Consider the following 72,089-nt stretch of genomic DNA (forward strand, 5'->3'; position numbering starts at 1 on the left):
GATTGAGCATTCTTCTTTTTTTCCTCCATATCACTGCCTTATGTCCTACAATTTGATTCAGCCGTTTCAACCAGTTGTTTCTCAACCTGCAAGTGCCATGGCTGGGTGGATGGCCAATGCTAACCCACCATTAACTCAGGATGCTCCTGTAGTACACCTTCCACATTTTGGACAACCTTCCAGTTTCAGTATGTCACCTTCAAAATTTTCATCTCCTATGTGATTATACAAGTTGTAACATTTTGCCAAAGACAAGTGATGATTATCGACTTGCAGCATCGTTTCTAAGTAACCCGAGGCTTCATATACCAGATGCTGTACACTTGATGAAGAGAATTCACATAGGCCAACCAGATGAGGCACAAGAATATTGCTCTTCTTGTTTTTGTTTTTGTATTAAGATGCCATTTGTCGTATCAAACTGAATATTATCTTTGTCATCTAGGTATCACTCTCAGATGCAACTCATCAGCACACCATTTTTCCCAAGGATGGCATTCCCCAAATTGTCATATGGACTTTTAATCAGGGCTCTGACGCGATGAGCTTGGACTTTCATCCTATACATACTCGAATTCTTCTAGGTAGCTTCGCGAATCGCGTATATGTAGAACCATATCATTTCGTATTCACCAATAGCATCTCAACTTTGCCTTTCAGTTGGAACAAACGTCGGTGACATTACCATATGGGAAGTTGGATCGAGAGAAAGGATCGCACACAAGACTTTTCGAGTTAGGGATATTGATTCTTGTTCTTTGGCCTTCAAGGTATACCAACTGGAAACATTACATGCTGCTTTACCATACTGTAATAACATGATTTCTTACTCAAATGATTTACAATATTTTGCAGACAGTGCTTGCAAAAGATGCTTCAGTTACTGTCAAACGATGCATGTGGTGTCCTGATGGCTCCATTCTTGGTACATAAGCATACCTATTATAATGAATGTGTTTCATTTTCTTCTTATCTGATTGTTCTAAGATTCTTGTATCTTATTGGGATGCTCGTAGGTGTTGCATTCTCAAAGCATCTAGTCCAGACATATACTTTTGATTTAAATAGGGAATTGCATCAAATGCTGGAGGTAAGCTATGAATACTAAATTTTTAAAAGCCAATGGTTTCTGACAACTTCTTGTTGCACAGATTGATGCTCATGTTGGCAGTGTCAATGACATTGCATTTTCCCGTCCCAATAACAGTTTGTCAATTGTCACTTGTGGTGATGACAAGACAATTAAAGTGAGTAACGAATGGTGTGGTTTAAATACATTGCAAAGATAGAAAAGTATGTTCTTAGAATCTTTATCATGGGCAGGTTTGGGACACTAAAACAGGGCAAAAGCAGTACATATTTGAGGGGCATCAAGCCCCAGTTTACTCTGTCTGTCCTCATTATAAAGAGTCTATCCAGGTTTGAATGTACCAGAAAACTTTGTAAAGTTAAACTGAGCTATTTATTTACACTCACTTTGGAAATTCCCTCTTGTTCTTCTAGTTCATCTTCTCTACTGCAATTGATGGGAAAATCAAAGTATGGATTTATGATTGTTTGGAATCGAAAATTGACTTTGATCCTCCTGGACATTGGTGCACCAGAATGCAATATAGCACTGATGGAACAAGGTAGAGATATATTAAACTAATACATCTCCAGCATTGGCAATCTCTTCGATTACCCTAAATCTGTATATCATCTCCTCGTGCAGGCTTTTTTCGTGTGGAACGAGTAAAGATGGAGAAACACTCCTAATGGAGTGGAATGAGGGTGAGGGATCTATTAAAAGGATCTACTCTGGCTTGAGAAAAAATCCATCAGAAGTTGTCCAGTTCGACACAACTAAGAATCACTTCTTGGTTGCTGGAGATGATTTCGCGATTAAGTTTTGGGACGTGGATAATGCTAATATCTTGCATTCTATTGTTGCAGACGGAGGACTTCCTGTTAGTTGCTTTTATCACTCTGATTGCCATTGAATTCGTTACGGTTGGATGTATTTGCTTACCCCTTCCCTTCTTAATTCAGTTGCAGGCAAGTCCAAAGGTGAAATTCAATAGGGAGGGCACACTTCTTGCGGTTACAACAAACAATTGTAGAATCAAAATCTTGGCGAACGCCGATGGACAAAGAATCGTAATGATGAACGAGGGATCGCGAGGCCCTTCTCAACACATTAGTACAAATGTTAAGGTAGATTTCAAGCCACCTAAATTTTGATACAGAAGTAAAAGTTTAAAACTTGTTGAGCTATTGAACTCTACTTGAAGAATAATTAACAGTGGTCCATTTTACCACTCGTATACACATATGTAATGCCAACATATGCAATGCAGTCATTGTTTTAAGCTTCGATCGACTCATCCAAACCAAAGTGATTCATTTGCATAAAACATATCTTTCGGAATATACTGGAATAGAGAAGAATGATAAATGATGTATATTTAGATTAAATATAGAGAATCAACAAAATGGGAAAGGAAAAGCTCTTTGCATTATATATATATATAAAAAAGATATTGATGGCATATCCTTCCTCACCTGCTTGGGCTCTTCCTCTCCTGACGCTTTATGAGTTGAAGCAATGACAATCTCCTAGCTGGCCGAGATCCGATGGCCTACAAAGCAAAGCACATCAGCGGGGGCAGACAGTATTGGCGTGACCCCTCTTATAATCAAGTCTAAGAATATCCATATCAGTTATCCTAAATTAAATTTTTACCTTAAATTTTACATTTTATATTAAAAAAACATCCGCATCATGTAACCTACTCATTCCCTAAATATACATTTTATGAATAGTAATTCTTTAAATTTAGGAAATGGATTACATTCCCTAAACATTAAAATATTATTTCTCTCTCCTTCATCTCTTTCCTCCATCTAATAATAAAAAAAATATGAAGGAAAGAAAAAAATAATAAGAAAATAAATATATGACAAATTATAGGAAAGCTGATGTATTATATAGTGAAAAATGGATATCTAAATTTAATAAAATAATTTTTTTATCCTAAATTTTAAATTTTGAATGAGGATACTGATGTGGATGGTCTAACACCGAGCTAAGAAATGGGACTCACAAAGATGTGTGAGAGAAAGAGAGTGAATGCGTAGTGGAGAATTGTTGTCACTACGTGTGAAAAGAAAACCATCATATTGGCGCCATTTTTGTAAACACGGATGAAAGATGTTGAGGTCGAAGATGTGAAGGACAAAGCAGCGATCGCTCGGATGGTCTTCCCCAACCAACCAGCCGAAGCATTATCTGTTGATTTTTTTTTCCCATCATCACAGGTTCTAAAATTCCTAATCTATTGTAGCGGTCTATTGACTCCTACAGCTGATTTTTTCCAAGAGATCCACGGCATGATCCAGATCTTGGCCCCTCCCTCTGCAGTGGTCCATTTGCCTGCGATTGTGAGTGTTGTCGTGATGGTAGCTGCCGCTGCTGCTCGAGGGCAGGCAAAACGATGTTGGCTCCTTGACCACTCGTGGAGAGGGCAAATGTTGGATCCGGAAGTGGCTCCTATTTAGACATCAACATCGCAACTGTATGAGCGATCGGCCTGGAGGACGTCCTCGCCACTTCCACCGCGACCCATGATCTGGGAGGAGTTTACCAGTTTCTTGATGACTTCCACTTTTGGTTTGTGGCTGGAGCAAGAAAAATCAAATAATTCCAACTTCGTGGATGATTCGATTCAGGTATGTCCATTCTCCTTTCAGTTTGACCAAGTATGTGCTTGTGCTCTCCAACAAAGGGACGACAACTCCCGTCTGTTTGCTTCGGTGAGAATCCATCGCCCGAGTTTAAGAACTCCGTTTCGGATCAAGCTTTCCTCGACAGATCAATAAACCTCTGCCCAAAAAAGTCATAGTGACATTATTCCTAGAGATTCCAAGGCTAGTTGTTGAGCGCAAGGACGATTTTCATATATGATGATTTTCTTCTCACACACTTCTAACTCTCTCCATCGCACATTCACTCTCTCACATCTCTGTGAGTCTCATTTTTCATCCCATTACTAATTTGATCATCGGAGTATCCACACCAACCTCAGCCTGACATGCTTTGCTTTGCAAGTCATTGGATCTCTACCAGCTAAGAGACTTGTCTTGATTCTGGAATTAACGAAATTTTAAATCAAAAATATCCTCCGATATTTACACTTTAAGAAAAATACCCTTAAATGTTTTATAATAAAAAAATATTTTAAATTATAAAAACTAAATAAAAATATGTGATATTTTATTTTAAAAATACTAAAAAATGTAAAGTTAAAACAAACAATATGGATCATTAGTTTTGTAACCCAGGATAATACAATAAAATATTAAACTAGGTTATACATTAAAATTTCATAATAAGTAAATTTTTATTACATTGCATAGGTTGAACCAAACAATTAGATTATATTTTATTCCCCATAACTTTAGTTATATGATTATTTGATAATCACCTAATTAAAAATATATATAATAACATGAATCAAGCGCACCATTAGTATCAAGGAGTATTACTTGCTTGATCTTCATGCACTGTAGGCAAATCATTATATGAAGCAGCATAAAACTGCACTCGACATAACAAAATAGATAAGTCATTGAACTAAGGGGGCAAATCATGGTATGGAGTACCCTAGTCGACATGGGTGAACTTTGTTGTTTCATCCGCCATCCAATACAGTATTGCTCGACACAATACAATAGAGGAGAGATTAGATATAAACTTGGGAGGGTTCATTTCATAGATGATCTTATATTACTCTTATCCATAGGCACTTTCTTTTAATTCCTTTAAAGTGGAATCTTGGTTGCTATCTCTATAGATGCTCATTTGCATACGGAACTTAGGTGACGTTTAGTTCTTTCTTAAGAATCGAAATAGGAATGAGTATCATAGTATTGTAGAATAAAAATGGATATGAGCTTGGGTATCATTCTTAAAAATAATATTTGGTTAGTTCAATATTTTCAATCGGAATGAATTTAAATTTTCTTTTTTATCATTAGAGGAAAATAAGAGAAAAAATTAGATGGAAAAGAAAGTTGAATGTGAGAGAAACATATGATGAGAGAGAATGATAAAAGAAAAAGTATGATGAAAGAAAAAGTGTGATGGGATAAAATGAAAAGAGGGAAAATGTGATAAGAGAAAATGAGGAGAGAGAGCGTGATAGGAGAGATTGAGAAGAGCAAAATTTTAATGAGAGAGAAAGTGTGTTGAGAGAGAAAGAGTGATGGAAAAATTGAAGAGAGAGAAAGTATTATGAGAGAAAATGAGAGATTGAGGAGAGGAAGTATGATAAGAGAAAAAGTGTGATGAGAAAAAATGAAGAGAGAGAAAATATGATGAAAGAAAATGAGGAGAGAGAGTGTAATGGAAGAAAATGAAGAGAGAGAAAGTGTGATGAAAGAAAATATGGAGAGAGAGTATGGTAAAAGAGATTGAGGAGAGAGAAAGTAAGATGAGAGAGAAAGTATGATGAAAAAATGAGGAGAGAATGAAGAGAGAGAAAATAATGAGAGAGTGTGTGTGATGAGAGAGAATACAGAAAGAAAATGGTAGAAAATGTGTGATGAGAGAGAATGAGGAGAGAGAATGTGATGGAAGAGAATAAAGAGAGAGAAAGTGTGATGAAAGAAAATATAGAGAGAGAGTATGGTGAAAGAGATTGAGGAAAGAGAGAGTATGATGAGAGAAAAAGTATGATGAAAAAATGAAATAATGAAGAGAGAAAATAATGAGAGAGTGTGTGTGATAAAAGAGAATACATAAAGAAAATGGTAGAAAATGTGTGATGAGAGAGAATGAGGAGAGAGAATGTGATGGAAGAGAATGAAGAGAGAGAAAGTGTGATGAAAGAAAATATAGAGAGAGAGTATGGTAAATAGGGCTGTAAATGAACCAAGCGTTCGTGAACAAGCTTGGTGTTTGGCTTGGTAAGAGCTTGTTTATGTTCGTTCAATATACATAAGATTAATTAAACAAACAAGCTTGAACAGCTCGTTAAGCTAAACAAACAAGCTTGAACACATATGTGTTCAGCTCGTTAACGTTCGTGAACAACGTTCGTGAACAATGTTCGTGAACAACGTTCGTGAACAATGTTCACGAACCATATTTATTAATAAAACTCTTTCAATATGCTAAATAAATAATAAAATAAAATAAATAAATTTAAATTATCAATCTTAATAACTAATCAAACAATTAAAAGTTTCAAACAATCAAACAAGCTTGAATCGAGAGCTTGATAATATCTAAACGAACCAAGCTCAAACCAAGCTCAAGCCAAGCTCGAACCAAGCTCAAGCCAAGCTCAAGCCAAGCTTGAATTGAGAGCTTGATAACATCTAAACGAACCAAGCTCAAGCCAAGCTTCAAACAAGCTCAAGCTCATAAAAAATAAACCAAGCCAAGCTTGAACACTTATTTCAAAAGCTTGGTTCATTTTAAGCTCGGCTCGGCTCGGCTCGATTATCTTATCAAACAAGCTTGAACACCCCAAAGCTCGGCTCGGCTCGCTTACAGCCCTAATGGTAAAAGAGATTGAGGAGAGAGAAAGTATGATAAAAAAAATGAAAGAATGAAGAGAGAAAATAATGAGAGAGTGTGTGTGATGAGAGAGAATACAGAAAGAAAATGGTAGAAAATGTGTGATGAGAGAGAATGAGGAGAGAGAATGTGATGGAAGAGAATAAAGAGAGAGAAAGTGTGATGAAAGAAAATATAGAGAGAGAGTATGGTGAAAGAGATTGAGGAGAGAGAAAGTATGATGAGAGAGAAAGTATGATGAAAAAATGAAAGAATGAAGAGAGAAAATAATGAGAGAGTGTGTGTGATGAAAGAGAATACATAAAGAAAATGGTAGAAAATGTGTGATGAGAGAGAATGAGGAGAGAGAATGTGATGGAAGAGAATGAAGAGAGAGAAAGTGTGATGAAAGAAAATATAGAGAGAGAGTATGGTAAAAGAGATTGAGGAGAGAGAAAGTATGATGAAAAAATAAAAGAATGAAGAGAGAAAATAATGAGAGAGTGTGTGTGATGAGAGAGAATACAGAAAGAAAATGGTAGAAAATGTGTGATGAGAGAGAATGAGAAGAGAGAATGTGATGGAAGAGAATGAAGAGAGAGAAAGTGTGATAAAAGAAAATAGAGAGAGAGAGAGTATGGTAAAAGAGATTGAGGAGAGAGAGAGTATGATGAGAGAGAAAGTATGATGAAAAATGATAGAATAAAGAGAGAAAATAATGAGAGAGTGTGTGATGAGAGAGAATACAGAAAAAAATGATAGCAAAATGTGTGATGAGAGAGAATGAGGAGAGAGAATGTGATGGAAGAGAATGAAGAGAGAGAAAGTGTGATGAAAGAAAATATGAAGATAAAGTATGGTAAAAGAGATTGAGGAGAGAGAAAGAATGATGAGAAAATGCGGAGAGAATGAAAAGAGAGAAAATAATGAGCGAGAGTATATAATGAGAGAGAATACAGAGAAAAAATTGTAGAGAATATGTGATGAAAGAAAAAGTATATTGAGAGAAAATGTGATGATAGAATGAGGAGAGAGAAAGTATGATGAGAGAGAACAATGAGAGAATGAAATGAAAGAAAAATTGAACAAATATACTAAGAGTATTTTCGTCCAAAACTCAATTCTTATTCTCATTCCATTAAAACCCAAGGGAAGGGGTAGGTTTCATCCATACCCAAGTTTTTGAATTTCATTCCAAAATCTTAATTCCATTCTCATCAACCAAACACAAGGTTTGGAAATGAATTCATTCTCTCATTCCCAAATCTTTAAACCAAACGTCACCTTCGACTTCTAATAAAATGTTTCATAATGCATTGATTGATATTAATGAAATTAAAATGATGGATAGCTTTGGTTCTTAAACAAATTAATTTAGCATGATTCTAAACTTTTTTTTTATCTATCTTAAATATCTGATTCCAAATATTAACTTTTTACAAAACATTGAAACACTGATTTGTATTGAGATTTTCAACTCAAAGTTATGCACAATTGCTTTCAACCAGTATAGGAAAAGGCGTTTAAAATAACTTTAACAAAGCTTTCCCTCAAGCATATTTCCTTCCACCCACTATCTAAGACTATAAAAGACTTATTTATATTCATCCAATATTAAAAAAATATATAATATAAATAAACTTAAACGCTAATATATTTCATTCGTTAATATTATATAAAATTTAATTATAAATTTATTTTTAAATTTTTATTTAAATATGAATTTTTATAATCTTAAATTATTCATAATATCTTTAAAAAATAATATAAATTTAATATATTATTAAATAAACATTTATCCTTATTTACAAAGACAATACACTTAGTTGAGCTCAACGAAAAAAACTTGAACTTGACACAAACTTGATAGATTTTTTAATAAATAAGTTTAAATAAACTCGATAAGTAAATAAACAAACTCAAACACAGCTAACCTCGACTCGGTTTAGCTCTGTTTACACCCTTAGGAATCAAGCCCTAAAACTTTTCATTTTCAATCTTCAGACTTAAATTTACTACAAGACGACATAATGTTGTACAAAAGAATAAACAGTTTGAATCATACACAACCATAGAAATAGGGCAATTTTCAAATTGCCCCTAAACTTTTCATTTTGTCATCAAAATACCCCTCTCTATTAACAAATGAATACCCTAGGTAGTAATTTAAAATACTGAAATAGATATTTTTTTGTCTTAGATATAAGGCATTTTAAGAATAAAACGGAAGGCTTGAGTTGATTAGATCAATTTAATCATGTATGAATGAAAACAACAAGATTGAGTATCTAACATACCAGCACCTTAGAACCTCAAGGAATAATACTCTTGTTGCATTAAGAGATGATTAGGAACTGGTGCAGAGCCAATTGCTGAAACCAAACCTGCGCACAGAGGAATTATTGTGAAGCGATAAACATGGATCAAAAAGTTGGAAATGAGCATATTGGAAACAAACAATTACCTTCGAGATGACACTCTCATGGCTAGGCATTTACGAGTACATATCAATCACCCAAAGAAAAATGCAGTTCTCGTTGGTATAACACTAACTAAAAATTTTTCATATGAAAAAAATAAACTGTTAAGATAAAATACAGACTTCTTTACAAAAGTTGATTAACGAACCGTCGGAAAGAACTTTGCGTCATAGTTGAATCTTTTTTTTACACCCAAAAGTTCATCATTGCAATTAATTGCCAGATTTCTATACCTCCCAGTTCCAGCACTCAAAAACAAATACCTATCTGGTGTCACTCTCAGGAAGGAGCAATAATGCAGATTGTAGCTGGGTATGCAATTTGGTCCTTAAATTCAAATATGTGTTGAGTAATGATTGAGATGAGTCCTCCACGATACCAAATTCATGGTCAGCTAAACTCTTTAATTGTAGGATTTGCTGTTCCAAATATCGTCTTAGACTAGTTTCCACAACATCAATGATGCTTAGGCATGTATGAGTATGCATCCATTTCGACACAATAAACCCAGCTATCAAAGGTTGACCTCCAGGCACAAGTTCTGATATGAGAAATGGCAAGAGAACTCTGACAAATAATAATGATTCATTTCGTTTAGGTCTGCTTTCATTATTCCCATAAGAATTAAGCAGGTCTTCTTGGGAATCCTGAGCAAGAAGACCAACCGTATAGCAGATATATGAGAATACTTTGTAGAAAGATGGATTAGTGGCGATGTCTCGTACTACCCCAGATGATAGTACAATCGCAAGAAGCTCATGGTTATTGGCGGAAGATCCATTTGGAATACTTCCAGATTTTAATTTACTCTCAAGCATGTATAGGCACTGAGAACGGGGGTTTTCATATGGGAGAAGCAAGACTAATTTCAAAGCCATGATGCAGTCCATCACAATCACAAGTTGCAACAGGGAATGGGCTTCATCTTCATCCAGAAGCACAGTATCAGATTTTACAGATGATATGTCAAGCAAATTCATGACAAGATGTAGTTCAGAAAACCCAATAAGTCCTTTAATAATTTCCATCCAACAAGCGTGAAGGGGCCTAACGGTTGCAGAACCCTTGATTTTTGTATCCGTAGTATCTAGTTCCTCCCATCCTCCATCCCATTTGTCATTGCTCCAGTTGTTTGATTCTTTTGGTGATTCAATTTTGTTTTCCCTATCAGTTTGCATAGAGAAGAAATCTTCCCATTCTTCCAAAATAACCTGAAGAACACTAAGATGTTCGACACAAGTAGCATTTTCAGATAAATGTAAGAAGCAAGAGACTGCGGAATCAAGGCTCGTTAAGCTTTCTGAAGTGATCTTAATATCTGGGGAAATTACTGAGATAAGCTGAGTAGATTTAAGTGCAACCAAAGTAGTCGTAACACTAGTAGATATATCTACTCCTCCAAAAGTATTGGAGGCCTTTGTACTGATAGACTCATCCCAGCCTTCCCAAGGTTCTACCTCTGAAACAAGTTCAGCTGGAAGACTTTTCAGGTTTATTCCTGTAATACATTGCATCAACTGCAGTGCATATACTCTAGTGTGGCTTGCTAAATGCATGTTATCTGAAAATTCTCTCAGCCTCTCCCAAACCTCCAACCTGACCATCTTAAGATCTTCAGTATGGTTAACCGCCAATCTGCTCAGAGAGGACAGCAGATAATGCAACTTTTTGGGTTTACCTAATTCCAAGTCTAAATGAGCTAGAACTTCCTCAGCCAAATTCATATAAAGATTGAGAATATACTCAACAGCAGTATCCTGATTGGGTATTTCTAAAAATAATCCTACTTTGTAGCATGCTTCAGCAATTGATTTAAAAGCACTACCTGAGACTACCATAGCTTTCACAAATGCTGAAACATCTGGTACCAAAAGGTCCAGAAGACCATCTTGGACATAGTTGGAGATGGTACTCCAGCCTTGATTTACTGAAATCTCATCATCCACCAACATGTTTTTGAACACTATCAGACACCTTACGAAAATCTTGGTGTCAGTGTGGAATAATTTTTCTTCAAAGACATTGTTTGAGTTCTCAGGAATGTCATCCACCAAGTTGATCCAAAAGGTCAAAAGAATGAGAAGGCAATCCTTCCATGAAGGATCCTCTGGTAGGCTTCTTAAACTATGAGGAAAACATAGTGTGCAAAATCTCCTGGAAACATATGACATATCTGCCTCAGGAAGAGCTCTAACATACTTCTTGCACTTACCATAACTCAGCTCAATTTGCATCAAAAACTTGTACAGCTCAGAAGCCTCAATGCTATCAGTCATAGCTTCATTCTGAGCTTCTAAAGATGACAAAATAGCTAAGACATAATGCTTATAAACACCCTCTCTTGATATGAGTTCCTTGGCATGTGAGACATCATAGATTGCAACAAGAGCCTGCACCAAATCCGCCAATGCTTCCACAGTAGCTTCACAAATGTTAGTACAGATTTCATCATTGAAATGCTCAAAGTTCAAATCATCCAATCCAGCAATATTTTTGAAGTTCAAATCCTTGATGAATGAGACTCTTTGGCATTCTTGTTCAAGAACCTTGTAAAATTCAAATGGCTCCATTGTATGAATATGCCCCTGATCCCCATATGTTGGTATCAATGAGTCTCTGTCCCTTTTCAAGCGCGAGTAGCAAGCTGAGAGCACGCTATACACGTAGCAAAGTCTTTCCTTGTTATGTCCATAGATTTCTGGATAGACAACTTTGTGAATAATGTCAATGACTTCCTTGGCACATTTGACAATGTCATTTCTATATTCTGAAATTTCTGCCAAGATATCATTATTTTCCCAGTGTTCAGACACAAGGGTGCAAGCAAAGAAATGTAGTATTACCTAGAAACAAGGGAAAGGCAGCAGTAAGGGCTAGCATATGCAAAGGCACTGATGGAGAGAGTAGGTAAGGAGATACCTCAATGCGGTGCAAACCATATGCATCTGCCAACATCACTGCATCCTTAAGAATGTGTTTCTTCTCCTGTTTTACAGTATCAACGAATGAGAACATAACACTCTTTATGTACACCATATCCCTGGATAGAAAGCGACCAGTTTCTATTCCAGGAATTATTTGCTCCAACTCTCTTGCTTGATCTGCACATCTTTTCTGATCTTCTAGTTTGCTCTTCCACTCTCTCCAAAATGTTGATTGCATTTTGTCAATCTGTTCCCTTTCATCTAAAGATGAAGTGCAAAGAAGAATAGTCGACAATAAATATTTCCAGTTAATCTCATCCATAGAACTCTTAACTCCAACAGTACAAAATGATTTTATTTTATTCAACAAAAAAATATTCAATAGAAGCAGACCGAAAATTGTGAAGCATAGCCTCCTAAATGAGGTAGCATGTTTCAAGACTAGAATAAACAAACTAAATAGGGAACATTTAATGAGTATAGCTACATACCTGAACTAAATGATACTTGCTTCTCGTGAAACATTTGAAGTAACAACTTCCTTCTTTGCTCAGGATTTGAGCACTTTTTCTGAGCATTGTTAAGCGAAGAATACGCCATCCCAACATTCATGATGCTATATACTTTTTCATATTCCGTCCTTCTCTTTAGTTGTTCCTCAATAATTTCTACTCCATGAAAAGCATCTACAAGATTTAATAAAACACAGCATCCTAGTATGTCATCCTCTTCGGTAATAGGAGGTTCCAATAGAGATTTGGCAAGAGACTTGATCATGTCATCAGCTGGAGCAATATTATCATTACCCATCCAACAGAGTATACTTAGCAATGCCTGCATACGTGTGTTAACATGACTTCTAAAAGAAAATTTGGACCATGGAGCGGAGAGTTTACCATATTCTTCTTTTTCAGACAACTCAAGAAGCCAAGGAAGTTTGGAAGCGGCAAAAGAGAGTACTTTTTTATTGTCTCTTAAAACAGTATCCCAACACACTCCATTTTCACTCTCTAATTCCGTACCAACTTTAGAAAGTAAATCTTTGATCTGGTCATATTGTATTTCATCACCATTAAGATATAAGCCATGTTTTCCAGGGTTTGAGCCATCCCATCGGTCAAATATTTCTTTGGTGCCATCTGACAAAAGTGATGAGCTAAATAATTTTTGTGAACTAGCTCCAGACGAAGTTATTAAATGCTCAGATTGAACATTTGTATCTACCTCTTTCCATGCATTCAGAAGCTCTCCAATGGATTCCTCGTCACAGTGGCTTAGAGCAAAACCCAAGAGCTGCTTCCTGGAAGATGAATCCATATTATCAAGATGGGGACCCCGTGCAATTGCAGCGCACAAGTCACAAATTGATCCATGGCCTTTCTTTGCTAGGACTAGACAGAGATCAGAAGCCAATGGAAGATCCCCAGCAATAGCAGCTTCTCTGGCTATGGCTTCTTCTACAGTAGCAATGTCAACTGGGGAGTTCAACCCAAGGAGTTTAGCAATTTCAATTAGCTCTTCTACATTTAGATAAGCACCAGCTTGGCTTGTAATTGCCATGTTAATAATTTCCATCGGGTTTTTAATTTGTTTAAACTGCATGGGTAGAAGAGAAACCCCGAGGTTTGGAAGTCTAATAGTGAGAGCATCAATCATGTCAGCTTCTGCTTTAACAGCTTTACTACTTGATAAAAGGCTCAAACATTCTTTAGCCTTCCAGATCTGTAATATGAAAACTCCTTAGTGTGGTGCCATCCATAGTACAGAGATTATGATAAGCAAGTATAACACAAAGCAATACAATCAATTCTCAACCTTGAGCAAAACCTAGCTATATGTGAATGCAAAGTGAACAAAAAAGCACTATTTTAGTTAATGTAATTATCTTCTCATTAAATAAAGCACAGATGATATTAGGACAATGATGACAAAAATTAGAGTGGAGCTTCCTAATATCTGATACCAAAGAGCCTAAGATAAAATGCTCTACTCACCCATCAATGCACAAAATCTAGCACCATGGAATATGGTAACTAATTTGCAATCACAGTTTAAGAAAGCTATCACGCTGATGCATTTCAAATAGTATAATTCCAAATAATTATTACCAGAAGACAAAGGTTTGCTATAACTTGATATAGCAAATGTTGGCCCCCAAGGCTTGGCACAGATGGTAAGCGCATGAGATTCTATCCAGATTGAACAGGGGTCGAATCCCAAGGATTTCATCACCTGCAAACACCCCACCATGTGCTTGCCACCTATACTCTTGTTGAACCTCCCTCCATATGACGAGAGGCCATTGTAGGGGGGTCGTTATTATGGCAGTTCCACATTTTTTAACATAGCAAATGTTTTTACCCAATTACGATTAAAATTTCAAAACAACAAATTATCTATGTTTAACAATGTGCAAAAAATGTCACAATCTCCCGAACCAGATGGCTAACCTTTTCATTTTGTATGTTTGAACATCCATTGGATTTTGATAAAGAAAGAAATCAAGAAATTTCCAATGTCACTATGGAGTAAATTTAAGATAAGTAAATGAGTTTATGTTTTGATTCAACCAAAATGCTTAACATAGAAAAGTAGAAACACATAAAAAATTCATATAATGATAAAAGGCCAAATTACAAGACTATTAGCATCTGCACAAAATGGGATACTGGTGCAAGTACTCACTTCACTGCAGGAAAGACTTGAAGCTGAAAAAAAATACTCTCTTGCAGCTTGAATGACAAGATTTTCAGACCTTCCACTAGTTAAAGAAACTGAAGCAGTGCCTTTAAGGTAGTTTCTTGCAAGGGAGAATTTTCCAGCTTTCAGAAGCCCTCTGATGAATTCTGTTAGAATGTACTCTAGGTCAAGAAAAGGAAATGCTTTTTCCTGAAAAGATAACAAATCACGCCACATGGTAGCCCAATCATTATCTGATCTAACTGGCTGGCGACGACTGAATTTTGATAGAATCAGACGAAGAAGTTGTTTAACATTTTTTTCATCAGATTGAGCACTTAGGAAGAAGGATATTGGTTTTGGAACCTGCACAAATGAAAGAAAAGCAAACATGATAATAATTTTTTCACTGTGTTAAATAGAAATAATTAGTATGTGCAGCACTTTGTATGCACTGCATGCAATTAAGACAGTGACTTTAAATAAAAATTCAGTTAAGAAAAACAAATTTGGAGTTTTTAATATATGACTAAAAAGTCTCAAACCTGATAATATGCCATCAATCTTCCAACTTCTACGTGACCCTCTGCAAGTTTTATCCTCTTTTCCCAGCTATCAAAAGTTGACAACTTGCTGACATATTTAAAACTGTCAGAAATTGATCCTTCAAGATCATAGTTTACAAAAGAAATTTTTGAGTTTTCAACATCATATTTAGGATAACTTGGATTGACATTTTTATCAGAAGCAAATAGGCTATCTCTTTGAATGTTTCGTGGAAGCTTTGACAAAATGGACGCCATCAAGCTCCATTGGTTGGTAAGGGTGCATGAATAAATGCAATGCAATGCTGTTTCTATTAGTACGATGTCATCCTTAAATAGTTCACCAACAGATGAATCCCCATGACCATTTTCAATGACTAACAGACATAGGTCTAAGTGATTCTCTGCAGCAACCTCCTTCAACCATCTAACTAGGAAGGAATCTTTGTTGTCTTCCTTTTTCTCATCTGCAGAATCAGATGCCTTGGAGTTGAATCGGTTTTGCATGAAGGGAATGGCATTTTCCTGCAGTCTTTTAACTATTGCCTCCTTTTTGACTCCCTTGAGCATCATTTTAAACTTCTCATAATCTGGAAGTTGTTCCCAAGTTACAAGATTCATGGTAAATTCTTCATCATAATCATCAGAGTAGATGTTTTGAAGTAAATATGAAATATCCTCCAGAAGTTGCTGTAACCCTGAAATACCATTTTGACATCCAAACTGGATGAGTGAAAGGCAATTATTCAGCTGGCCGCTCAAGTTATCAATATCCTCAGCTCTTTTCCTGTACCAAGAAGAAATATCAGATAGTGATGGCCAAATATAGCCTGTAGAAAGTCTCAATAAATTTTCTGTAAAAATTTCGTTGCTCTTTTCTGATCTGCTTGGCAGGCTTTTTAAGAAGGATAGCATCTCTTCACATTCAACCCAATCTGCATTTCTTAAAGCATTTGTTCTAGGAGATGGCACAGGCAGCAGCTGACTATATGATTCAACTGGAACAGTTTCAGGAATAGAGGATAGTATAATCAAAATATTTGGGGTGATTGAATATGGATGACGCTTAAAGAGTAGGTTAAGAGCTCCAATTTTGCTGCTTTCAGCAAGTGCTACAGCAGCTTCATCAAGTGGCTTAGAGCGAAACTTGCTATAATCATGTGCCATAAACCTAAAAACAATAGCATTAATAGGTAAGTACAACAAAGAAAAAGAACACCAATATACTCAAAAAAATCCAAAGACGATATGTAGCATTATCCACTAAGCTTCAATAGGCTTGATGCTTTTAAGGTCCTACACTCCACAAAGAACTAGCCTCCTCACCATACTAATTGCACTGAAGTTAAAACTAATTTATTATTCTTTTGTACTTTATAAAAAAAAAAAAAGGCACACCAATAGCCTAGTAATTCCAGCATGAAATGATGGGTTGTCGGGTTAATGAACGTCATTTTGGAACAAAACCACAGCCTCAACCACCATGCTGGTAGTAAGCTTTATACTTTTCCTTTTATAAGGGCATAATTTTTGCAGGACAAAGAAGACTTAGGAAGCACTCACGCTGCTGATGCAAGGCTGTATATAACTCATTACTATATTGTTTTTTAAACAAGGCAAGCTATACATAACTTATTAGTTTAATACATAGAGAGCCCATTAAAGTACTCTTCAGACAATCAAATGTATTTAATATAATGCTTCGCTTGGTCATCATTTTGGACTCTAATTAATCGAGTATGAGATAAACTCTATTATCTGAAATATTTAAAACTTGGAGCTGATTAGTTATAACTTATGTCATCTTATATATGATCATAACATCTTATAAATGATAATAAAATAAGATAATAAAGATTATGCTTCATCAATAGCATTGTGTGTATCCTAACAATCATCATTGCCAAGTCATGTATATCCCAACTATTTATGATCGACTTTCCTCATATTCTATCCAATTATATATTGGCATGCATTCAGTGTTAATTTCTAGAAAAAAAAACATGGCATGCAATTTCATTTACGATATGCTGGCCAAAAATTCAGCAAATACTTAATATATACACCACCTAGCATGCACAACGTAAAACTGGCTAACTTTCCAATGATCTGATCCACAAGGGAAAAGATCAATTTTCATTGTTACTAATGGACTCTGTCTTATTTAGAACTCATGTTGGAACTACAGAATACATGAAAATACTTTAATATGTATCACAGATTATTTTCTAAACTCACTAGGTACCAACATATGTTAGTCGCTTCTGAAGTTGACTAGGTAAATCATTGATGTTATGTCTTCTTAGCTTGAGTAGTTAACAATTAATGTCAATTGCACTTTGTCTAAACTTGTGTGTGTGTAGAGAGAGAGAGAGAGAATATGCTCCCAACTCTAAATCCACGACGGTGCCCATTTTCACTGTAGCAGTGCTCCATCACTATTTTCTATTGTAGCAGGACCCCATCAAAATTAGCAAATATAGCATTATAGCAGCTACAGAACCATAATTGTTACAATGTTCTTGTTTATAGTCCTACCATGTTGTAGCAGCTATGATTTCATAGCTGCTATGAACGTTCTGGTCTAGACACGTTGTAGCAGATACGAAATCGTAGCTGCTACAACATTCTGGTTTAACCATATTGTAGTAGCTACGAAATCGTAGCTGCTATAACGTTATGGTCTAGAAACGTTGTAGTAACTATGATTTCATAACTGTTACAACGTTTTAGTTTGTGGTCTAACCATGTTGTAGCAACTACGATTTCATAACTGCTACAACGTGATGGTTGTGCCACGTTGTAGCAGCTACGATTTCGTAGCTACTACAACGTGGCTGCTACGATTTCGTAGCCGCTACAACGTGGCTGCTACGTTCGTAGCTGCTATAACGTGGCTAGTTTAGGCATAGCTGCTATGAACGTTCTAGTCTAGACACGTTGTAGCAGATACAAAATCGTAGCTACCACAACATTCTGGTTTGACCATGTTGTAGCAGCTCCGAAATCGTAGCTACTACAACATTATGGTCTAGAAACATTGTAGCATCTATGATTTCATAACTACTATAACGTTTTGGTTTGTGGTCTAACCATGTTATAACAACTACGATTTCATAACTGCTAACGTGCTGGTTGTACCACGTTGTAGCAGCTATGATTTCGTAACTGTTACAACGTGGCTGCTACGATTTCGTAGCCGCTATAACGTGGTTACTACGATTTCGCTCGCTATAACGTGGCTACTACGATCTCGCAACAGCTATAACGTGGCTGCTACGATTTCGTAGCTGCTATAACGTGGCTAGTTTAGGGTTTTAAAATTTTGACGAGCACTGCTATAGTAGGAAAATAAAAAAAATTGATGGAGCACTGCTATAGTGAAAATCGTGCATAGTCACACAGCGAGAGTCAGGAAGCATCTCTCTCTCTCTCTCTCTCTCTCTCTCTCTCTCTCTCTCTCTCTCTCTATATATATATATATATATATAAGGTGCAGGAGTTTGAGTTGGAGCAAATAATGATGCAAGCAAAAATTATCAGGCAACTAATAACAAAAAAGAAATATGATTCTTATGAGCAGAACAATCACATCAATTACCTTCCCATACTTATACCCATGAACGTCTCCAACCGATCTCTGAACTGCAACAATTGCAGTCTAAACATCCGGATGTTCCAGATTGAGCTGCAGTCATTAATGCTGAAATCAGAAAATTTATATTGGTCACTTACCCAAAGGCCATGAGAAAGTAGAGCCCGTGCAATCTCTTCAGTATTCCCAACTCTATTTATGCATTCTGACAGTACAAAGTCCAAATCCTTGATCTCTGATAGGTATAGATTTATTTCAGGGATGCCATTAGAAGAACTCAACCACTGGGCTTTGAAAACTTCATCTGTATCAAGACAATGATTTGAAGCAAACTCTAAAGCAGCCTGGTATTGTTGACTTTTTATCAGGAGAGTATACATTTCTGAAGCAGATCTCCTAGAGAATGAATACAAACTCCAGGATGGTTTAAGATTTTCCTGTTTATGTTTCACTTCCTCAGTAATTAGTGTATTATCTACAGACAATGAATTTTCCAACAGGAAAATAAATCCTTGGCAATCTTTGGGTCTTTCAATGAGTGGCATGCAAAACATCGGTTCATTTTCTGAAAGTTTTGTACAGTTAAGTATATCATACATGAAAATATCGCCAGTAGTGCCTACAACAACAAGAATATCATCTGTCCACCAAGTGATATCACCAATGTCATAGAAGAATTTCTTCTTTTTATGTGCTGCTATATCTAATTTCTCCTCTTGTTGCTTTGCCGCAAAAGAATGAAGAGAAAGAGACCGTTGTTCAACATCAAGTTTGAAGACATCTACACATCCCATAAAATCCAGAGTGGCAACATAGTTTCCCTGTGGTGAGATTGCCACCTTTGGATGACTGTAGCCATTTGGGCATCCTTTAGTAGAGTCAAACTTTCCTTCACAATTTTCACTAGAAACTACTAACTCTGTTTCTGAATTTGCAGTAATTCTTATTATGTGCAGAGAGTAACTACCTACATAAAAATAAGTTCATGAGATTAAAAGTAGGTGCTTGTATTTACACAAGAGTAAATGAAGCATTTCCAATAAAAATAGGATTATATCAAGAATCATCTGTAAATCCCTATCTTTTTAGGCAAATCATGGACGAACTCATTGGACACATTTAAGATACAGTACCAAGATGCATGTTATTTGAAAATGATATTATTTTGATAAATGAGACACATGAAGGAGTAAATGTTAAAGTAGAATCTTGATAGGAAACACTAGAAGTGAAAAGTTTTAGACTTAATAAATGGAATTTAAGTTTAGCAATATTAGACATAATAAGACAATTATTAAGATAGGAGATGACGAGTTGTGTGGAACTGAGAGCTTTAAGTATTTAGGATCATGTTTGCAAAACAATAGAGAGATTGAGAGAGATGTCTTACGTAGAATACAATCATGATGGTTGAAATGAAGAAGAGCGTTAGGTGTTTTATGTAATCGTAAAGTACCTCTAAAATTTAAAAGAAAGTTATACAAAATAACGGTTATACCTGCTATGTTATATGGCTTAAAATGTTAGGCTATGACTCGAGCACAAGCATAAAATGAAAGTTACATGAGGATGTTAAGGTGGATGTGTGGACATACGAGGATAGATTGAATAAAAAATAAAAGTATTAGAAAGATAGTCAGAGTTACATCTATTGAGGAAAACTCCGAAAGATACGTTTAAGATGATATAGACATGTACTTAAACGATTAATAAATACTCTAGTTAGGCAATGTGAAATTATGACAAATACGCGCATCAAACAAGGAAGAGAGACCAAAAAAGACTTGATTAGCAGCAATAAAATAAGATAAAATTTATTTAATTATAGATGATGGCATACTAGGAGAAAGAGTCCAATGGCGTAGAAGGATCTATATTACTGACCCCACCTAATGGGATAAGGCTTGGTTGTTGTTGTTTCTATTTACATGATTTTCCTATTCTTAAAAATAAAATAAAAAACTGAAAACAATAACATGTGACATGGCCAGAACTTTCGTACATTGTATAAAGACATTGTAAAAGTTTCAATATTTATGACCGAAAACTCTCCAACAAATTCTGTATGAAAGATTTGGTAAAACATACCAGAATTGTCCTCAGAGCTCACTGACATGCTGCCACAGACTACAGTTATCAAAGATAGATCTTGATGAAAATCCAAGCAAGTCACCTTATAGGGCAGATGTAGATGACCACTTGGAGCAAGTGGTTGAGATACTGATACATTGGGCTCTTTAGCAATCTCAATATGATGCACCAAACCATCTTCTGTTATGATGTGGATGCTGCCGTCAACTGTCAAATAAACTACTTCATGAAAACATGTGATAACATATATATATATATATATATATATATATATATATCCACTCCATAACGAGAATGTTGTCCAATATTTAGCATACATTCGCAAACTTACAAGCAAATGAGAGCAATGATAGGTGCAGATAACTTTAGCTGGCTCCTAGTCCTCCTTAATATTTCTTCCCCATTAGTTCTGATAACATAGAGGGTACTAAGATCATCAATCATGCCAAGAATATCCCATGTCTCCAACCAAACTCCACTGTGAAACACCACATGTTTATCACCTGATTACACAGTGATAAGAACAATATTTCAAAGTAAAGTCGCATTATTTCATTTATCATTTGCTACACAATTTATAGAGGGGACAAGAAACTATGAAAAAACATAGAAAACTCTGCAGTAAGAACAAGGCAAAGATCAACCTAAGAAAGATCTTTGATTAGATATGCATAAACAAAAAATCATGTAGCTAATGTGGGAGTCTAAATGAATCAAGATGCCTAACTCCTGGATATTAGAAGCTAAGTAACTCTCTAAATCCATCCATGAGAGCTTAATAGTTTATGACTATTGAAGGTTAGTGTTTTAGTGCAGTAACTTATAGATGCTGCAAAATGCATCAACTGAAAACAACTGAGCTTTAAACTAATAAAATGAGTCTAGTACGGGTACATCAAGACCTCAAGTTTGAAGAAAGTGTGGAATAAGTTTGATCTCCTAAAAGCAATATAAAAGTCATACTTGCAAGGCACCACTTAATAATCCACTATATTCACCTATGCCCCAAAAAAACTGCCAAGTACTCCTACTTAGCGGTCAAAAAATTCCTAAGTAGGACAGCAGAAAGATGCATCATGAAAAATAAAAAATTATAAATAATCATAAAAGAGTTAACTTAAGAATGCAGCTAAATTTTCTTGCATGAATGCAAACCATGTCTGAATTTGCCAATAGGACCTCAGTTCTACTTATATCTTTAGGTATTAAGTTACAAACATCAAAAAACTTGTCTGTTTAAGATGACATGTTTGTAAAATAGGTGTGGCATTTGTCGTTATATACACCAATATATCAGAAAGCACTTGCAGTTTACTTATGCATGCAATCTCTCTCTCCATGTTCATGAAATGGTGGCATCCATGAATCTCTATGGCATAAACACACAAAGGGTAGTAACTACAGTATGAGCAACCATGAAGCATTAGTCAACTAAGGAATTGCAATGAATGTTGAAACACAAAATCTAGTTCTAATCATGTCAACACAAAGTTGACCAGGATAAGAACAACACTACAGTCACAGATGCAAAGATGAATCTTTTTATATTAAGTAAATAAGCAAGAAAAATGTTGAAATAAATGGAGGCATCAGTGTCTGTGCAAAATAAACTTTCTTTACTAAACAAAAAAAAGGGCACCTACATGTATATACACCGCATGGGTTCATATAGTCATCATCCTTGTGAAAAATGCTAATTTGATTTCCAACTGCAACAGCCACATGCTCGCCGCCAGAAGACACAATGAGTGACACCTTCTTGTTCACTGCCCTGGACCTCCTATACTGGTACCACCTTTCCTTGAAATGGACAACGCCTTCACGAAAACAAAGAGATACCATGAGTCATGATCATCTCCCGAGCCCCATACAAAGAAGAAACCAGATCTTATAAGCTATCTCAAATATATACCGTCAAAAACCAACCAAACAGATGAAAAAGGATCACAATCAAATGTAGCTTCAAAATAAAAAATAACTTCGCAGATGACTAATCGGTGTAGTAAATAGTAATACCTCTGAGCGAGAGATAGGAGAGAAAGCCCCCGCTGGAGCTACTGGCGACCTGATTCCAACACAGAAGAAAGCCAGCAACAATAAGAAATCAGGAGGCAAAAACAAGTAGTGAATGTAAAGCGGGGGGGTTCGATCTGATTACCGACGGCGGAGACGTATCTGATGGGAGATCCGCCGATGCGTGATGACGGATTTCATAGAGCACCCTTCCGGTCGCAACCGTCCGGTTTCTCTCCTCTGTCATCTCCTGCTCCATCGCTTCTCGACCCCGCCCAGCAGTCACGGGCTTGATCTGGAAGAGAGTAGAATTCGCAGGCGGTCGCCGAGAAGGAAGAAATGGGTCTTTGGGCAGGGAAGAGGCGAAGGCGGCGTCGATCAACGGCGAGAAAATGTAACGGGCCGGATATTAAAGGCCCGAGTTATGTCACGGCCCGAATATAACAGAGTGACTGTTAAGGATGTATTTGATTTAAATTATCATATATAATTTTAATTATTATCTGATAATTATATAATCAAAGTTATAGGGAATAAAATATAATCGTTGTTTGGTACAATCAAAATAATACTATAATTTAATTTAACATTTACTATATTACCCTTGGTTGAATTTGATATTCAATTAATTTTTGAAAATAAATTAAATTAAATTAATAATATTAATAATTAATAAGTTGATAAAATATGTAATAAATAAATATAATTGATTTTAAATTTTTTAAAATTTAAAATATATATATATATCTAAAATAAAGTTAAATATTTGATTAAAAAATTTAATTCTTTCTCGTGTTTCTGTGCTTCTTCCACAATCTCGCATTCTCCTCTGTAAGCGGTGTGTCGCCTCCTCCACGAATCATCGGCTCCTCCTCTGGGATCCGCTGGCGCCTCCTCCGTGAACCGCCGACACCGTCTGCCTTGGGTCGTTGCTCCCTCCGCAGGCGTGCTTCCTCCTTCGCGCACCACTACAACCATCTCCTTCCGCAGTCTGTCTTGGGCCACTGCTCCCTCCGCAGGCATGCTTCCTCCTTCGCGCACCGCTGCCACCATCTCCCTCCGCCGTCTGCCTTGGGCCACTACTCCCTCCTCTGTGAACAGACGGCACCATGCGCCTTGGGCCGCTGCTCCCTCCGCAGGCGTGCTTCCTCCTTCGTGCACCACTGACAACGTCTCCCTCAACCATCTGCCTTGGGCCACTACTCCCTCCTCTGCGAACAAACGGCACCATGCGCCTTGCGCCGCTACTCCCTCCGCCGGTGTGCCGCCTCCTCCGTGAACCACCAGCGCCGCCTCTGTTTCCCTCCTCTGTGAACCATCGTCATTGCTCTGCCCCGACGATTTGTTCCACAACCGGCGAACCATCGTCGTTGCTCTATCCCGACGGATAATTTTGGAATGAAATTTTTGTTAACCCCAGAATTGTAAAAAACCTAAGGCTTCCAAGGTTTTCCTATTCCGGGTTATATTCCCTGATTGATGACGTAGCAAGAATGTTGCATTACCCGGAATCAATTATTACTTAAATCAAACAAAGTTATCTTTGATAACATACCAAGGTTATCAACGATAACCCCCAACCAAACATGCCCTAACAGTTAGCGTGTTTGAAAGCAAAACGCCATTTCACATGGAGTCATGGACAACAAAATAGACTAGGGAGGGGTTGGTGGGGGCGAGTGAATCGCCTTTTGCCACATGGACAACAAAATAGATATTCTCTTGGCACCAGCATATAGCATATAGCATATAAGGTGTTATATGACGTCTGGAGTTCAAATTTGGATAAAATCGAGATAAATATCTTCCTAAAAAATTGATTATTTTTATTTAATTAATTTTTTTATTCTATCTAATAAATATTATTAAATCATATTATATGTTATTAAATTATATTATAAATAATATTAAATTAAATAATGCTACTAAATAATATAATAAATATGGCAAAAAAAATGCCTTTATTTTATATAAAAGGATGTCCTTTTAAAATAGATATATATATCAAAACAATCTTATTAGAATTAAGACTTATGTATATTGATGCGGTGATGAGGAGCCGTCCAGTAGAGGATTATTATCACGATAGAGGTCAAAAGTCAAAATCAGGATGGTCAACGCCTCTGTAGCCGGTCGAGCGGTCCGCTCGCCCGACCAGGATAGAGAAGGTCCGATCCAACATCACCATAGCTCGTCCACATACCGAGCTTCTGACGCTCAAAGAAGTGTGTCGGTGAGGCACACGCCGAACGGCCAGCCCACTCGGACTTACATCAAACCTCGCAACCAGCCAAGCGGAGTTACGACCGAGCAGACTACATTCAAAGCGGAGCTCAAACAGTGGGAGGCTGACCGAGCGATCATCTCGCTCGACCCGAGAACGATAGCATCCGGACGGCCCACCCGCTCGGCCCAGTAACAAACAAAAGGAGGATCTGCGATATCCTTCTGGGAGCCCATGTCACTGACAGATGGTATGGTCGGCGGTATGGTCAGGCAGTGGATCGTACGACGGAAGCTTCCACTGTCACGTCAGAGATATGCTCGGGTCGTTAAGGTATGGTGTCAGGGACACTTTCCTGACATGTATTTTCAGGGAAAGCTGGGAGAAGCGTGCACGCCTCGAGGAGCGTGCACGTGCACCCCCGAAGCTCTATATAAAGGGCTACAAGCTTCAACGGAGGTATGCTAGTTTTTATTGTAGCCACTGTTACTCTGCTTCTCTCACTCCGCTTCTTTTACGTCGTCGGTGACTGACTTGAGCATCGGAGGGTCATCGCCAGGGAACCCCTCCCTGACTCGGCACTGACGCTGCTATGGTTGCAGGTCCCTCTAGTTCGGAGTCCACACACGGTCAACAAGAGCACCAGGTCCCCCAGCATCCATCGCCTCGACTCTCGGACAAGATCAAATTTGGCATCGTCTATGGGAACGCAACCTGCATCCGAGCCGAGAAGATGGAAGACGCTAGACAACTTCACACCGTGACGCTCACCCAAGAGGAGCTCGACATGCTCGTACAGGCTCGAGCACAGAAGATAGTCGAGCAGCAGCAGCAAAAGGTGCTAGCCAATCAACTGGTGCAGCAGGTGACATCAGCATCAGGGGGCCGAGCGGTACACGAGGACCGCCCGGAACAACTCTCAATCTGGGGACAAAACAGAGGGCCGACCGACACCCATGGGGAGGCACCACCCACCCCAATACCATTCCACAGGGCTCTGTTCCAAACGCCCTCGGAGATCGCGCAAGCGAATCAAGAGTGGGGGTCCTCTTTAAACGAAGCGCCCATTCGGGACGCACGGAAAGGCGAGGCATCTCCCGAGCAGATCAACCACCAGTTCTCCGAAGCAATATTGCACGACCCATTACCAAGGCACTACGCTCCACTGGCGATCAGAGAGTACAACGGATCGACAGACCCAGATGATCACTTGGGTAAGTTCGACAACGCGGCTACACTTCAGCAATACGCGGATAGGGTGAAGTGTCGGGTCTTCCTCACCACACTCTCCGGATCAGCACAACGTTGGTTCAAGAGGTTGCCGGACGGATCGATACGAAGCTTCAAGGATTTCTGAACGGCCTTCCTACACCATTTCGTGAGCAGCCAACGCTACCAGAAGACGAGCGTCAGTTTGTTTTCCTTGAAGCAAGGGTCAAGAGAAACTCTCTGAGCGTACATCTAGCGCTTCAATCAGGTAGCTATGGATATCCCCTCTGTCTCATCCGAGACCATGATGAATGCCTTTACACAGGGGCTTGTCGAGGGGGATTTCTTTCGGTCGCTTATCAGAAAGCCGCCCCGCGACTACGACCACATGCTCAAGAAGGCTAATGAGTACATAAATGTGGAGGAGGCCCAGGCAACAAGAAGGAAGAAAGCACCAGCCGAACCCACGGTGCCGACCGAACGCTGACCGCCGAGCAACCACCAGCCGTTGAGGGGGCCAAGAGTTGAAGGTCAGCCATATCAGGAAACAAGGGCGCATGTCGTGCAGCATGTGGCTTCCGGCCAACCAAAGATATCGAAAGGCAAGGTATGGGTGCCTATGTTTTGCTCCTTCCACCAGTCAACGTCACACAATACACGTGATTGTCGAGGCCTGACATCGATCACCAGGCCAGCCCCGAGGGGCTATCGTCGCCGATATCCCTCTCCCGACCGGCGACACAGACATCAATCCGTCGAGCGGTGAGAAGATGCAAGAAGGTCACCTTAGTGACAACACCATCATCAGCAGAGGGAAGGTGTTGATCCTCTCCTAGCCCCTCGCGAGCAAAACATGTCATCCACTCGGGAGGAGGAAAACAAAAGCAATGTCGCTCGGGGAGAAATAAGCATCATCGTCGGCGGACCAACCAATGGTGACTCTAACCGAGCCAGGAAGTCATACGCTCGGCGATTGGAGATTCACGCCGTAGGCTGTAGCCGAGAAAAAGCGAATGAGCCCGAAATCAACTTCGAACCCCAGGACCTCGAGGGCGTAGAAGTCCCCCACGATGACTCTCTCATCATCAGAGCGGTAATCGTAAATTATACCATTCACCGAATTGTTATTGACAAAGGGAGCTCAGTGAACATAATCTTCAAAAAGACTTTCGATCAGCTCTAGATCGACCAAGGTGAGTTGTTGCCAATGACGACCCCGCTGTACAGATTTACGGGCAACGAGGTTCTACCAATCGGCCAAACCAAGTTGGTCATATCGCTCGAAGAGGAGCCGCTCAGGAGGACTAGGACCACAAACTTCATTGTGGTAGACTCCTCCTCAGCTTACAACGTCATCCTGGGCCGACCGGCCTTCAATGAGTTCCGGGCAGTAGTCTCATCCTACTGCCAGAAGATCAAATTCCCGGTAGACGACCAAGTCGAGGAAGTTAAGGGTGACCAGCTAGGCGCTCGGCGTTACTATGTCGAAATGGTCAAGACCGAGGCCAGGTCCGCTCAGAAGAACCCACAACTAGAGGTTGTTGGTTAGTCCTAAGAAAATCATACCGGTTCCACTGTACAAAAATTTTTTGTACAAGTGTCGAACCTTTCCTTAAATAACCTATTATGTTCTTTAGAAGTTAAATTAGGAATCGCAGACGGAACTTAACATCATTGATTCCAAATTTAACTTATCTGTTCTTAATGGTTTAGATTTGAATCGCAAGCGGAACTTAACACTATTGATTCAAATCTACCTAAGTTATTAATTCCATAAATATTAATTCCCAAAATCGGCTTCCAGGACTTCATGACGAGGCACATGACCTTCTTGGATATAGAAACAACCACCACCGCCTAGGCAAAGCCTTTTAAGGAAAGCTAATATTTATTTCCTTAAATAACTCTAGGTTAACCAAAATGAACAATCGAATCACAAATTCAAAAAAATAAAATAAAAGAAACACAACTTTGAAACAAATCCGAAAACTCTAGAATCATATGCCTCTTGTGTTTGGTATTTCCAAAAATAATTTATACAAAGAAAACTAGTATGATGCGGAAAACAATTACTAGTTATACCTTTCTTTGTAAGCAAAAATAAGCTCTTGATCTTCTACCGTATTCCTCTTCTAACCTCGGACGTTGTGTGGGCAACGATCTTCCGAAATGAGAACCACCAAGCACCTTCTTCTTCCTTCTAGGTTTCGGCCACCAAGAGCTCCTCCAAAGATGAAGAGGTTCGGCCACCACCAAGCTCCAAGGGATGCTAGAAATATCGCTTCATTTTCTCTCCTTCTCCAAGCAAGATCCGGCCACCACAAGGACTCCAAGGATGAGATGAGGTTCGGCCACAAGATGGAGAAGAGAGAAAGAGGAGGGGCCGGCCACACCCAAGGAGAAAAAGAGAGGAGAAAAATAATAGAGTCGTTAGCCATGAAGGCACATCTATCCCCTCTTTTATAATCCTTGGTCTTGACAAATAAGGAAATTTAATTAAAAACTTTCTTAATTCTTTTGCCATGAAAAGGAAAATTTTATTTAATTAAAACAATTTTCCTTTTCATTATTATATGGCTGACCACTTATTTCCCCAAAACAAGGAGAGTTTTAATTAAAACAAAAAATTAAAACTTCCTAATTTGTTTCCGAAAATTTATAAAAAATTTCTCCAATAATTTTTCCCTTCATGGTGGATTATAAAAAGAAAATTTTATAAATTAAAATCTTTCTTTTAAACATGTGGATGATTTCCAAAAATGAAAGTTATCTCTAAAAATTAAAATCTCCTTTCAATCTACAAATAAGGAAAGATATCAAATCTTTTCTTAATCTTTTGTAGAAACTAATAAAAGATAATATTTAATTTTTAAAACTCTCTTTTAAATTATGATCATGGTTAAAAAGGAAAGTTTTCTCAAAATTAAAATCTTCTTTCAATCTACAAATAACGAAAGATTTCAAATCTTTTCTTAATCTTTTGTAGAAAGCTATAAAAGGAAAGATTTAAATTTTAAATTCTCTTTTAAAAACATGATATCCACATAAGAAATAATTTTAATAAAAATCCTTTTTAATATTCTAGTGGTCGACCACCTAAGCTTGGGACCCAAGCTTTGGCCGACCACCTATAATTGGCTCCACCAATAGCTTTGGCCGGCCCTAGCTTGGGCTCAAAGCTAGCTTGGCCGACCACCTTAAGGTGGGTAGAAAGGTGGGTATAGGTGGGTATAAATCTCTATATACAAGAGGCTACGATAGGGACCTAGAGGAGAAATTGGTTTTGGTCTCCTGATGAAAATAAGCTTCCCGTGTTCGCCCCGAACACACAACTTAATTCCATCAATAATAATTCATTTCACTAAAGAACTATTATTGAACTACCGCACTAATCCCAATATTACATTTTAGGCTCCTTCTTATTATAAGTGTGTTAGTCTCCCTGTGTTTAAGATAATGAATGTCCACTAATTAAATGAGTTACTGACAACTCACTTAATTAATATCTTAGTCAAGAGTAGTACCACTCAACCTTATCGTCATGTCGGACTAAGTCCACCTGCAGGGTTTTACATGACAATCCTTATGAGCTCCTCTTGGGGTCATTCTCAACCTAAATTACTAGGACACAGTTTCCTTCTATAATCAACAACTCACACTATAAGTAATATTATTTCTCAACTTATCAGGCTTATTGATTTATCGAACTAAATCTCACCCATTGATAAATTAAAGAAATAAATATCAAATATATGCGCTTGTTATTATATTAGGATTAAGAGCACACACTTCCATAATAACTGAGGTCTTTGTTCCTTTATAAAGTCAGTATAAAAAGAAACGACCTCTAATGGTCCTACTCAATACACTCTAAGTGTACTAGTATAATTATATAGTTAAGATAAACTAATACCTAATTACACTACGACCTTCCAATGGTTTGTTCCTTTCCATCTTGGTCGTGAGCTACTATTTATAATTTATAAGGTACTGATAACATGATCCTCTGTGTGTGACTCCACACACCATGTTATCTACAATATAAATTAATTGAACAACTACATTTATCATAAATGTAGACATTTGACCAATGTGATTCTTATTTCTAGATAAATGTTTATACCAAAAGCTAGGCTTTTAGTATACATCCTAACAGAGGTTAGCACTATTACTAAAAAGCCTCCTACTCTAGTCTATGAAGAAAAAGAGAAGGTTCAAATCCATCCTTGCCAAGCAGAAGCAACAACTTTCATAGCGTTTGATCTGGAAGCCAAGCAGAAGGCAGAGTTGATCGCCTGTCTATACCAAAACCACGATGTATTCGCATGGATAATGCACGAGCTTCCCAGGATTTCCCCGAGCGTCGCGCAACATGAACTCCACTTCCGATCGGACGCTCGGCTGGTAAAATAAAGGAAGAGAGACTTCAGCGCTGAACAAAACCTGATCATCTTGGCAGAAATAGAGAAGCTGTTGGAGGTCGGCCACATATGGGAGGTGCAATTCCTGAGCTGGCTCCCAAATGTCGTGCTAGTCTCCAAGCCTGGCAATAAGTGGCGAGTCTGCATCGAATTTCGGGACCTCAACAAAGCCTGCCCGAAGGACTTCTACCCACTACCTCGAATCGATCAGATAGTATACTCCACTGCGGGATGTGAGCTGATATGCATGCTGGACGCATATCAAGGGTACCATCAAGTGCCACTCGCCTAGGCAGATCAAGAAAAGGTCAACTTCATTACGATCGACAGAACGTACTATTACAATGTTATGCCGTTCGGACTGAAGAACATCAGAGCCACTTATCAGAGGCTGATGAATAAAGTGTTCTGATGGTAGATTGACCATAACACGACGACATATTAATCAAATCCCTCCGAGCAGCTGGCCTATGTACAGATATCAATGAGACCTGCTAGACACTTAGGATATACGGAATCAAGCTAAATTCAAACAAATGTCTGTTTGACGTAAAGAGCGGGCGGTTCCTGGGCTATATCATCACCGAGCGGGGCATCGAGGCAAACCCCAGCAAAGTAAAAGCACTACAAGATATGTCGCCGCCAAGAAATTTGAAGGAAGCCAAACATCTCACCGGTCGGATAACAGCATTGTCTCGATTCATCTCTAAAACATCCGACCGGAGCTTGTCATTCTTCAAGATACTGCGCCGAGCCATCAAATTCCAATGGGACGAGGAGTGCGACCGGACGTTCGAAGAACTTTAGGAGTACCTCAACTCTTGCCTGCACTAGCTAAGTCAGTTTTCGGCGAGCCCCTCCGAATTTACCTATCTTCAATGGAGCATGTAGTCAGCTCGACCCTAGTGAGGCAGAACGGCGAGGAACAACCGGTGTATTTCCTAAGTCATATATTGAAAGACGCTGAATCTCACTACACCAATCTCGAGAAGTTGGCTTACGCATTGGTACTCGCCCTCAGAGACTTCGCCCATACTTCCTCGCTCACTCTATCATCGTAATGACCAATAGTCCCTTGGGACGGGTCCTCCTCAATCCAGAAGCGTCCGGATGACTAATCAAATGAACGACGGAGTTTAGCGAGTTCGACATCCAGTATCGACCCCGAACGACCATCAAAGAGCAATCCTTGGCAAATTTCGTTATTGAGGTATAAAATCCTGAGCCAGAAGCTGTTTGGAGGATATATGTGGATGGTTTGTCTACTCGGCAGGGGAGCGGGGTCGGCATATTGCTCATCTCCCCCCGAGAGGAGCGAATGCAGCTGTCCGTTCGGTTGGACTAAGGGCAACAAACAATAAAGCTGAATACGAGGTGCTCATAGTCGGCCTACAAACCGCCCGACACGTCGGAGCCATCAAGGTCCTCATCCACTCGGACTCTCAATTGGCCGCTCAGCAGTTAACCGGGATATTCGAGATAAGTAACGCGCGACTCAAGTTCTATACCGAAGCATTCGAAAAACTAAAGGCCAACTTTTGGGAGGTCGTTATACAGAAGATCCTCCGATCGAAGAACTAGGCTGCAGATGAGCTGGCCAAATTAGTCATCTCGTTATCACCGATCGTCATAGCACAGCCGATCGAGCAGGTATCTCTAGTGGCTCATAATGACCGAATGGAGAGGCTTACCTTCCTAAATGATTGGAGGTCGGCATTGACGGAGTTTTTGTGGTCGGGAGCTACACCTTTTGATCAGGAGGAGGCTCGCTTGTTGAGGAGAAGGGTTAGTCGGTTCACCCTGATCGGGGATCAGCTCTAGAAGAAGGTCTTCTCTAGACCTCTACTTAAATGCGTTAGATCAGAGGACGCCGACTACAGACTACAGGAGGTACATCAAGGATCCTACGGAGGACACTCGAGCGGCCGCTCATTAGTAAGAAAGATTCTACTAGCCGAATACTTTTGGTCGACCCTATAAGAGGATGCCACTCGGACGGTGGCTACCTGTCTGTCTTGCCAGAAATATCATAGCCTCTCATACCGACCGACCGAGGAGATGAAGGCATCAACAGTCTCTTGCCCGTTCGACCAGTGGAACATAGACATTGTTGGCTCATTCCCCATGGCAACAGGTCAGCGGAAGTTCCTGCTCGTCGCGGTGGATTATTTCTTCAAATGGGTTTAAGCCAAGCCGCTGGCAAGAATAATCGATGTGCGTAGATCTTATGATTATTTATACATATTTTGACACACATTCACTTACTTTATTCACGTATATTCTATGCATATTCACCTCTCTTAGCATATATTCAGCATAAATACTCTTTTGTTCAGAGATATGCTCTTTTGTGTGTTTTCTTGTTGACAGGACGTTATTTGGAACGAAAATGGAGCAAAAGCACTTGGGCCGTGTATAGGGGTGTCAAAAATGAACCCGATCCGACAACCCAACCCGAGTCGACCCGAAAAAAATCAAGTTCGGGTTGGGTATTTTCGGGTTCGGGTTGGAGGGTTGGAGAGTAAAGAAGTTTCGGGTAGGGTCGGGTCGGGTTCGGGTTGACCCGGATTGACCCGGGTTGACTTAAATATAGGGGTTTGTGGGTTTTTTTGGGGTTAAATTAAATTTTATTTTAAAATTTTAGATGTTTTTATGTATATTAATATCATGTTTGTATGATAATGATGGAGTATTGAGATAAAAGTAAAGAATTATAGGGAAAATAGCCCAAAAAAGTCGTTTTGAATAGGATTTTCGGGTTATATGGGTCGGGTTCGGGTTGATCGGGTTGGTCGGGTTCGGGTTCGAGTTCGGGTTGAGGTGTTTTGGGTTGAACTCAGGTTCGGGTTGGGTTAAAAAAAAAACACAACCCGACCCACCCGAATTGACACCCCTAGTCGTGTAGGCCACACGACCGTGTGGCCATAGCATGTTCCGGCCATGCCAAATGGCACGGCCGTGCTTGTAATCCAGATTTGAAGAAGGCCTTGGCCGTGCCAATCACCCCGTGGGCAAGCAGCACACGGCCGTGCCAACATTCCAGTGGAGAGAAAGGTCACGGCCGTGTGAATCCACACGGCCGTGTGAGCTCGGCAGAGAAAAAAAAGGCCAAGGTCGTGTGAGTGCCACACGACCATGTGACTCAACCCGAGAAGAAGCCGTGTGAGGCCGTGTAGATTCCACACGGTCGTGCAATGAAGAACACGGGCCGTGCTACGCCAAAACAGGGTTGTGCTGAATTCTGGGCAGATTGCAAACCGTTCGTAATTTGACCATAACTTTGCCATTCATTAGAGTTTCAGGATGTTCTTTATACCAAAACATAGTTGACTTCAAGATCTACAATTTTTCTTCAGATCTAACAGAGAGAAAGCATTGTCTGCCCATGCTAAATGGCACGGTCGTGCCTCCCAACCGCGGGTTCAACTGGACCTCCGCCCAGACCGCAGACCAAACTTCGAACTGCCATAACTTTCGGCTCGATTTTAGCCAGGGCTCGATCCAAGTATCAGATTGAAGATAATTTCAAGAGCTACAACTTTGGTTCAAGGTGAATCACAAGAAGACCTGGTTTAATGGGTGAAAAACTCAGTTTACTGAACTCCTATAATCCTGGTTTACTTGGACAGCTTGGAGGAGGTATAAAAGGGTCAAGAACCCTATTCTTGGCATCTTTGGTTTTGGGATTTCACCCCCTCTCCTTGGGAAAGGGTTCTCCCCTTCGGAGGAAACCCTAGAGCTTCATCCACCGCCGTCTCTTGACGTTCCGTCCATCTCCAGAGCAAGGAGTCATCTCCAAGATATCGGAAACCCCGACAAGCATCTCTTCTTCCTCTTCTTCTCATATCAAGGGTTGTAAGTATGCTTTACTTCATGTTTTGGGGTTGTTCTTCCCTCGCAATGGAGTAGATCTCCTCTTCTGGGATTAGGGAGTATTTGTAATGTGATGGAGATGCAGAACTATGTAGATTCACCACATTTCTATTTAATGACATGTTATTGCTTTGTTCATGCATTGTGTGCGTGACGTATTTATATTTTTTGTATGCTTTGTTGATTGATGTGGAGGATTGTTAATTACGCAAAGGGGATGTCCTAGAGCGTATTGACCAAGGTACCCTACTGACAGGGGTAACCCTTTCCGGACGTCTAGGACGTTCCCTTAAAAGGAGAAACAATCCCTTAGGATTTGCCACTCTCGTAGAGAGAGTGCTCTAGATCGTACACCCGAGGGGCCCTAGTGACAAGGGTAATCCGTTCACGGACGTCTACGATATTCTCTTGAAAGAAGAGACAATTCCTCGATAAGAAAGTAGGAAATCGTACTAAATCTCTACATTTATCCTTATTGTTATTTACTAGACATGTATCCCTGTGATCTACTGAGGCGCCCTCGTGACAGGGGTTAATCGTTACAGGATTTCACAGGAATCATCTCTATTCGATACTTAGGGGTATTGACCAATTCAACTTCCTGCAAGAGCATGAACATAGAGGGTAGAAACTAAGCAATCTATGTAATATCTCCTAGCATTATAATGAAACCGAAATCCTAGAATTTATCTCCCGAATCTCATTCCCTCTAAGATATATTCTCTCTCTTCCCTCTTCTCTTTCCTTTACTTTTACGTTCGTCTAGACAATTCGTCGTGCGAAGTTAACTAGTGCTTGATCAACAGTCCCTGTGGGTTCGACAATCTTTTATATTACTGACGACGAATCTGTACACTTGTGGAATTGTAACAATAACCAAGCAGATGGTCATGAAGTTCATCTAGCAGCACATCATCTGCCGGTTCGGCATCCCACGCCAGCTCATCTCAGATAATGGAAGGCAATTCGCCAGTCAGAAACTCAGAGAATGGTGCAGAGGGTATGGTATGCAGCAAGCATTCACTTTAGTGGTCTACCCTCATAGCAACGGGCAAGCGGAGGTCGTCAACCGCGAAATTCTTCGAATCCTGCGCGCTCGGCTCGACCACGTTGGAGGGAGTTGGGCAGATGAACTATCTAGCATGCTATGGACGATCCGCACGACTCCCAAAGAAATGACCGGGGCGACTCCTTTCCACCTAGTGTATGGCGGCAAAGCGATCGTCCCCGTCGAAATTGGAGTCAAATCCGATCGAATACAATACTACAGCGAGGACAACGCCGAGCGGAGGCTTCTAGAGCTAGAATTAGTGGACGAAGCTCGTGCAAAAGTCGTCAGCCGGCTGATGGCATACCGACAGAGGATGAAGCAAAGATACAATCGGAGGGTAATCCCGAGGTCGTTTCAGGTCGGCGACCTGGTATAGAAGAAAGTGAAGTCGGTCGACAACATCACCAAGTTAGAGGCCCCATGGGCCGGACCCTTTAAGTTAGTGGAGAAGCTCTAGACAGGCGCCTACTACTTGGAGGATGAGGACGGATGACGACTAGAGCAGCCGTGGAGCGCGAACCATCTCCAACCTTAACGAGCCGGGTGAGAAGTGCGTCTTGTAATAGTTAATGTCTTTGCATCCCAGTTCTTTTTGCATACAGGGCAAAAGTAAAAAAGATAAAGGGTTTCAAAACTCTATGCCGAGCAGCACGGTAAAATCATCGAGCAGCGATGTTAAATGTTTGTCTCCATCGACGGTCGAGCGGTAACCTTAAACCCACGACTTCGTCAAATCGTCGAGCGGCGACGTTAAACGTGTGTCTCCATCGACGGTTGAGCGGTGACCTTAAACTCACAACTTCGTCAAATCGTCGAGTTGCGACATTAAACGCATATCTCCATCGACGGTCGAGCGGCGACCTTAAACCCACGACTTCGTCAAATCGTCGAGTGACGACGTTAAACGCTTGTCTCCATCGGTGGTCGAGTGGCGGCCTTAAACCCAAGTCTTAGTCAAATCGTTGAGCGGCGACGCGTGTCTCCATCGACGGTCGAGCGGTGACCTTAAACCCACGACTTCGTCAAATCGTCGAGTGACGACGTTAAACGCTTGTCTCCATCGGCGATTGAGCAGCGACCTTAAACTCAAGTCTTAGTCAAATCATCGAGCGACGGCGTTAAACTCAGGAGAAGGTATAAACCTTCCTCAATTCCTTCAATGGCACTCGTACGACCAAGTGGCTGGCCACAGAAACGCTGCTTAGGCAAGCGTCCTCGAATGTGTAGTCCGTTCATTGCAAAAAGGGGGGTGCGTCGCCGAACGGGCAGGCTTACATTCAAAAAGAAAATCTTCTACAGGACGGAGGCTCAACCTCACTCTAGATAATCAAAAACGTCATCAGGCAGCAAGTCGTTCAGCTTGCTGCGATTGATGACGTTGTCCGTCAGTACGGTGGGAAGATGGTCGTCCGCCTTGAGCTGCTGGAGCATCCCGTCAATAGCCAACTCGAAGATCTGGACAATCTGTCAGACGACCTTATCAGTGAATTTGTCCGAGCGAAGGTAAGCCTGCTTTAGCGTTTCAAGCCTGCTCGGTTCACCTTCTTGATAGGTCGCTATAGCCGAGCGGGAGGCTTCCAAAGCATCCTCAGTAGCCTTGAGCTTCCCCTGAAGAGAAGCCTCCACAACTGAGCGGTTGTTCCGCTCGGTGACCAGGAAGTCCTCAACTTCCTTGAGTTTCTGGGCAAGAGCCCGAGCTTGTTGGTTCTTCAACTCTAAATCATTAATGGCTCAGTTCTTCCTCGTCGTGGTTGACTCGATTTTCTTATCAAAGGTGCTAACCTGTGTGTTGAGTCGACCCAACATAACTTCCTGGTCAGCAGTCTTCTGCCGCTCGGCCTCAAGGAGCTTGTTGGCCTTCTCCAGGCCGACCTTCAGTAACCTCCGTGATAGGCGGCCCTTGGGAGGAGGACGCGCCACTCGAGATCTTAAGCTTCTTCAACTCGTTCTCCACAAAAGCGAGCCGTCGACACATGGCTACGCTTTCCACTCAGTACTGCAGGCGAACGGAAAAACGTTAACGTCGTTCAAAGGTAAATCATGAATTGTTAGTAAAATACATACCTCGGTGGACATTTGCAAATGGTTGTTGCCGAGGGCCCCAGGGGGCATCGTCGCGGCTCACGCCCTGGCTTCCTCCCAAATGTCGACGAGCGGCCCACAGATGAGGATTTGGTGCTCGGGAGAGCGAGGCTGAGCGTTTGTCTCAAGGTAATCCTCCTTTGGCAGGTGAGGATCGCCGACCGCTCAGGGCCGACTAAGAAGAGGCCGCCGGATCGGAAGGTGGGGCTGTGGATGCGGGGAGGATGCCAGAGTGCAAAACCCTTCGTCGAGTCGGGGGCAAAAAGGCGACCGGTTGTGCAGCGAGGGTCTCTGGCGACAGCTCAGCCAGGGACAAGGCCCGATCAGATGAAGTGGCCTCCGTCGTTACCGGGATGGCTGCAGGAGATGAAGTACCTACTCGCTCGGCGGCCCTCACTGCCGAGGTGGCGGAACGGGAAGGCTGGTCCACTCGGCGTCTCTTACGCCTAAGAAGGGGATCGCCATCGCCAGAAGACCCGGAGCCCTCGGTCCGGGCGGCAGGCGGCGACTCAAGGGTGGGGAGTGCCCCTCTAGCAGCTTCGACGCTAGGTGCCCGGTCGACAGTGCCCTCGCCCACAGTGGGCGTCTCCTCGCTCTCGGCAAGTGTGCCTTCATGGGAGCCGACCGACGTTAGACCTCGGCTCGCCAATTCCTTTGCGGCAGCCGCCTCAACCTCAACGTCCTTAAGCTTTGTGTAGTCGGCCACCCGCGCTCGCATCATAACTTCGGCTGCAAGAGGCAAAAAAGAAATCAGTTAGACTCAAAAGAAAGGATCAGATAATGGCGTACCTAAGTCGCTCGAGAACTTGATGCGGATCGGGCTCAGACCGAAGATGTACATGACACCTTCCAGTAGCAGCTTATGCATGTCATATCTTTGACCGGCCATCAGGGGCGCTGCGTGCAGATAGTCCGCTCGACTCTTATGCTTCTTCAGATCGGGTTGAGGTGGTAGTCTGACCTACCAGCACGTCAGGAAGCTAGGCCATTCTGGGAGTCGCATAAAGAAGAAATACTTCTTCCAATGTTTGTTAGAAGTGGGCATTTTATCAAAAAACACTAAGCTGACCCGAGACTGACTTGGGATAGTAAAAGTAATGGAAAGCTTGAGGGGTCAAAGGGATATCGTGCAGCCAAAATAGCACGACGACGCTGCACATCAAGCCAGAATGATTCTGTGATCAGAGGGAAGCTCAAAGGTGTTTTTGAGGCTCTCAGCGTCGCCCGCATCGAACCTGGTCTCCATGATAGTGTACCAGAGACCGGGAGCAAGGTCTGACGGCTGTGAAGAGCTCGTCATAACCAAAACATGAAGGAAAAGAGTCCGAGGGGAAGAAAGGCGAGCAAAAAACACAAAGCAAATACTGGAAGTACCGGGGAACGAAAAAGATTGGAAGGAAGATTCAGGAAGAAAGCTTACAGAAGGAGAGAGTCACCGCCGATGAGATGCAGAAGATCGCTGGGGCACAGATTGCACAGGAGATCGCTGTCAGCTTTCACGGAAGAGGCAAAGTGAGAAAAGAGTCGGCGCTGCGGCTTTATAAACTTCAGGCTCGGCCTACCGGAGTCGTCCAATCTAGGTCACAAGAATCGGAGCGCAGATCCAGCCGTAGAATTCAAACCGCCAGACGCCACATCAGTGCCTGTCGCTTCGGACATGCGGCAACTGCGACGGCGACACGTGGCATTTCCCCATTGGCCCGCATTTAATGAACACCATTAACAGGTGTGAGCGCGTACACGACCTTAGTGGGGGAGATCTGCACGAATTCTCAAGAGATTCGGGTGACGTCAGTGTTGACCACACACATTCGAAGATGCCGAAGGAGAAAGCCCAAGTATAAACACGCGAAGCATCGATCGGCTTCAAGGATCGGTCCTATGGCCGACCGACATTCTTCGACAGACCGACGGGAATCCACCTAGTATCATGACCGATCGGCCAATTGATCTCAAGACTTCTTCTGTCCAATCAGTCAGACTTGCAGCCTCCTTCGACTAGACTTGAGGTGGAGACAACGATATGGTGATGAGGGGCCCACCCAGTGAAGGGTTATTGCCACAGTGGAGGTCAAAAGTCAAAGTCAAGGTGGTCAATGTCCCTGTATCACCAGTTGGTCGAGAAGCCCACTCACCTGACCAGAATAGAGAAGGTCTGACCCAACATCACCATAATTCGGTTATTGTCACGTCAAAGATATGCTCGGATTGTTAAAATATGATGTCAGAGATACTTTCCTGACATGTCTTTTCAGGAAATGTTTAGAGAAACATGCACACCTCGAGGAGCGTGCACGCATACCCCCAGAGCCTTATATAAAAGACTCCAAGCTTCAACGGAGGTATGCTAGTTTTTACTGTAACCATTGTTACTCTGCTTCTCTCACTCTGCTTCTTTTACGTCACCAATGACTGACTTGAGCGTCGGAAGACCATCGCCGGAGAACCCCTCCCTGGCTCGACATTGACACTGCTGTGGTTATAGATCCCTCTAGCTCGAAGTCCATGCACGGTCAACAAGAACACCACGTCCCTTAACATCTATCGTCTCAACTCTTAGACAAAAGTATATATATATATATCCAATCAAATAAATTAGACGCGTCAATAGCTCATCAAAATTTTAAAATAGATATATATATATATATATATATATATAATTAAAATTTTAATTATGAATTAAACAAATTGACTAATAACTCATTGAATTTTCTATTTTAATTTTGAATTTTGGAAGAAAAAAAAACCTTTTCAACCCACAGACCTATCTGAATCTGTCACTGTCCGACTCGCTTAGACTTGAAACCACATAAACTAGCCCTTGATCATAACAGAATCCGTCCTTGTCCTGGCGAGTAATAGTAAGATTCGTCACCATTGGCGGCTCCCACGATTTCTCGTCGACTAAACCAGTAGTGAAGCACTCTTTCCTTGTCGGAGGCAGAATACTTCCAGTTCGTTCCAAACATCATTCAGATCATTCTTTCTGAGAAACTCTCACAACAATTCTGAAACAGCATTTTCTAGTCTGTTCAAATGGCAAGGAATGAGCTTTCAAACGTTAGATTCAAAGCTAGACGCTTCCATTGATCATTCAATCAAGAACTAGAAAGATATACAATGCTCCTATTAGCTAGATTCGGACAAACATAGCGATGCAAGGATGATCGGAGGATGAGAAAATTCACCGAAGCCTATTGCTTGTTCCTCGGTGAAGTCCTCCTCGGCGGTCCGCCATCCGCCAGCTTCAGCTTCTTTTTCTCGGCACTCTCTTTCTTATGGAGAGCAGGGGCACTTGGCTCCGATTCATCCTGTTCGATTTCCTCTCCAATTGACCTCCGGCTACGCGTCCTTGCTGCCGCGCCTCTTAATTGGATCTTCGGTTCCTTCAGCAACTCCGCCGCGATCCTATCGAACTCCTCCCCGAGCCTCCTCACCCTCTTTCTCTTCTTCTCGGCAGGTCCGGTAGAGGATTGAACACCGCTCCCGGCTTTGCTATTCTGAGGCTTCTCGACCGCCACTTCTCCCTCGTTTCTCTCCGATGGGTTCGAGTCGAGGCGTGAAAGACTTAGCGTGATCTTGCCCGCGGCGGCTCTGGGCTTCGAGATCGCCGGCTTTGTCGGCGCGGCGGGAGGAGGAGAGGCAGCCCGCCGCTGGATCTTCTCTTGCTGAGCGCGGAGCTTCTTGATGGAGCCCTCGATGCGGCCCTGGAGGCGGTGGCGACTGAAGCTCAGGCCGCCCATGGACCAGTGCGCCTCGTTGGCCCACGAGAGGAGGGGATCCAAGACGGGCACCGGCGGATCGACCCTCTCGTCATCCGCAAAGAAGCGGGGCCGCGGGAGGCTGCTGCCGTAGAATCTCCCCGGACCCAAAGCCACCACCATCTCTACGAGAAGAAGGAAAAAGAAATAGAGCAAGATCGGGAGGGGAGGGGAAGAACTTGGATCTGTAATTTAATTAATAGGCGCGGCAATGGAGTTGGCGGGAAGCGTTGGCGCCAGAAACGTGGGTGGCGTAAGGGGGAAAAGAAGCGCGGGGTGGCCGAGTAAATGGCGGGAAATAAGATTCAATTTACCGCCGCGTGTTTTATTGCCATCTTTGCCCACCTCCTACGTCGTCTCAGAGCCGTCGATCAGGTAATCTTCGTTAACTAAAGTAAAACTTTGATTAAAAAATACTTAAATTAAATATTGGAGGATATTTTATGTCGTCAAATTATATTACTTTTTCTTAAAATATCTTACTATCTTATTATTTTATTAAAAATCTCTCCCCTTTATTAACTAACTTTGATGAAGCCTAAAATATATTTACGTTAATGTCCTTTTTTCTATTTACACTAAAAATAATTTCAAGATTTATTAGTAATTCCACAAGTGAAACAATCAGTGATCTAGAGTTTGAAACTCAGCTACAACGTATTATTATGAACTTTTCTCATTATTAATTTTCTTTAGTTATTTTATATAAAAAAAATATAGTTCTCTTTAGTCTCATATCTTAGAATTGACAACACTATGATCAAAGAAGTTTCTATAAATATTTTAAACCGACAATATTAAAAAATATACTTTTCTTAGTTTTTTTTTACTAAGACAAATATAATATTAAATTAAAATAATTTTTTGCATAGAGAAACCTATTATAATAGTTTGTTCTGATTCTCTAACGTCACTATTGTATGGATCTCACGAATCTTACCTAAAAATTTAATTCTTGGTTTATAAGGATGATACTAGAAAATTCAAATAATTTGAATTTTTAAATATCTAAATAATTTATATATTATTATATTATACACGCAACGCGTGTGCACGATCACACTAGTTAAAGGAATTTTATTGTCCTGAATAATGATACAAATTCAGACGATAAAGTGACTAATAAATTAACAGAATTTTTTTTAATAATATTTAACAATACTAAGCCAACAAATCATCTATTATAACGCTTTCTGATTCATTTTAATAGAAAGTAAAAATTTTATATGAAATCAAACGAACATAAACTAAGTACCTAATGCTAAAAAAAACATCATTCTAAACATTAAAAGATAGTCATCGTAATCTATAATCCATCCATGAAAAAAAAACTCTAAAGTTATATACGTGTTTAAATAAATTTATATCATTACTCCTACATAAATTATAAAAATATTAAGAGTTATGTTTAAAAAATAATACAAACTCTATTATAAATAAAAATTGTTAAAGAATATAAAATTGCAAAATGTTATATAGTTTCTAAAAAAACATATTGTTTGTAAAGAAAATAATAAATATTAAAGTGGTATCAAATTTATAATTTTATAAAAATATATATATTAAAAAAAATGTAAATAAGATAATATGAAGAAAAAAATTATCAGAGATGTTATATCGAATGATAAAACCCTGTAGTTTTTAGTAGAAAAAAATACGTGGTTGGGTGCTTCATTCTCCATTGAGGTTAGATTAAAATGTTGACATGCTTGAGAGTATGGTACGATGGTAAAAGATAAGAGGGACTTTCTTGGGTAGTAAGGATTTAAATTTTACTTAGCACACATTATATTTAGGGAGTTTGAAAAACATATAACGATAGACAGTGTGTGATACGATATATTATGAGTAGATCCAGAGATAATGTGGGATCTAAGATTCAGATGATGTGACAGTCAAAGTCAATGTGAGGTAGCAAATAAAGTTAGAATAGGGTGACAGTCAAAGTCAAGGAGAGGTGACGGTCAAAGTCAGGGCGAGGTGACGGTTAAAGTCGGAGTATGTGCAGCTGAGTTCCTCACTCCTAAGCGCTAAGACATTCAGTATGAAAACGGTCAGTCATATAGCCGATCGGACTTAAGAGAATTAGTGTTCCACTTCTCAGTGTTGAGGCACCTTTCATATATCCGGTCAGATCCAAAGCCAATCAAACTTAAGGGACATAGTTTCTCATTCTTCAAGTATAATTCTCTCAGTATACAATCAATCGCCTATAGGTCCAGTCGGACTTAAGGGACATGGCATTCCATTTCCAGTGCCAAGATACAGAGAATAAATCCGGTCAGACTTAAGAGAATTAGCGATACACTTCTCAGTGTCGAGGCACCCGGACTTAAGGGACGTAGGTTCCCATTCTTCAAGCATAATTCTCTCAGCATACGGTCGGTCGACCATAGGGTCGATAGGACTTAGGGGACTTGATGCTCCATTCCTGGTGCCAAGAAACACATAGAATAAGCCTGGTCAGTCCTAGTGCAGGTCGGACATATGGGATCCAGTTCTCCACTTCTATAATATAGCTCTCAGCCTACAGTTGGCCAGCACTGCAATACGACTCTTAACACACAACTGATCACCCCTAAAGTCGGTTAGACTTAAGGGGTGTGGTTTCCTATTTATCAATACCAATGCACTCATCATATGGTTGGTCGACCATGGTTCCAATTAGACCTTCGAGGCTTAGTTCCCCGCTTCTCATGTGTCAATCTCCCTTTGTACAATCGGTCGGATATTCATACAGCCGATTGAGTACAAGGTCGATCAGACTACTTCTAGGGAATAACATTGTCAGCGAATCGCTACAACTTATTAGAGAATAACAACTACTCGTCAGGGAATATTCCGCAATCATAGCATATACCGAGAAGGGAACCTTCCTATAAGGGTCGCTATATATCTTCCAATACCTGACATCAAACATTCTCAACCGCCCATTTATTGCAGAGGTTATAAAAAAACTATTCATATACATGTAACGAAAGCTTTCTCGGAGGATGATTGTATACCTTCTATTATCTGACATATTCTAACATAAGATATTCTTTGTCGCCTTATTATTACGGAAGTTATCAGAGGAGAAATAAAAAGGGAGGTTTTCTTTGTTGGCTAGGTACACTTTGCATACGCATTACATACGCTTTACACGCATCTACTATTCATCTTCTCTACTTTTCGCTTGAATACAATATTAACTTAAATGTCGGAGTGTCTGCACCAAGGACCCCCTCCCTGGTTCTCACTCTAACATTTCCCTTTGTTCTCTTTGCGATATGCAGAGGAAGAAGTGGTAGGGGTCGTCTTTTCTCCAATTCTGAGTTTTCTTCCAATCAATGTCAAAGCCACTTACCCAACACATCATCTCCCTCAATTTCAGACAAGATCAAATTTGACGTAATCTGTAAAAACTTCACCTGAATCTATGGCGTGGAGATGGAAGAAACTGAATGACTTATTACAGTCATCTTATCGCAAGAGGATTTAGAGTTGTTGATAGTTGTCCTAGCGTAAAAGTTAGTACAACAACAACAAGCAACAGTCACGAGTCCTTTACCGCATGATCAACTGTGTCGATGATGGGCCCTCACACTAAGCGAGGGACCTGAGTGGAAGGCCTAACGGGGTTCCAGCTAATTCCTCCAATGGTTAGCTTCGTGCAACCACCTACTCATCCAGTCAGCCTTTTTCTGTGCCGCCTTCCCCGGTTGCATACCACTGAGCACTATTCCATAAGTCGTTTGATGAGGTGGGTCGAGCAAAGAGGCCTCAGGTGTCATCTTCTGGAGATGCACCTACCCGGGATACACAAAAGGGAAAGGCGCAGGTTCCTAATGGTTCTCTCGAATAGATAAGTATGTCGTTCTTAGAAGAAATCTTGGAGGACAAATTGTCGAACCATTTTCGACCCTTGACGATTGGAGAATATGGAGGGGTAACCGACTTTGAGGACCACCTCCTCAAATTTAAAAATGCATCAATCCTTCACCAGTATATGGATGGCGTTAAGTGCTAAGTGTTCCTTACCACACTCTCTGGCTCGGTATAGAGATGGTTTAATTGGCTTCCTGTTGAGTCCATTTGCTGCTTCAAGGACTTCTACAAGACTTTCCTTCTCCACTTCGCCAGTAGTCGTCAATACCACAAAATCATGCTGAACCCATTCTCCCTCAAACGTGGGTCTAAAAAGACACTGAGAGCCTATATCAAAAAGTCCAAACAAGGGCCCAAGGATGTTCCTTCGGCCACCCCAGAGATTTAGTGAGTGTATTCTCTCAAGGACTCACAGATAGTGATTTCTTCCTCTCCTTAATTAAGAAGCCCCAAGGGACTTCAATCATCTGCTCAGGAGGGCAACCAAGTATATTAATGTAGAGGAAACTCAATCCACTCTAAAGAATGAGGTCACCACACCTGTTTCAGTCTCGGCTCCCAAGCGCCAAGTCCTACCCTCACCTCTTCCACACATAGGACCTCGAGCGGGACCTCAGCCTCATCATCAAGAGCAACGACCTCACGCTGTACATCACGTGGAGGTCGAGCGAATGCGATTCCTTGAGTGCCCCCCGACTCCAGAGTTCTAGACCTACCATCGGTTAGAGACGTATAATACTCAAAACTGCTATCACTATAATGAAGAGAAACGTCAGGTGGCTAACGAAGGGTTTCGCCAATGCTCACCCAACGCTTGTCGTCTCCCAACCGTTGGCGTTATCACCTACCGAACGGACCGCCTCAAAGGGACCATCGAGCTGAGCGGTGCGAGAGAAATCCTCAATAGTAAGGGTATTGTTACGAACCGCAAGTATACGGTTTCATCGTCAGTAATATATAAGATTATCGAACCACAGGGACTGTTGATTAGGCACTAGAGATGTCACCAAGTAAGTTATCTAGATGGTCGAAAGTCGATTTTGACGCTTACGAACTAACGAGTATGATTAAAGAGAGGGAAAGAAGGTTAAGACAAAGAGAGAGGGGAGAGAGAGAATTGATCTGGGAGGGAATGAGCTTTGGGAGATGGATTTTAGAATTTCAATTTCATTATAATACTAGGAGATATTACATAGATTGCTTAGTTCCTACCCTCTATGTCCACGCTCTTGAAGGAAGTTAAATTAGTCAATATCCCTAAGTATCGAATAGAGACGATTCCTGTGAAATCCTGTAACGATTAACCCCTGTCACGAGAGTGCCTCGGTATATCACAGGAATACATGTCTAGTAAATAACAATAAGGATAAGGGTAGAGATTTGATACAGTTTCCTATTTCCTTATGGAGGAATTGCCTCTCCTTTCAAGAGAATGTCATAGACGTCCGTGAACAGGTTACCCTTGTCACTAGGGCCCCTCGGGTATATAATCTAGAGCACTTTTTCTACGAGAGCAGCAATTCCTAAGGGATTGTTTCTCCTTTTAAGGGAACGTCCTAGACATCCGGAAAGGGTTATCCCTATCACTAGGGCACCTTGGTCAATACACTCTAGGGCATCCCCTTTGCGTGATTAACAATCCTTCACATCAATCAACAAATCATGCGAAGAAATATAAATATGTCACACACATAATTCATTAAGCATGAACAAGGCATTAACAAGTCATTGAATAGAAATATGACGAATCTACATAGTTCTACATCTCCATCATATTACAAATACTTCCTAATCCTAGAAGAGGATGTCATCTCTATTGTGAGGGAAGAACAACCCCAAAACATAAAATAAAGCATACTTTTAACCCTTGATATGAGAAGAAGGGGAAGAAGAGATGCTTGCCGAGGTTTCCGATGTCTTGGGGATGCCTCCTTACTCTGAAGATGGACGGAACGTCAAGAAATGGCGGTGGATGAAGCTCTAGGGTTTCCCCCGAAGGGGAGAACCCTTTCCCAAGGAGAGGGACGAAGTCCAAAACCAAAAATGCCCCCAAGAATAGGGTTCTTGACCCTTATATAAGTTAGGGCATGGGCGTCGCATGACCTGTGCCACAGCCGTGCGAGATTCGCACGACCAACTACCTCCTCCCTGCAGGTTGAGTGGCACGACCATGTCACGATGGCACGGCTGTGCCTTCTTTTGTCTCTGGCCGCACTGCACTGTCGTACCAATTGGCACGGCCGTGTGGATCTGGGGCACTACTCCTGGGACACAGTCGTGCAGGATAGCACGCCCGTGTATGGCTTGGCTACGGTCGTGGTGGGCACGGCCGTGCAGGTTTGCACGACCATGCACGAATCCGCCTCTGTTTGGCCGCACGACCGTGCAAGAGTTGCACGGTCGTGCACTGTTCTTCCTCTGTTTGGCCACATGGTCGTGCGAAGTTGCACGGCCGTGTTCTCTGCCTCGTTCTGGTGCGTCGACAATCACTGTTTTTTTCTCCAAAAGTTGCCCCTGTCAACACAAAACCAAACAAATAGCGGATCTCCGAAAAAAAGAGTATTTATGTTGAATATATGCTAAGAGAGGTGAACATGCATAGAATATACGTGAATAAAGTAAGTGAATGTACGTCAAAACATATATAAATGATCATAAGATCTACGCACATAAGGTATCAGGCCCAAGTCCCTGCCCAGGTTGAGTAGGAGCATTCCCCAACACTGCAAGAAGAAAATTGCAATAATATCACTTGGGGGATATTGGTATGATAGCAAAAGGCCCTACCAACGGAGACTCCAACCGAGCCCGCAAGTCGCACGCTCACCGATTAAAAACCATACAAAGGGTCTGAAATAAGTTTCGGTGTTAAGGATATAAAAGGGGTGGAAGTAGTTATGACAATGCTTTAATAATTAAGGTTGTTATAATCAATTATAGCATACACTATACTTTTGTTGACACAAGCAACTCGGTCAACATTATCTTTAAGAAGACATTCGAGTAGATGCAAATAGAAAAGAGTGAGCTCTAACCTATGATAACGTCACTATACGGATTTACATGCAATGAGGTTCATCTGCTCGAACAAATAAAGCTAGCCATATCTTTAGGGGAGGAGCCCTTAATGAGGACGTACCGGTCGACTGTCATTCTGGTGTACGAGCCCTCGGCATACAATGTGATCTTAGGCTAACCGACCTTAAATGAGTTTCGAGCGGTTGTTTCAATTTTTTGTTAAAAAATTAAATTTTCCATAGACGATCAGGTCAGGGAAATCAAAGGAAATTAATTGGTAGCATATAAGTGCTACGTTGATATCATCAAGACTGAGACCAGTATAACTCAGAAGAGCCAACAAATAAAGGTTAACGTCATTCGTGAAGCGCCCCCTACACTCATTTATGAAGAAAAGAAGGAGATGCAAATTCAACCGGGCCAGCCGAAGGCCACCACTCAAATAGCATCTGACCTAGCCCCAGAACTTAAAGAAGAGCTTGTCATGTGCTTAACGCGTAATAACAATGTCTTTACTTAAATGCCCAAGGAAATCATAGGCATATAACCAGCGGTTATAGAATATGTGCTTCACGTCTGCCTGGACGCCCGACCAGTCAAGCAGAGAAAGCGAGATTTTAGAGCTGAACAAAATAAAATCATTCGGGCAGAGGTGTGTAAGTACCACACGGAGGTTTTGATGTGATCAACCAATTCAAATTAGGCCATCTTGTCATTTGATACCTTGTGTCTAAGTGTGCAAGAACATAGGAGCACAGGAAGTCAAGCAAAAGATGCAGCTAGAGAGAAGGATGGTACGGGAGAGAGTCGATAAGTTCGATGTATCCAAGAGATGAGGTGTTATGAAAGAGTAGGTTGGTGAACGAGAACAGAGAGCATGGCGTTTCTGAGGGACGAGAAGCTAGAGCAGAATATTATTTGAGGAAAAGGCCGAAAGATGGGTTCGAGTGAACCTAATTCTGGATGACAGAAATCACCTACATGAGCAGAGCTAAAGCAGAAACCCAAACACAAAAGTTAACTCGAAGTTGACTGGGCTCCGGGGGCCCAAAAATGGTCCAGGCGCCTGGGCCCCCGGGGCAGCCCGGGGGCGCCTCGACTCGACGACGCTGTAAATAAAAGTCAACAAGGGTCTAGGCACTCAGACCAAAGAAATTTTATCCAGATTGAGGTGTTGTGATCCATTACGTTATGGATAAAATTTTATCCATGCCCAGGCACCCGAAGCCCTTCTAGGCGCCCGAAATTTGGTTATAAATATAGCCCTGATCTCAGTAATCACAACAATACTTGTAAACAAATTCTCTTTCTGTTCTACTACTTTTGTGAGCTATCAATGTTGTAAAAGGCTACTCCATCTAGAAGGGAATTTTAGTGAGCTTCATTTGTCTAGGATTAGCAATCCTCTTATTGCAAACCTAGTAAATATTCTTGCCTTTTTCTTTTATGTGTTTACTTTATGTTATTAAATAAGTGTTTGCCTAACTTAGTCTGAAGATCGAGAAAGGTTTGATTTTCAATTTCAAGGCAATTCACCCCCTTTTACCTACCTCCAAGGGACCAACAATTGCTATCAGAGCAAGGTCACTTCAGAAGGACTAACCACCGATCGAAGCAAAGAAATTAATGGCCGGACCAATCCTCATCCCTCTAAAGTTTGAAGGGGAGTTCGCACGTTGGAAACACTGAATGAAGGTATTCCTAAAAACTAATTTTGAAATACTTTTAATAATCAAGTAAGGATTTGTAGTTCCTAAGGATCAACACGGCGAGGAGAAAGAGGAGCATCTTTGGACAAAGAAGGAGCAAAGTGACTTCGTTACCAATAGCAGAGCGGAATATTACCTACTAAGTGTCTTACCATCTGAAGAAGTCAATCACATTGGAAGCTACACTTTGGCCAAAGATCTCTGGGAGAAATTCCTGAAACTCCACGAAGGCACATCCGAAGCGAAGCTCGCACGACTAGACATTCTTCGAAACAAGCTAACAAACATTCGTATGGAAAAAGGTGAGAAGGTAACCCAACTACACGCGAAGATCAAGGAGTTGATCACCAGACTAGTCAACGTCGGCAAAATTGTAACCAACCAAGACTCGGTATGCTACGCACTCAATGCTTTTTCTAAGACTCCAAAATGGGCTTCGATAATAGACGCCTACTACATCTCGAAGGATCTGGAAGTAAGTGTTGGAGCGATCCCAATGGTCCGCGTGACCATGTGTTTTGGTATTTGGGCAAAGGGTTTAAGTTAGGTTTACCCTCGTTATTTGATATGTGTACTTGAGTTGTGCAGGACTGCAGGTGACACATGTGACTTAGGTTGACGGCTTCGGGTCCGGTGAAGGATGGAGCATCCGAGGGACCGTGGACAAGGCAGCAAGGACAAGGGCCGAGGGAAGCGACTTCGAGGCATACGCGAAGGATGGCATTGGGGAGGAGCCGCGGGCTTGGATGCATCTGAGGGACAAGAGCCAAAGGAAGTAGTCTTGAAGGTAAGAGGTCAAGGCTGCAAAGAAGAGTCAAATGAGTCGTGAGGGTACGAGTGCATGAGAGATTGTACTCGGAGTAAAATCCTAGTTTTAGGATTTTACTGTAGCGGCACTGTAGCAGTTACTGCAGCGTACTGTAGTAGCTACTGCATCGTACTGTAGCAGTTATTGTAGCGTACTGTAGCAGTTACTGTAGCGTATTGTAGCAGTCGACTGGTGTATGGACCAGTCGACTGATGCACTGTAGCAGAGAGCCGTTGAGAGAGCCATTGGGCTGGCACCAGTCGACTGGTAACGGGCAAATCAGGTTCTGATTTGTTCCAAGCTCTATAAGAAAGAGCTTGGTATGGCCGGCCAAGGTGATGAAATTAGACTTGGTTAAAGCCTAATTAGTAGTCACCAAAGTGCTCAAGGTTTCCTTTGTGTCCAAGTGTTGTTGGTGAGTGTTGTGGTGAGGTTTCTCCACCCACAAGGAGGTTTGAGCTAGCCGGAGGTCTTCCGGGGAGTAATCTACCGACGGATAGGGATCGTCCACCTTACGGACACGCCGTGGAGTAGGAGCTTTATCTCCGAACCACGTAAATCGGCGCGTGTTGGTTTGCTTGCTCTTTCTTGTTCTTTGTATTAGTATTTAGCTTTCATATTTGTGTTTGTATTATTTGTATTCCGCTGCGCAACTAACAAATACGTAGAGAGCGATCGATTTGGGGGCGCCGTCTATCCAACCCCCCTTCAAGCCGGCCACCGATCCTCCAATAGTAAGTACCCTAGAGGAACTTTTTTCGACTTTAGAATTACATGAAATTAGATGTGTATGTACAACAAAAGAGTCAAGTCAGAACCTGGCACTAAGAGCCACCAAGAAGGACAAACCCAAGTTAGACTCAGATCTCGAAGCATACCAGGAACCTTATATGGTAAAGAAGTTTAAAAAGTTTTTAAAATCTAATAAATTTAAAGAAATGCAGAATAGAAAAAATCTAAGAAATAAAAGAAAGGTTCGATACTACTAGTGTTAAAAAGAATGACATATAAAGGATGACTGCTTAGAGCTCAAAAAGGAAAAAGGGCAAGGAACAAGCAAAAAAGCACAAGAATCTTAATGCCACTTGGGACGAAAGCTCATAATCCGAGTCAAAAATAGAAGCATAAGTCAGACTAGCACTAATGTCTAGTCACGAAGAACAAAGTACCTTAGAAGCCAACATCAATAAAGCGGGAGCAACATCAGATGAATGCAACGAAGCAAGGGGAGAATCAAACTTCAGATCTGACATGGTAAGTGAGGTATGTCTTTTACCTCTTGATCAATTGTATTTTGGTATTAAATCAATGTCTAAATTAATATGTAAATTAAAAACTTAAAATTAAAATTTTAAAAAGGAGAATTTAGAAATAAAAAGAATTTTACCAAAATCTTATTTAATAGAGGATCTTGATAAATTGAAAATGCTAATTTAAAATAACAAATAGAAAATTTAAAAAATTCTGCATGCTCAAATTTTAGATATTATCAAAGACTAAATTGATATTATAGATTCCACAAGTGTTAAATCAGAAAAATAATAAAAAGGTATATTCCTAGAAAGTACTTGATCAATCTAGTAGAAAGAAACTATATTGGGTTCCAAAATCATGCTTAATTTAAATTGTACATATTTCTAATTAGATTTAATATTCGCCTTTTAATTGGCTAATGTGTTAAAATAAATTTCTTTATGAACTTTCTATTCAAAACTAATTAGATATTAATTTTTCTAAAAAAGAATATTTCATTTCCTATATGTAGAAAAAGTTTTAGATTTTTTTACTATTGTATTATTTTTTATAAAATATTTTAACAAATATTATATTTTTTCAATTTAAAAATATTTTGTAGAGTTATTTTTATCAAATTTATTTTTCAGTAAAAACTTATCATATTTTCTATTCAACAAAATATTTTCAAAATTTTCTGACCAATATTCAATTTTTATGAATTATTTATCCAAATGCTAATTTTTAATATTAAAAATTTTTGAACTTTCAATTTTCAAAAATTTAATTTTTGTTTCAAAAACACTTACTCTATTACATTCTCAGAAAATTTTTCAAGATTTTTTAAACCTCAAAACTATTTTTTTATATTTTTAAGAAAAATTTATCTTTTGTAGCAAATAATTTATTACTACTTAAATTGATTTTATTTTCTCATGAAAATTTTATCACTGGCTTGGATATGTATCTTTAACCGTTATAAATTTTTTTAAATTTTTGTAACAAATAAAATAATTTTTAAAAATTTGTTGTTTAAATTTCTTTTTAATCATAAAAATCAAAATTTTGAGAATAAATTCCAAAATATTTTTTCTGTGTTAGTTACTATTCGTGTATTCCTTAGACTTTCATTTTAGTTTAATTTAGCAAAACTTTTTTTTTTAATGTGATCAAAGGGGAGAGTTAGAAGTTAAGTTTAAGGGGGAGGTACAATTTTTTTTTCAAATATTGCATATCTAATGTTTTAAACTTGCATATTCATTTAATTTAATATCTTGTTTTACCCTAACTTAACTTGGGTTGATCCACATCAAAATGGGGGAGATTGCAAGTACCCCATGGATGCTTTGATGTGATCAACCAAGTCAAGTTAGATCCTGTTATCTTTTGATACCTTATATCTAAGTGTGCAGGAACTTAGGAGCACAGGAAGTTGAGCGAAAGATGCTACTAGCGAGAAGGAAGGCACAAGAGAGTGTCGATGGGCTTGGTGTGTCAGAGGGATGAGGTGTTGCAGAAGAGTACACTGGCAGACGAGAAGGGAGCGCACAGTATTTCTGAGGGACGAGAAGTCGGAGTGGAAAATTGCTCGAGAAGAAGGCCGGAAAATGGGTTCGGATGAGTCCAATTTTAGATGACAGAAATCACCCAAGTGAGCGGAGCCGAAGCAGAAGCCTAGACACAAAAGTCAACTCGAATTTGACTAGGGTCTGAGCGTCTGTACATGATCCAGGCTCCAGGACCCCCCAGGGTAGCCCGGGGCCTCCTCGACTTGACAACACTGCGGATAAAAGTCAACAAGGATCCAGACGCCCGGAGCTATTCCAGGTACCCTGACTAGAGAAATTTTATCCAAATCTCGTTGTTGTGATTCATTGTGTCGTGGATAAAATTTTATCCACACTCAGGCGCCCGAAACTTGGTTATAAATACAGCCCTGATCTCAGTAGTTAGAATAATACTTGTAAACGAATTCTCTTTCTGTTCTACTACTTTTGTGAGCTATCTGTTAGAATTTGAGAGATGTCTTAAGGTCATAGCCTTATGATTTTTTCTATTTATTTGATAAGTATAGATTCATTATTTGAGTGTATATTATATATCTGATTGTCTTAAACTCATTTACTGAATGCCCATAATATAATTCATAACATGAGAGAATTTATGATTGAATCACAACTAATGATTATCTCTACATGTGCAATTATGAATATATTGAAATTTCCCTAGTCGTTGAATTGATGCATTCGGACATCATCAATTCTATAAGACTAGCACAGGTTATACTCCTTAGTTCGGCCAAGCAGCTATTTTCTCACTGGCTAAAGATATTGGGATGTCAAGAGTTAAACATGGATGTTGGTTATGGTAACTAGTTCATTGGAGTGACTCGCTATAAGACTTCATATAGTTCTCTACATATATAGATATGACTGTAAAATTCTTACTGCAACACGAGTGAAAGTTTCCTTCGACTTGAGGTATATAAGTCATCTTGGTCATGGAGACTTATACTTTGACATCTTAAGCAAGCATCTCATTGAGGTGTGGACCCGGGATGATTGGGTTTAAGTTGAAGTGCCCGAAGGTTTTTGGATAGCCCACAGAGGATTCACTGCTCCTTGCGAGGAGACGTATACCCTATGGCCACTCGTTAGGATTATTACTCAAAGTCTTTGACTAAAGTATCACATGTTAAGAGTGCGAGACTCTTATACACATGTACGAGTAATTTGAATCTGCAGAATGAGGAAGTATTACTTGGACTATGTGTGACGTAGTGAGCCTAGTGGGGACAAGACACATAGACTATATCCTGAACCAAGTGGATATAAAACGAGTGAAAGGAACGAGACACGACTCACTGTAGCTGTTGAAGGGTTTAGAATTAATTTTAAGATCGACTATGATTTTCCAACTAATTGAGGATCATGATATACTAGTATGTACCACTCATGATCGTTCTATAATTAAGTAGTTAATTATGGATGACCAAGATAAACTGGAAACCTATTAGGTCACAAGCACTAATGAGTCTCTAAAAGACATAAACAACTTAAAGAATAGGATTCTTAGATCAAGAGATAAATGTTTGGTTAGACCATACATAAGACAAATATGGAAATATTTGTCGCAATAGAAGCGCAAATGGGTCACATCTCTTATGAAAGAGTTGGACTATATTTGGTTTAATCATGAATTAGTCATGAACCAACTTGGTTTAGTTGTGAACCAAACCAAGGGGTTAATGGGCTAATTTTTTGTTAAGGGTTAATGGATTGGATTTGGGCTTTCTAATCCAACTCATTAATGAGGGTTATATATTGATATGGCTGAGAGAAAATTATACACATGAGATTATTAATTGGCTTGTAAGGTTTTTAGAAAACCTTAACCCAATTTCTCTTTCCCTCTCCCTCTCCCCTCTCTCTTTGCCACCGCCAACAAGGGGAAGCCCTTCCTCTTGTTTGGTTGCTACTCGGAAAACCTAGAGGTTCCACTGTACAAAAATTTTGTACAAAGGTCTGAACCTTTTCCTAGCTACCATGTGTTCTTTTAAATTAAATTTTGGATCGCCTGCGGAACTTAACACTTTTGATCCAAAACTTAATCTATATGTTCTTTTAGGTTTAGACTTGGATCTCCTGCGGAACTTAACACGTTCGACCCAAATCACCTTAAGTTATTAATTCCATTAAACATTAATTTCCATAATTGGTTCCCAGTACTGACGTGGCGAGGCACATGACCTTCTTGGATATGGGAGCAACCACCACCGACTAGACAAAACCTTTTATGGAAAGCTAATATTTAATTTCCTAAAATAACTTTAGGTTAACCAAAAGGAACAATCAAATCACAAGGAAAAGAAGAAAACATAAGAACACTACATCGAAAATAAATTCGAAATACTAGAATCGTAAGCCTCTTGTATTTGGTATTATTTTCAAAAATAACTAGTATGATGCGGAAAGGAAAAATACTAGTTATACCTTTTAGAAAGACCTCTTGATCTTCTACCGTATTCCTCTTCTAACCTCGGGCGTTGTGTGGGCAACGATCTTCCGAGATGAGAACCACCAAGCACCTTCTTCTTCCTTCTAGGTTTTGGCCACCAAAATTCTCCAAGAGAAGTAGAGGTCCGGCCACCACCAAGCTCCAAGGGATGCAAGAAATAAAACCCCTTTCTCTCTTTCTTCTCCTAGCTAGAACCGGCCACCATCAAGGCTCCAAGAGGATTGTCGGCCACAAGAGAGAAGAGAAAAGAGAAAGAGACCAAGGAGGAAAAGAGAGGAAGAATATAATAGAGTTGTTACATGAAGCCTTCTCTACCCCCTCTTTTATAATCCTTGGTCTTGGCAAATAAGGAAATTTAATTAAAAACTTCCTTAATTATTTTGCCATGAAAAAGAAAAATTTATTTAATTAAAAATAATTTCCTTTTTACAAATACAATGGCCGGCCACTCCATTCCACAAATCAAGGAAATTTTAATTCACACAAGAATTAAAACTTCCTAATTTGCTTTCGGAAATTTATAAAAATTTCTCAAATAATTTTTCCCTTCATGGTGGTTAATAAAAAGGAAATTTTATAAATTAAAATATTTCTTTTAAACATGTGGATAAAAAGAAAGTTATCTCTAAAAATTAAAATCTCTTTTAATCTACAAATAAGGAAAGATATCAAATCTTTTCTTAATCTTTTGTAGAAACTTATAAAAGAGAATATTTAATTTTAAACTCTCTTTTAAATCATGAACATGATTAAAATTGAAAGTTTTCTTAAAATTTAAAATCCTCCTTTAATCAACAAATAAGGAAAGATTTCAAATTTTAAACTCTCTTTTAAACATGTAGATGATTTACAAATAAGGAAAGTTTTTACCAAAAATTAAAACCATCCTTTTAATCTACAAATAAGGAAAGAGATTAATCTCTTCTCTTAATCTTTTGTAGAAAGTTATAAAAGGAAATTTTAATTTTTAAACTCTCTTTAAAATCATGATATCCACATAAGAAATAATTTTAATAAAATCATCTTTAATATTCTAGTGGTAGCCACCTAAGCTTGGGACCCAAGCTTTGGCGACCAACATGGCTCATCCACTTGGACTTGGCGGCCTAGCTTGGGTTCCAAGCTGGCTTGGCCGGCCCCATTGGATGGGTAAGAAGGTGGGTATCGGTGGGTATAAATCTCTATATACTAGAGGCTACGATAGGGACCGAGAGGAGGAATTGGTTTTGGTCTCCGATGAAATTAAGCATCCCGTGCCTCGAACACACAACTTAATTTCATCAATAATAATTCATTCCACTAAAGAACTATTATTGAACTACCGCACCAATCCCAAATTACATTTTGGGCTCCTTCTTATTATGAGTGTGTTAGTCTCCCTGTGTTTAAGATATCGAATGTCCACTAATTAAGTGAGTTACTGACAACTCATTTAATTAATATCTTAGTCCAAGAGTAGTACCACTCAACCTTATTATCATGTCGGACTAAGTCCACCTGCAGGGTTTAACATGACAATCCTTATGAGCTCCTCTTGAGGACATTATCAACCTAGTATCTCTAGGACACAGTTTCCTTCTATAATCAACAACACACACTATAAGTGATACCATTTCCCAACTTATCGGGCTTATTGATTTATCGAACTAAATCTCACCCATTGATAAATTAAAGAAATAAATATCAAATATATGTGCTTGTTATTGTATTAGGATTAAGAGCACACACTTCCATAATAACCGAGGTCTATGTTTCTTTATAAAGTCAGTATAAAAGAAACGACCTCAAATGGTCCTACTCAATACACTCTAAGTGTACTAGTGTAATTATATAGTTAAGATAAACTAATACCTAATTACACTACGACCTTCCAATGGTTTGTTCCTTTCCATTATGGTCGTGAGCAACTGTTTATAATTTATAAGGTACTGATAACATGATCCTCTGTGTGTGACACCACACACCATGTTATCTACAATATAAATTAATTGAACAACTACATTTATCATAAATGTAGACATTTGACCAATGTGATTCTTATTTTTAGATAAATGTTTATACCAAAAGCTAGGCTTTTAGTATACACTCTAACAGCTGTGACCACCACAAGGGAGAAAACTCTCCCTTGTGTACTTCTCTTCCTCTTCCTCTTCCTCTTCCTCTTAATCCCTCTTATTCGCTTGTGGCTAGTAACTTCTAAAAGAGAGCCTTGTACTCAAGGAATTGTCTTGAGGAGCTCAATGTGGATACGAATAGAGGTGAGGTTTGACAACGTCGCTACAATTGATGCCCTTCTCGTTACAGGTCATCTGTAAGGTACACCTAACGTAAATTTACTTTCCGTAAAAAAAAATAATTATGCGATCATGTTTGGCATGTTATATCTTTGTATGCGTGTGATGCATGTGTTGTAATAATTTAGGAATTATTATTATTTTATTTTCCACTGCACATGTTTACGAAACATATTTTAGCACATACCGCATCGGGCATATCCCAACACTATCAACGTTATAAGAGGCTACTCCGCTCAAAAGAAGATTTTATTGAGCTTCATTTGTCTAGGATTAGTAATCCTTTGATTGCAAACCTAGTAATATTCTTGCCTCTGTCTTTTATGCATTTACTTTCTGTTGTTAAACAAGTGTTTGTCTAACTTAGTCCAAAGATCGAGAAAGGTTTGATTTTCAATTTCAGGGCAATTCATCCCCCCCCTGCCGACCTCCAAGGGACCAACAAGGTGGACAAATTGCTAGAGGCAGGTTGTATTCTAGAAGTACAGTTCTCAAATTGGTTAGCCAATGTGGTTCTAGTATCCATGCCCGGGAATAAATGATTAGTCTGCATGAATTTCAGGGATCTGAACAAAGCATGCCCCAAAGATTATTATCCCCTACCCCGTATTGATCAAGTGGTGGACTCAAGCTTCGGCTACAAACTAATATACATCTTGGATGCATATCAGGGCTACCATCAGGTCCCGTTAGCCAAAGATGTAACAACCCAAATTTCCTCATTTTGAGTCCTAATAATACTTAAAAATATTTAAAAATAATTTATAAAAATTCTAGAGTTTTTTAGAAATTTTTAGAGTATTTTTATGTAATTTTTGGAGTTCGTTTGATATTTTTACCAAAAGAAACAAGTTCGTTTGGTATTTTTACCAAAAGAAACAAGTTTGTTTGGTATTTTTATACATCTTGGATGCATATCAGGGCTACCATCAGGTCCCGTTGGCCAAAGATGTAACAACCCAAATTTCCTCATTTTGAGTCCTAATAATACTTAAAAATATTTAGAAATGCTTTATAAAAATTGTAGAGATTTTTAGAAATTTTTAGAGTATTTTTATGCAATTTTTAGAGTTCGTTTGGTATTTTTACCAAAAGAAACAAGTTACAAAAAATAAAGAAAATTAGCCGAGATTCAAACCTGCAACCTCCGGCCGAACCAAGCCTTAAGCAAATCTGGCTGACCAAGCGGTCAAGCAGGTGGTTCTGTTTAGAAAAGATAGCAAAATTTATTTAGGATAGTTAACAGAATATTGGATTATAAAAGGGATAAGTTGATGTTGGATTTGTCTGTTTAGAAAAGGTAGCGAATTTATTTAAGATAGTTAACAGAATATTGGATTATAAAAGTGATAAATTGATGTTGGATTTGTCTGTTTAGAAAAAGATAGCGAATTTATTTAAAATAGTTAACAGAAATATTAAGTTATAAAAAGGGAGAACTTAGGGATTATTTTCCAAAACCTAAACCTCTCCTCTCCTTTTCTCTCCCGACGGCACAGCGTCTCCTGTTTGGGCGAAGGAAAAAAGGGGGGGATCTAGGGTTCCTCTCCGGCGGCCGGCCAAGGAAGATTTCTGGGAGATCTTCACATGGTTATGATCCTCTCGTCAAGGGGAAACCGTGAGCACGAAGGAGGGGTCGAAGCTTGCAATTCCCGCAAACCCTAGAAGTTTTCTTTCCAGTTGTAAGCCCAAGAACGCAAAGGTAAGTGCTTCTCACCTGCAGTAGGAGTAGTTTCGGACCTTTGTTCTTCTTGAATTCGAAGCATGAGAAGCGCTTATAGTACAGATTTTTAATTAAGCCTATAGTGCAGATTTTAATTAAGCTTATAGTGCAGATTTTTATGTAGGCTTATAGTGCAGATTTTAATTAAGCTTGTAGTGCAGATTTTTAATTAAGCCTATAGTGCAGATTTTAATTAAGCATATAGTGCAGATTTTAATTAAGCTTATAGTGCAGATTTTTTTGTAGGCTTATAGTGTAGATTTTAATTAAGCTTATAATGCAGATTTTTATATAAGCTTATAGTGCAGATTTTTAATTAAGTTTATAGTGCAGATTTTAATTAAGAGTATAGTGCAGATTTTAATTAAGCCTATAGTGCAGATTTTAATTAAGCTTATAGTGCAGATTTTTAATTAAGCTTATAGTGCAGATTTTAATTAAGCATATAGTGCAGATTTTTAATTAAGCTTATAATGCAGATTTTTATGTAAGCTTATAGTGCAGATTTTAATTAAGCTTGTAGTGCAGATTTCTTAGAGCTTAAAATGTAAATTTCTTTAGAGCAGATTTCTTTAGAGCTTGTAGTGCAAATTTCTTAAGAGCTTATGGTGCAGATTTCTTTAAAGTTTATAATGCAGATTTTTGGTGGAACTTGTAGTGCAGATTTTTGGTGGAATTTATAGTGCAGATTTTTGGTGGAACTTGTAGTGCAGATTTTTGGTGGAACTTATAGTGCAGTTTTTAAAAAAAAAATTATAATGCAGAATTTATGTTTGCATAGTATGCAGAAATAGTGTAGCATAGAATACAGAATCTTGATTAGTATAGTATGCAGAATTTTGATTAGCATAGTATGCAGATTTTTTTGTTTATGCATTTCAAAGTTAGAATTTGTTTAAACATTTCAGTTTTTAAAGAAGCATTCTTTTATTAGAGGTATTAACAAGTATAAGAAAGATAAAGAAAAGAAAGAAAAAGGCCAAGGCCTTAAGTAGATCCCAAAGTCAAGACTTTAGGGATTTTGGCACACAAGGTGCTCGTTAAAATGCCAAGGTATTTAAAGAAGAAGTAATTAAGATAAATCAGCTTATAAATCAGTATTTTATTTTTATCAGTGGCACTGTGCTGGACTCTTAGTTGTCCTTGGGTTGGGCTCCCATAGTCGTCCCTAGGTTTAGATAACCTAGTAAACTCTACTAGATTCGGGACCAGCTATCTCGGGTCTAGTTAGGGATGCGCGCATAGCAAGTACAGTTGCCGAGCCCATCAGCAGTTTGATTATTATTTTTATCTATTATGAAAAAAGTTTTCAAAACTTCACAAATCAATTTTAGATTTATTTTATTCACATGCATATTCGAGTTTTGTGAGTTCGATAGCGCTTACTAAGCAATTTTACTTATAGTTGCATTTCCTCTTACTGCAGATAAAGGAAAGGAAAAGTTATATCAAAGGAAGGCGATAAGGAGGTGCGGATGGATGTGTGATGCTTGGACTATAGAAGCCTTGGGATTTAGCATAAGAATTTATTAACAAAGAGTTGAGTAGAATGTATTAGATGAGTCATTTAGTCTTCCGCTGCTAGTTAATTGTATGTTTTGAGTTTTTTTTAGAGTTTATGTATTGATCTTTACATGTGAACAACTCTAATTAAGTGAAGTTAGTAGTCCAGTAGCGCTCCGCCCTCACAGTCCAGTAGTGAGGAGGGTGGGGTGTTACAAAAGAAAACTAAGAAAAGACTAGTTTCATTACTGCTGAAGAAACTTACTATTATAATGTTATGCCATTCAGAATAAAGAATGCAAGAGCTACCTATCAACAACTTATGAACAAAGTATTCTGGAAGTAGATCGGGAGGAACATGGAGATTTATGTAGATGATATTCTTATTAAATCCCTCCGAGCGGTTGAACTATGTGCCAACATTAATGAAAAATGCTAAACGTTAAGGCAGTATGGATTCAAGCTCAATCTCAGCAAGTGTTTGTTCAAAGCTAAAAGTGGGCATTTCCTGGGCTATATAGTGACTAAGCAGGGAATCAAACTGAACCAAACCTGAACTTGAAGGTGAGTCTGACCAAGACTCAGAAGATGAAGAACACCTGGTGAACTTGGTAAGAAAAATGTTCACCGGGAGAAAGAAGAACTTCAGCAGACATGACCTGCAGAAGATTAACTCCACTACCGAACCAAAGAATGTGACCTGCTTCGAATGCAACAAGAAGGGTCACTATAAGAACGAGTGCCCTGTAACGACCACCCTTCTTACTACTACTACACTCTAAGGATGACCGTTACTTAACTACTAACTCTACTTAATCGGTATGATTAAAAATCACATGGAAACCCTATCGAAAAATTTTGGCAGAATCTCCCTTGTACCGGTGACCATAAACCAAGATACAATCATAGTATACATCAGCCACAGGCGGCTGGAACATTTATCAAACACCCACGCAGTTAAATAAGTATCAAACACACAAATATCTACTTACTAAACTGAACTCATCCTACATGCAATCTAAACAGAATAATCTCAAATGACATGAACTTAAAATACAACTCAAATGGTTACAATAACTAAAATGCGGAAACTAAAATTAAGGAAAGAAGACTAAAGGGACTCCTTTCTAATCCCAAGACTTCCATAGTCCTGACATCACACATCATCTGCACCACCTTGTCGCCTTCCTTTATCTGCAGTAAGAGGAAATGCAAACTATAAGCAAAATGCTTAGTAAGCGCTATCTAACTCACAAAATCTCGATATGTATGTACATACATCCATAACATGATCTAACTGATTACTTACTGAAGACTACTCATGCACATCTACTAATAAAAGAACAAGACATGCTGAAATGCTAAACATGTAAAGCTGCTCATGCTCAGAAAATAGCAAAGAACAGTAAGCTAATCTAAATAACATGCTAGCATAAAAGAAAACTCAACTTGCTGATTTTAAAACAAAGTGAAACTTAATTCATCTGTTCTAAACTTATTCTTTAATTCACTTGTTTAAAACTTATTCTTTAATACTTTATACTTATGTAAAACTTGCTTTACTTATTCAAAAACTTATACTTATAATACTTCAAAATAATAATAAACTTCTCTTGGGCCCGACAACTGTGCTTTTACTTTTGTAACGACCCGACCCATTCGGCGGCCCATTTGGCGACCCTCGGGTCGTCGACCGTCAACCGTCGACCGTCGGCCGTGCCGTTACTACTAGGTTATCTAAACCTAGGGACGACTATGGGAGCCCAACCCAAGGACAACTGAGAGTCCAGCACAGTGCCACTGATAAAAGTAAAATACTTGTTATCTTTTAATATTTCTATATAATGCCTCGGCATTTTCTTTAGCACCTTGTGTGCCAAAATTCCTAAAGTCTTGACTTTGGGATCTACTTAAGGCCTTGGCCTTTTTCTTTCTTTTCTTTATCTTTCTTATATTTTTCTTAAACTCTTAAAAAGAATATAGGCATGCTACAACAAAATTAAATCAAAGGAAAGAAAATCTGACTTCTATAAGCATGTTATATCAGAGACAAATCAAAAGAAAGCATATCTAACTTCTTTAAACATGCTACTACAGATTTAAAACAAAGGAAAACAATTCTGAAATCTTTAAGCATGCAAAAATGAAAGCTGTTCAGATTTGTTATAATGCAAAGGAAACCCAAAACTGCAACGTGAACTGACATAGCTGTTCCTACTCATTGGAGCTACATAAACTTGAAATCTGCATGCATAAAAACTAATAAGGAAGGATCTATATCAAAACTAAGCAATGGAAATGCCAACAGCACAAAACCACTCTACTGCATGCTCGTTAAAAGGCCTATTCCTACACATGGCAGCAAAGAAGAGGACAACCAAAACTAAGTTCCTACATGTATATATGTATGCTATTTCTGCTCATCCACATCTAAAAGCAAAAGGGAAACAAAATTAGAAATCTATTCATGTGCATCTCCAAGCAAGGAAAGAACAGAAAAATCTGCTCGTGTAGATTCATAACATATGAAGGTCTAAACAGCAGGAAAATAACTACTCGTGCACTGTAAACAAAAACATATGAAGACTGCACAGCATGACTGGCAGTAAGCTCCTCTAATCACGCCCCTTTTTGTGGCACAATTCAAATTTAAACTTGTTGTTAACACCAAATTAAACTTGCTGAAAGCTTAAAACATAAACCTTTACAAAACTGATTCACAACTTGAATTTCTATATATTGCTCTACTGAAAATATAGCAGCCCTAAAGGACCACTGTTAATACACGGCAGAAACAAAGGGAATTGCTACTGGAACCCAAAATCTGTATTGTTTCTCATGCTCACTGCCAAGAACAGCAAAAATCCGAAGCAAGCAAACTATAAACTAAACAAACAAACAAGCAAACCCTATTTCCTTTCATTGAAGCACACGACTGAAATCTCAAGACCAAAATTTACGATATACATTGCATTTCAAGAGAACCAGATCCGGAACCCCTCTTACTGCAGGTGAGTAAGTGACTTACCTTCGTTTCCTTGACTCACAGCCGAAGGAGGAACCTTCTAGTGCTTCTAGGGTTCGGGTGAGCTCCAAATCTCGGCGATCTCTTGCGTCTACACCTTCTTCTCGCTGAAGGGGTCTTGAGAACGTGAAGATCTCACGGGAAAGGTCCTCGCTGGCTACCGGAGATAAAGCCCTAGGCTCGGCTTCGTTTCCGCCCGGCACAGGAACGCCGTGCGAGAGAAGAAGAGAAGGAATTTAGGTTGTAGTTTCTCAATCAAGCCCTAAGTTCTCCTCTTTTATAACCTAATACTTCTGTTACAGCTTAAGATTATTTCGCTTCCTTCTTATTACGAAATTCCCGTTGGATCACCTGGTCAGCCGCGTTTGATCAAATCAAACCGTCGCTGGTTTGATTCCCCCGCAGCGCCCTTTTTCATTTTAATTAATTTTTATTTCCTAACTACGGCTTAAGTACAATTTCGACCCTTATCTGATTAAGTAACAACTGCTAGCCCAGTTGGTTAGTCAGGTTTTGCTTGGGTCAGGGGTTGCCGGTTCGAGCCTCGGCTTGGACATTTTTTGTCGAAACTTCCTTCATTTAGTAAAAATACCAAACGACCTCCAAAAATTACGTAAAAATACTCTAAAAATTTTTAAAAATCTCTAGAATATTTCTAAAATATTTTCAAATATTTTTAAGAACTTTTATAACTCCTAATGGGGAAAATTGGGTCGTTACATGCCCAAAGCTAAAGAATGACAAGAACAAAACAACCAAGAAGAAAGCACTCAAGGTGACCTGGGATGAATCATTAGATGAATTGGACGCTGAAGATCAGAAGCACCGAAGCTACCTTGCGTTAATGGCCCGCGAATCAGAATCGGAAGACGGGTTTGAACCCGAATCAAGTAACGAGTCCGTACTCATTTCTGAAGGTTCCGATGAGGTATACTTTAATTTAAGCAAAACATTTTTTAAAGTCATTGTATGCTTAAATAGAAAATTGACTGAAAATGAAAATCAAAATAAAATGCTCCTTTAGGAAAACCAACAACTCAAGGAACAGATTGAAAATCCAAATCAAGTTGTAAAGCTTGAGGAGGAAAATTCAATATTAAAAATCAAAATTAATAAACTTAAAGGGCTGTTAGAAAACTTTACAACTAGATCTAAAAACATGGATTTAATTCTAAAAAATCAAAAAGGTGTATACAACAAATCTGGGCTTGGATACAAGTTCAACTCAACAAATAAATCATTTATGTCACTTATAACTCAAAACAAAACACAAACTAAAATTTGAGTTTCAAAAGTGTGCCTAACCATGCAAGTAGGAATTAACCAATACTATATACCCAAAGATAAAATATATTATGTAAAATCAAATAAACCCAAATCAAAATTCAAAATATAAAATTAAATCAACTAAACTAAAGTCAAACCATAGAAATAATTACAAGACCAACTCAAACCCAAATTATCATCAAGTCTACTACAATTACAAAAGTAACCGACATAAATCCAAAATTAAAACTTAAGAAATCCAGACCAATAATTCAGGGGAGGCTCCAAACTAGTTGGCATCTCCGAAAATAACCTACTTGGCAGGGTAATTAGGATTAGATTAAAAGGGGACAAAGTTTAATTTGACCTACGGTACTGGTGAAGTTTTGGATGATAGTAGGTTAGGGAATATCTGTTTATGCATGTCTAGGAAGATAAGGTTTTGACTTGGTGTATTTCACTTAGTGGAACTAACTGAAGCTACCCCTTACAAATCCTAATCAGTTAGACTAAGATTTTGTACTAAGTTCAGTGGATAGGACTAATTGGAAAACCTCAAAAGCATAGTTACTCTAATGATATCCAGGTGACTCACCATAGTCCAGAAATTTATTCAAAAAATGTCTGTTTATTGAGCTCAAAGCTAAACTTGAATCTAACACAAAGTTAAACCAAACCCTGAAATTGAACCTAACTCATCTCACAAAAATTATAGGATTCCCTGATTGAAAACATAGATCATGTGAGATGGCTAAGAATTTAAATTAAATTAAATTAAAAATTAAACATAAAAATTAAATTAAAAATTAAACTTAAAAATAAATTAAATTAAAAATTTAACTTAAAAATTAAATTAAAAATTAAACTTAAAAATTAAATTAAAAATTAAACTTAAAAATTAAATTAAAATTACTTAAAAATTAAACTTAAAAATTAAACATAAAAATTAAATTAAAAATTAAACTTAAAAATAAATTAAATTAAAATTTTAACTTAAAAATTAAATTAAAAATTAAATCAAATTAAAACTAAATTAAATTAATTAAAAATTAAAAATTAAATTAACACTTAAATTAATAAACTTAACTTAAATTAAATTTATTTTTTAAATTAACTTAAATTAAATTTATTTTTAAAATTAACTTAAATTATAATTATAATTAAAAAAAAAGGTCAGAAACCAAGGGCGGACACCCCTGGTATTCGATTTCGGGCGCTCAAAGCATGTTCCAGGCTCACCGCTTTTGCCACCCTGCTCTAAGTGCCTGGACCCTGTCCGAGCGTCCAGATCGCCCTATATAAGGGGCGGTAGGGGCGCCTCCAATAGTTGCACCTCCCCTTTCTCTTTTGCAAAGGTCTTCACCAGGCTTTAACGCAAAAGAAATCAAATTTTAAATTTTCTTTTCTTCCTCTGGTTATTACGCCACAGTAGAACAACCGAGGTCGTCAATAATGCCTCGGTAAATTTTCTTTTCTTTCTTAAATTTTGTTTACTTATTGTTTTAGTATTTTATGCTTAGTTTAGTTTTCTTTGATAAATTAGGAAATGTTCTAAACTTGGTGCTAGGCCCTCTACTGCTAGTACTGACCCTAGGTTTCCTACTAAGAAACTTAGGATTAGGTTTGCTAGTACTATCTATATGTCTATATGGACTAGATGTTTAGATAGACAGTTTTTTATAATGCATTCTTGCTGCAAAAGTCATTGACTACTACATCTTGCATCGTCTGGTTTATTGTACCAATTCAGTTAACTTAGGTTTATGTGTTGAACTGTACAATAACCTAGTTAGAGTAGATGACCTTATATACACCACTAGGGTAGTGTTATGCCAAAGGATGTCCACATATCTCCACAATGACATGATATTGTCCACTTTGGGCCTAAGACCCTCATGAATTTGCTCTTGGACTCTCTCCAAAAGGCCTTTCCAATGTGGGACTTTGATTGAATCCCAACAATCCTCCCCTCAAACGAAGGACCACAATTACTCTCATGGTCCGAGCCTCCCCGCGAGTATCTGGTCACTCTGACTTGCTCTGGGCCTCCCTGCAAGCATCCGCACCCGGTCACCTTGACTACTCTGGACCTCCCCGCGAGCATTCGGCCACCTTGACCTGCTTGCTTCCACACAAGTATCGATCACCCTGACCTGCTCCAGGCCTCCCACGAATATCCGGTCACCCTGACCTACTTCGGGCCCACCCTCAACTTCGTTCAAGGCCACCCCATATGGTATCTGGTTCGTACCATGGCTCTGATACCATTTGTTGTGTCAAAGGATATCCATATATCTCCACAATGGCATGATATTGTTCACTCTGGGCCTAGGCCCTCATGGCTTTGCTCTTGGGCTCTTCCCAAAAGGCCTCATGTCAATGAAGATATCTTACATCCTTTTAACCCCATGATCTTTACCAAATCTTTCCAATGTGGGACTTTGATTGAACCCCAACAGGTAGCTAATATTGATATTATGCTATCCCCTGCTGTCATCCATACCTTTCTAGGTTTACATCCATTTGGATGCACTTGTCAGTGTTATCCCCCTAGGGATCCACCATTTGGTGATCCTTACTCACACATCACACTTGATACGATTTACTTATATTTTTTTTTGGGAAGAGCAAGTACCCATAATTACCCTATTTAGGTCAGTCTGCCTTAGAGTTCAGGGCTATGTCCTTTACAGAGTCTTAGTCTCTTGCATTTTGTCGTTGACCACTCGCGACGTCGCGATGATGCATCCTTTTCACTCATTCTTACTATATGCCTTATGTCATAGATTAGATATAGATATTAGTTTACATACTTTTCATGTCATTATTTACTCAATTAGACTCATCACCAGCAGACGGGTTCACATGCCCTACTGCCACATCTTGACCGCATACATTGCCTCCTTAGATATTGATGTCACCAGAGGTAATGTTAGAGCCCTCACTGAGTTTGACATGGTAGGATCTAGGAACTTTTCTTTAGGTGGTACATACAGATGATGAGGGTGTCTTGTTCTGATGGAGCGGGGCCCAACATCAGCTTGACCCGGATGTTGAGCCACAACTAGATGCCGAGGGGGAGGAGGTACGAATGGATGAGTTCATGGATGTGCTTTTTGGCGATCCTCCTGCTCCAACACTGCCTCCAGCTCGAGCACCAAGTCCCGCCCCTCGCACTCTAGCCGACCGAGTTACCGACCTTGAGACAGCTATGACTAGTCTTCGGCAGGAGGTCTTTGATTTTCGGTGGGGCATGCAGCAGGAGATTTCTGATCTTGGACGAGACATACGGCAGGATGTCTTTGATCTTCGACGGGACATATCCAACTCTCGAGAGGATGACCAGACTCATCATGCTGAGTTGATAGAGATGTTATGCTCTTTGGGTTCTAGACCATCCTCCTCATCATCACAATAGACTAGGTTGCTATCATTTCCGTGTATTTTGCCTTGATCGTTGTCCTTGTATATTGACTTATTCTTCACTTCAGATATTGGCTTATCATATTGTGCTTAATAGACTAGGACTCCTACTTTCAAAATTGATTTCAAAAAATTATTTAAAATTCTAGGGTAAAATTTTTTATTTTTTTATTCTCAAAACTTTCCTTATTTTTAGAATTTTCAAAATTACTTTTAGCCTTAGTCTAGATCAAACCCTTAGAAAGCATGCTCCTATAGGTCTAGAACTTGACAATCTCACCAACACACTATGACTGCCTTGTTTGTGTATTGCTAAACTTAGAAAGGGGTGAGATGCATAGGTAGATTGTCTGGACTTAAGATGCTTATATCAGTGTATCAATACAAGTCTAGGCGTTAAAGACCAAACTAACAGTAATTAGGTTAAGTTTTTCAGCTTAGTCAAACACTATCTAGATAAATTAATTTAATCTGATTAACCAAGTGAAAACTGTCATCTTCTGATAGTCAGTAAGTAACTAATGGTTAGACAGTTAAGGACACTTTCTAGTTATTTTATTTTTAAAATAATGTCAAATTTAGGGGGAGTATTAATATTTTATTATATTTGAAAACTGCTTCCATCTTTAAAACTACTAGCATCCTCAAAACTTTAAAGTTTTTTTTAAAGATAGCTGTAATGGTAGTTTAACAAGTTTAAGTTTATGAAAAGGTATCTTAAAAATTTAATATTTAAATATTACTTAAGTTTTACCACGTTATTTTTTGAAAATATCCCTTATGTCTTTCCCTATTTCAAAAAAGTTTTCCAAATGTTTTTGAAAAATAACACCATGTTCCCTTATATCTTTTTCAAAATTTCCTATTTCAAAAAAGTTTTCAAATGTGTTTGAAAAATTATTTTTTTTCAAAATATTCCTTGTTTTTTTTAACTTTAAACGTTATTATTGAAAACCCTAGCATTTTAAAATTCTGTATATTTATGAAGAATTGATAAAAAAAATTTCAACTTTATTTTTGAAAATCTTGACTTAAAGTTTTCCAACATTCATTTTTGAAAAGTTTTTTCCCAACTTTTTACTAACTTAAACTTCCCCAAGTAAACCTGAAATCTTTTTTTGTCAAATTTTCTTTCTTTTACTTAGTCAATTTTTCCTAACTTGTCTATGCTTATTTTTTGATTAATGTCAAAGGGGGAAGGTTAGGTGGATTATGTTAGCAACAATCTAGATAAAACATCAAAAATAGTCTAAAACCATATCATCTGTCTAGTTATTTTTGCATATTTTTTTACTAACTTAACACAGATTGTCATTGTATCAAAAAGGGAGAAATTATTGGTGCGGTTAGCACTAACGGTCTAACTCAGATTTTGATGAATGACAAAGTAAGTTAAGTTAGGTTTGTTGTGATCTAACGATCTAACTGAGTGTACAGGAGAAGTCCAGATAGGTTGACGGACCGACCGGATATTGGACAAGAAATCTATCTAGGTCGACGGGTTGACCGGATAGTTGGTAGGAAGTCCAGATAGGTCGATGGGCAGACCGGATATCTAGCACAAAGTCTAGCTAGGTCAACGTGCTTATTAGATAGCTGGCATGGAATCTAGACAAGTCGACGGCTGACCGGATGTCTAGTAGGATGGTAACACTACAACAAAAATATTAAAAGACAACACCCCTATGACAACGGTTTTAAGAGAAAGCATTGCGTATTTGCTCAAAGACAACGGGTTTTACGAAAACCGTTGTCTTTGAACTCCCCATTAAATATAAAAGACAACAGTTTTGGGAAAACCGTTGTTATTGAGCGATTTCTTTTTGAATCAACAACACTTTTTACAATGGTTTTCTAAATCCGTTGTCTTTAAGCGCTTTTTTAGTGACTACGACAACAGTTTTGAAAAAATCATTGTAATCGAATTTGGTCATTTTCCCCTCCCTATTTTGCTTTCCCTTGCCGTTTTCTTTTCGGCGCCGTGTTTTCCCCTTCGCGCTCCCAAACTTAAGTCATTTTTCTTTCCCTCTCCTCATACAATCTCTTCACGCCTCCCCTGGATCTTCCTCCATGACGGTGTGCTCCTCTCGTTTCCTGGTGAGCAGGTTTCTGAGTTCAACGAGGCCCTTTGACCTTCCACTGCTACTTCTTTCGCTCATGGAACCTTTTGATCAGACGAGGTGTATTTCTTCGCTAAAGGTGGCACTCCTACTCCGTCGATTCATAACCTAGGTCTTGTCTTCTTTGGATTTGTGCTAGAGCCATAGTCAAGGTAGATTCATAACCTAGGTCTTGTCTTCGTTCATAAATTTTGTCTCAAAAAACGAAACCTATTTTTGATTCCACTATGCTTGTATTTGCAAGCGCAACATTCTCTTTTCTTCTTCTTTTTAGCTTTAGATTTGTTTCATCGTGCCCTTTGCCTGCTCATATGTCAACATTTGTGGTGTTTGATCTCTGAAGGCGTCAGTTTTAAGCATCGATTTCTGTTTGTTATTCACCTTTATTGGTCGAAATAGTGTGTTCGGATAGGTTTTCTAGATCTTACACGGCTCGCCACTTGATGGAGGGAGATGGAATTTGGGGGAACAAAAAATTGATAGAAGGGAAATGAAGAAAGTCCTTCCTTTTAATGGGCGGACGCATAGCTCCCTCGCTGACACTGCCGTCTCGTGCCCTTTTCACAAGCCCTTTTCGTCTTGCTGCCATGG

The 72,089-nt window shown here is 39.3% G+C and overlaps 3 protein-coding genes and 1 pseudogene across 3 annotated transcripts in view; 2 read left to right on the forward strand and 2 right to left on the reverse strand.

Annotated features, from left to right (window-relative positions):
• Nucleotides 1-2,610, forward strand: part of LOC122031962 (protein TOPLESS-RELATED PROTEIN 2-like) — a 3,794-nt gene extending 1,184 nt beyond the window's left edge. Inside the window, exons 6-16 of the mRNA XM_042591193.1 lie at nucleotides 8-188; nucleotides 277-359; nucleotides 446-584; nucleotides 661-770; nucleotides 856-925; nucleotides 1,017-1,090; nucleotides 1,152-1,247; nucleotides 1,324-1,419; nucleotides 1,504-1,631; nucleotides 1,715-1,949; nucleotides 2,038-2,610. Of these exons, the coding sequence (XP_042447127.1) occupies nucleotides 8-188; nucleotides 277-359; nucleotides 446-584; nucleotides 661-770; nucleotides 856-925; nucleotides 1,017-1,090; nucleotides 1,152-1,247; nucleotides 1,324-1,419; nucleotides 1,504-1,631; nucleotides 1,715-1,949; nucleotides 2,038-2,223 (1,398 nt within the window). The 3' untranslated portion in view covers nucleotides 2,224-2,610. The remainder of the gene's footprint in view (nucleotides 1-7; nucleotides 189-276; nucleotides 360-445; nucleotides 585-660; nucleotides 771-855; nucleotides 926-1,016; nucleotides 1,091-1,151; nucleotides 1,248-1,323; nucleotides 1,420-1,503; nucleotides 1,632-1,714; nucleotides 1,950-2,037) is intronic.
• A 6,471-nt stretch (nucleotides 2,611-9,081) lies between these two features.
• On the reverse strand, nucleotides 9,082-23,256 carry LOC122031961 (MAG2-interacting protein 2-like). The gene is made up of 11 exons (XM_042591192.1): nucleotides 23,017-23,256; nucleotides 22,875-22,923; nucleotides 22,502-22,675; nucleotides 21,190-21,361; nucleotides 20,856-21,055; nucleotides 18,774-19,734; nucleotides 15,173-16,343; nucleotides 14,634-14,993; nucleotides 12,440-13,670; nucleotides 11,944-12,209; nucleotides 9,082-11,867 (listed from the first exon to the last, which is right to left on the reverse strand). The coding sequence occupies exons 1-11, from the start codon at nucleotides 23,128-23,130 to the stop codon at nucleotides 9,288-9,290; spliced, it is 7,278 nt and encodes a 2,425-aa protein (XP_042447126.1). The 5' UTR covers nucleotides 23,131-23,256; the 3' UTR covers nucleotides 9,082-9,287.
• A 17,166-nt stretch (nucleotides 23,257-40,422) lies between these two features.
• On the reverse strand, nucleotides 40,423-41,672 carry LOC122032347. Its single transcript, XM_042591629.1, has 2 exons — nucleotides 40,920-41,672; nucleotides 40,423-40,759 (listed from the first exon to the last, which is right to left on the reverse strand). Exon 1 carries the CDS (start codon nucleotides 41,613-41,615, stop codon nucleotides 40,926-40,928), a length of 690 nt encoding a protein of 229 aa, XP_042447563.1. The 5' UTR covers nucleotides 41,616-41,672; the 3' UTR covers nucleotides 40,423-40,759; nucleotides 40,920-40,925.
• A 30,310-nt stretch (nucleotides 41,673-71,982) lies between these two features.
• LOC122031287 overlaps nucleotides 71,983-72,089 on the forward strand; it is a 2,496-nt pseudogene continuing 2,389 nt past the window's right edge.

The sequence above is a fragment of the Zingiber officinale genome, chromosome 11A (genome assembly GCF_018446385.1).
Source record: "Zingiber officinale cultivar Zhangliang chromosome 11A, Zo_v1.1, whole genome shotgun sequence".
In the NCBI taxonomy this organism is placed as follows: Eukaryota; Viridiplantae; Streptophyta; class Magnoliopsida; order Zingiberales; family Zingiberaceae; genus Zingiber; species Zingiber officinale.

Excerpts from the sequence above, each read along its gene's own strand:
- LOC122031961 (XM_042591192.1), bottom strand. The coding sequence starts at position 23,130 with ATGGAGCAGGAGATGACAGAGGAGAGAAACCGGACGGTTGCGACCGGA. Across the intron at positions 16,344-18,773 it reads ATGGGTATAAGTATGGGAAG|GTTTATGGCACATGATTATA; the intron begins GTAATTGATGTG and ends TATTGTTTTTAG. Across the intron at positions 11,868-11,943 it reads ATGGTTTGCACCGCATTGAG|GTAATACTACATTTCTTTGC; the intron begins GTATCTCCTTAC and ends CCTTGTTTCTAG.
- LOC122032347 (XM_042591629.1), bottom strand. The coding sequence starts at position 41,615 with ATGGTGGTGGCTTTGGGTCCGGGGAGATTCTACGGCAGCAGCCTCCCG.